Genomic DNA, 72,089 nt, shown 5'->3' on the forward strand with positions numbered 1-72,089 from the left:
ATATGCAGCCAAAACATACTTTGGACTGTGGTTCCACTAGCTCCCATGAAAGCTAAGCAAGGTTAGAAGTTATCAGAATTTGGATGAAGGACTTTCCAAGGAAAATCTTAAGTACTTTAAGAAATGGTGCTAGTAAATCAGTAAGTGACCTTCTTCCTGTAAGTGAGGAACAAGGCAACCTCTCCCTCACAGTATCACAGTGCTGTTCTGTAGAGCTGCTGTTCTTACAAACAAATAACAAAACACAGGTCCTAGGTCCTACATACTTGGTGACCTCTAAAAGGTCCTATAGCCCTTCTGAACTAAAGTTCTTCCTCTGAGAATCAGAAACAGGCATCAAGGTGAGCAACACCGTGTTGTACCTACAAGGTAACATGCAGGAAGAGGAGCTGTTGTTAGTTGGGGGTGATGAAGTAAAATGCTGCATTGAAAACTGCTGCAAGTCAGTATTATCATCCTCTGCATCCAGCACAAATTTTCACCCTGGGTAATTTCATACATCTGTAATTTCAGCTTATATACATTGCTCCTGTTTCCCGTCTGTCCCAAATTCTTGGTCAAGGCATAATAGTGCGGGAACTCTCTCCTTCTTTTTACTGACGTCACCAACTTTTCCAAAACAGTATGGAAGAGCGAGAATACGTCCTCTAGTATAAAGCCTCCTTCAGTACTTGTGCCACTTGTTAGATAAACAGGAACAGCTCCTTTCAGAAACTAATGTTGAAAACTAAAGAACTATACATTAATTTATGATGAAACATTCAGACAAATAAATAACATTGACTGAAACAAGGACAATAAGATACTGTATTGTTCTTCCTGGATGACTTACTATCTAGGACATTTTATACGCATAGTGCTATTCTAGAAGAATACGTTTCTTGAACACATGCACAAAAAAAATTCAAAGCTACAATCCCCACAGAGTTTCAAATTTTACCTCTCAGCAACATCAGATCTTTTTGCTTACCTGCACCACCCTGACATCCCCTGTACCATTCCACCAGGCCATCAGTCTATATAGAACATTAAACACAATAGTTGAACTAAGTTTAATCCGTGAAGAGTCCAGATATGAAAAGCAGTAATGGGAGATAAAAGTTTTAGGACCCCTGCATGCAGGCTGAGTCACTCGATTTAGTTGATCCCCAACTTTCAGGAGTTCTGCAAATCCCCTGCACCACTCAACCACATCTTTTGGTAGCTATGCATCTTTAAAGACACAATTCCTGCTTCTCATGCAGCCACAAGATCATTATCGGACTACACAAAGACTGAGTACTACACAGCTATGTTTGCCACCTAACCCCAACTCCCATTTCTCTATGGGATCTTTCTTCTCCATGGGTTCTTTCCAAATTGTATGTATTTAACATTTTTTGCATGAGCCAGGTCACCCCAAGTTTGCCAGAGTTGCTACTCTCAAACAGAAACAGAAGAGGCAAGAGGCCACAAAAGCTCTATAACTTCTAATCATTTAAGGACTGCAGTATGACCAAAAGACACGCTGTTTCAGAGGAACTACTTGGGAGCATATCTAAGCAGCAGTCAAAAGCATGAAAGTAGGAGAATACAGTCCAGAAAGCTGAAAACATAAAAGACAGCTACAATCTCCCTTTATTTAAAGCTTGGTTCCATTGCCTAAAGCCAGGCCACAGCATGTAGCCTGAGCTGCCTTGTGCTACCCTGCCTGGCCTCCACCTGCTCCAGAAAGATGGAAGTCTCTGCAATATCCTGCATGATACCTGCTGGCCCTGTCCTAGAGCCTCTCTACAGTACTTGATCTTCACAGGAAAATCAGCTAGTAGATAATCATTGTCCCTACTTTATTCATAGGTGCGCTTAGTCACAGAGAGAATAAGTAATATCCAAGACCTTCCTGTAGAAGTGAATCCCAGAAAATGCAATACTCTGATTATTCATGAAGCTTAAAGTATGAATACAAAAATACAAAATTGTAAATCACAAAGGACACGCTAGTCCTGATTCCCATCGCACTGCTCTAACACCAGCAGAAGGATACAGAAGATGAAACCAGGAATGCAATATATTCCCCATCAAGGCTATCCAGGTGTAATTCTGTAACTTTACCATACTGTGAAAGCTATATGGGTCATATGTTCAGTAGATCTAATATCCAGGAGGTCTTGCCAACATCCCACAGGTGTGCACAGGAGTGCAGTATGTGAAAGGAAAGCAATTATGTGGGTGGGTACACATACAAAACAGTGTTTCTAAATCCTGGATGAATTCATTCCATACATCTGCATCCATTTCACATTGAAAAATTAGTTAAAGGGGAAGAGAAAAAAATATCTCTTTTAAAGATACCTGAGCATTAATGCTGCTCCTTGGCTGGCTCTGTCCTCAAGCACTTCCCCTTTCCCAAAGACCTACCTCAGCAGACTCCTCTAGAAACCAGCACTGACAGGTCCAACCCAGGCATCCTGGGATCAATACAGTAGTTTCTGTTAACTTCAACACCATCTCCTATGCAGACCATGCTTCTAGACAGGAGGGAGGAAGCTGCAAGTAGGAGGAAAGTGAGAGAGCCCCCCGCCTCCCTGCCTCACACCCCTTCCAGTTCAATTGACAGGAGGGATTTTCTTGGGGATTTTAACTTGAAAACCAAACAATAACCTACAATCCAGCCATTGTTCTGGTCACTTTACTCACGTGTTATCGGCCTTTATTTTATTCTGTGTCTGTTTTTGTCCTCTCAGTTTACACTTGTAAAGGCAGGGACCTGTGTATGCATCTCCTGTGTTTTTGGAGTGTTTCCACAATGCAAAGGAGAGGTTGTACTACAAGCAGACTAAGTGTGACAAAGTGACATTATACCAGGCCAGCAAGGAGGGGAATAAAAGTTGAAGCAGGGTCTCTTGGGTCTCAGAGAACACAAACCATAGAGTCAGTTTGACTTTGTGTGTAGAGAAGGAGGGAAAGAACAGAAATCATACCACTATATCACACTGCCCTTTTTAAAATATATGCTTAGAGAGAAATAAATATCAAGCAAACACAGGTGATTGTTGCATTAAACTAGCTCACACCTGGTGGATCAGGAATGCAAAATACAATCTCCTCTTAAGTGCAGAAAAATTGGTGCCGAGAAATTGGATTAACCTCCTTTGCTGAGGAATACTTTAATCTTCTCTGTACCTCTCCAATTTCTTGTTAGTTTTTTAAGGTGCGCTTTGCTTAGTGTAAGTGCCCTTCCCTGTTGGCAAATAAAGGGCTATATCCTGCAGTCCTTTCCCTGAATGATAGAATTTGGACCTTAAGCTGCAATATATCATTTTTACACTAAATTTGTCCTGCTATAAGAAAGCTTAACCTTCAGTGATTTTAGCAAAATGTTAGATTTACTGGTTGTTAATATTAAAGGTCAGCAAATAAATTTTATTGATAAATTAGAAGATTTTATCTATTAGAGTCTAGGTATATTAGCTTTTTTGTGAACGTCAGCATCTGGAATCTTGTTTCTTGTAAATAGAAAGTTTAATATACAAATTAAAAAATATGAACTTATAACTCACAAGATTTCAGGAGAGACTTGAAGATAAAGCCTGAGTGGAACTTAAAAACTCATAAAGCAAAGCAATATTTACTCAGCAGATCAAAGGCATCCAGTTCACATGGGCTATATCACCTCTAATTTTTCCACTGCCCTCTCTCTCCCCACTCCAATAACCCCACAGTTTTTCTTCTTCAGCAACACCTTCCTTTTCACCCTATCACAATTTCCTAAATCTGTCTAATGTCCCCTGCCTGCTGTAATGCTCTCTTCCATACACCCAAGTGTCCTCCAGCATTTCCCTCTGCATTTGGCCTGCACAATCCTTTAGATGCCCAAAGCAGATGATCTCTCTCAGTGGATCCATCCCCCTTTGCTCCCAAGACTGTCAAATGCATTTAGCACACAGCAGAGCTCTTGTGCACCGTGTATGGTAAAGTCCAAAACTCAGTCATGCCTTTAGCTACCTGGTCTCCACAGTTGCCAAGGAAAACAAAGCACAAATGAGCTTCATTTTTGCTTCGAACACAAAATTCTTAAAGTGGTCAGGATTTTCCATTGACTTATGAAGTCCTTGGAACATGACTTTCCAATAAATCTATTTATATAAATACACACATATCTATTTATGTACATAAACAAATTCCTAGCTACACTCCAAAACTCACTTTACAAGCCCTAAATAACTCAAGCCACCTGGGAGAAGGAAACCATGGCATTTAACTTTTTCTTTCTTTCCCTTTTGCACCTCATTTAGCCCTTTCTGACTGTGCCTGCTCCAGCCCAGGGTGCTCCACTATCCCCAGGATTAGCAGAGATCTCTGCCAATTACTCACACCTGCAATTCAGACGAACCCGTTCCGCTTTGTGCAATCAGCCGTACCTCCGTAAGGCCATCAGCTCCCAAGCTGACAGGCAAACAGAGACCCACCTGATGGGTCAGACCAGACACCTGTGAAGCGGCTGGAGCAGGAAGGAGAGGGGAGAGGGAGGAAGGGAAGAGGTGGAATTACACAATTAAAAGACCAGATTGATGTTTTCAAGGGGAGGAGTATTACCTGCTACCCATAGGTACATTGCAAACGCCTGACTGTGAAGCAAGCACTCCTATAAAACTCCCAGTGAAGTTTGCCCACTTAATACCACATGGAGTGGGTCCCATTGGTAGAAATCAGTCCACTGGTTTTAAAACAAGAGGCCAGAGGTCCTAATAGCTACTGCTTAGGAAATCTAAATTTAATTTGCCACCAAATCTCCATTACCAAAATGTATAGAAATACTGTTGAAATACCAAATTCCTACTTTTTTCATAGACACACCCTGAATAAATTAGGCTGATTGAAACAAAGGGAAATCAATTATATCTGTGAAATAACATGAAGCACTGTCATTCTACTATGGCTGGATTACGCCTCTGCCAGACAACTGCCTGTTACTGAACACGGAGAGCACCCTAATACATCCAAAACTAAATATGATCTGTAGAGTGTATTTATGCTTCAGCGATTACTGTTAACAAAAGAGCACACAAAACCCAAATTATGTATGATTATTGCTGTCTCTAGCTATATACGTGCATAACAGCAGTGTTCCTGAGAGGATATTCACAACTCTTACACAAGCGTCACTGCACAGGGCCCATCAACAAGTCATCATTTGAGAAGAACAAACAAAACTGTATAAAACACACATGCAAGAGAACGTCTTTGTCAGAAGCAGCTGTTTGCCCCTGCCTATTCCCTGCCTTAAAATTCATTTCAGATTAATTTGCTGTAGGAAGGGGGTCTGATCTCATTATTAATATTATTCTAAATCTTGTTCTGGAATACGACAAAGCCCAGGCCTCAGCTGATGTTATTTAGTTCTGGGCCATCCATTCATCAAAGCTAAGAATGTGACCTCGAATCAGTTTTAGCTCTAACTTGCCAACTGAGGTTTAAAGGCAGCTCTTACAGAGGCAATGGCAGTAACCTCTGCCTCTCCAGGCAGCACTGAGCCCTGAGATTGATTCTTCTCTAATGTCACCCCTAGTTTCTAACTACTGCAGAGAGTGTAGAAACCTAATGTTATACAGGGAAGAGAAGAAATCATCTCCTTGCTTTGTAAAGGGGCAGGACACAAAAAACAGTGACCTTGAGTTATTGTGGGACAGATCATGGGCACACTCCTTTACAGGGCTCTGTACTTCATGACTAAGCAGTCTTATTTTGTGTCAGGCACAGCATTTACCCTTGTAGCAATACATCATGGCCAGAAAACCTGAAACCCTTGCTAGAAGAACCTTACCCAGAAGAATGTGTAGAGGTGAAGATGCATACAGTGGGAATGAAGAGGCAACAGGCCAGGTCTATGTGTATTCAGTGCCCACCCAAGGCCTCCCCCACAGTTTGGGTAGCGTACCTGCGTGAGGTACAACAGCAGTAACTGAGGAGGTCAAAGATAACCAAACACCATGGTTCCTTTGGACAGACTGCATCGCACAGCCATCGCTAACATGCCAAGGTCTCCCTCTGCTCTTACCGGGAGCATCGCATTACCAGTGATGTCAGATTGGTGTGGCTGCCATCCAGGTACAGACTTGTTGACACTTCCCTGCCTCTGAGCAGGAAGACAGTTACTCCCAACTTCTGTGCTTAGCAACCTTTCTTTCTATGACCAGTAAGGAGCAGGAACTGTCAAACCTTTTGGATATAGCTGGTTCACAACTACATGTAAAATCTCTGAATACCCAACAGCATATTGACAGTTGTTGCTGAGTCTTGGATATTATTTTGCAGCTAAAATTAAAGTAAGAAACAATTAGCATCATCCCACTTTGTAACAGAGTATTTTATCAGTTGAGTAGAATGCAGAGCATAATTATATGGCTACATCCAGAGATTACACACTGCATCAAATGTCAAACCATGTCGTGTTAACCGCCAAGTTATCCTGAAATTGTTCAGTGATAAGTGAGAAAGAATTTGGTCTCTCTCTGTGTGGTCTCTCTGCTGGGTGCATATTTTCCAGCTGTTATCCCCCTGACCTGCATACCTGCCATGGACTCCTTCAAGCTTATCAATCAAACTAGAGAACAGAAAGCCTAGCCTGACATCTGACTTCAGCTAACAGGAAGCAAGCAGTAGCCCTCTGCTACCTAGTCCGTTTCTACTTATCCCCGTGATGTAGGAAATGAACCAACACCTTGCAGAAGAATAATGAATGGAGCTGATACATCAAGGTCAAACAGGCCTGACAGGTCCTTTTTTAAAAAAAAAAAAAAAAAAAAGAGAAAAAGAAAAAAACACCAACAAAACCTCCTTATTTACTCTTAAAGCAAGTCACTCCAATACAGTCAACGTTCACTTACAAACTATTAACATAGAATGGAAATTTCCTGTTATTTCTCTAATTTGAGAACCAGGAATCTTCATGAAGGCTTTCATTAGAGCCCCAGGGAAGATTAGACCAGCAGCTTGTGCCTTTGAAAGATCATTTCTGCTGGGCACATAGCCTCTCTTGGTAAGCATTGACTTTTAATTGGGGAACATAATATTTTAAAAGAAAAAAAGGACCAAAAGCAATAGCATTCAATGCTTTTCTGCCCTTCCCTCAAAAAAAAAAAAAAAAAAAATCACAACCAAACAAAAACTGCACCACACTTAGAGCTTATATTTTTCTTTAACCTATATCATCCCTTTCAGTGCAGCTGTTTGCCATCATCTCTCTAAGTCTGAGGAGAATACATGTTTTATAGGAAAGCTTTGTCCAATTTTAATAGAAATTTACAATAACCACCAGATATTTATGAAAAAAGAACAGAGAAGAAAAAAAGATTAAGAGGCTTAATTACACCACACCCATGCAACATGAGGTGCTTAAGTAGTGACAGCAAAGAGATTCCTTTTCTCAGAAAAGATCAGATATGAGAAAGTACTGAAGCATTAGCAAAGCCCACCTGTGTGTTAGTTTTAGACCACACTAATGTAAATTTGCTTTTTTCATTATTTATTTTGCAAGAGTAGGGAATTGTGAGAATATAAAGGATAACTCTAGCCACCCTCTGATAACTTTCTAGTATAAAAATTAATTAGCATGCCACAAATAATGAACCTTTTAAGCCAAATTGAATGTATTGGTTGAGTTGGGCCTTCTGAGATTTCTGGCTCCTCCTCTCCTCATCCAGCATTTCAAAGGAATGCCTCTCTTCTATTAGAAATCCGTGTCTTGCAAAAATTCACCACACCCAAGGAATTCCCCTCTTGGAATACACTATTCAGACTTGCAATTCAGGCATCTTGTTTTTAGAGAAAACATTTCCAGAATACCACAGCTAGAATGTGATTGATCAGAGAAGGAAGAGGGTATGTTTTGGTAACTGTACTTTCTCCTACTCCATAAATCACAGAAATTCACACAAAATAGTTTTTCCACAATCCAGAGAGAGAAGCCACATAGAAGTCTGGTAAGTCCTTTCTAGTCCAGCAAGATGCAGCTCTGGGGGGAAGAAACATGCAAGTAAACAGACCAGAACTGGTATCAGAACATAGCTGTGTAACACAAAGCAAACAAAGAGGGCAGCTAGGCTCTCAAAGGTCAGTATTACAGAAGTTTAAGGGAAGTATTCCAATGGGAACAGCAGAAGGCAAAACCCAAACTGACTTAAATGTGGAATCAGACAGACTTAGAAATGGGATTTATAACCAAATACTGCTCGAGACAGCAAAAACAGACTTGATGATCCAGTGCAATGCTAAAATGAACAGTGCTGCCATTACTTGAGCCTTTTCACACTGATGACATAAAGGCAGCCATTGCCATGTTTTGTCCATGCAAATGAAACTCGAAGGGTCTGGGGCAAATCAATTTCAGATCTTCCCTAATCTGGTAAATTACACAGTGGGCCAAAATAAGGAAGGCAGGAAGCATCTCAGGTAGTTTTCTAAATTAACTTTTTCTTATTTCCACACAGGTTAATGCTCTTGAATCACTGTTAAGGAAACACAAAATGAGAACAAATATATAAATGCTGCTTCCTTTCCTCTTTTTAAGCAGAAAAATTGGAGGGTCTTTTAGTCAAGTTTTACAATTAGCATTAAGATAGTTACATGTTTTAAAAAAAAGGTAGGAAGGAGTAGTGCTGGCATTTACTTCTCCTATTGTGGTTTTACAGAACAAATAGACTGTACACGGGAGAGATAAAGGAATATGAAGTCATCACAAGTAGGTTGGTTTTGTTCCCACTGCTCTACATAAGTGTCTTACAGTCCAGAGTTATATCATCATCAGTTCTGCAGTCATTTCCACTGGTACAAATACCAAAGTGTGGGTTGAGCCGGGTGAGCTATGTCTTTGAGGGTCCCAGACACCTCAATAGTCAACAATGCACCTGAAAGAATTAGAAAGGTACCAAAGCAACAGTGATTAATAAATTGGGACACAGAGATTTTGAAGTAGGGATGGACATTAAGCATGGCTTTCTGTTCAGTGCAGGACACGAGAGTAGTACAATACCTTCTACAAACCTTAACTTGGCAGCACTTGCTAAGTGATACAAATAGAATATATTTCCCATCCAGGGTCAGAGGTGACAGCACAACAAAACTCTTACGTCAAGGCCATCTTTCCAGATCATGCTCAGATAGTCACTGCCAATTTTAATGACCTATCAAGCCACCATAACAAAATGTAGGCTTTAATTTAGCAATTTCCACTTAAAGAGCTCAAAGTTTTTGCAGAAACAGGAGGGTAAATTTAAATAAAATATTCCTTATTTTTTTAGGGGGGGAATATTTAAGCAGAAAAAAATGGAGACAGGGAGTGGAATTTACCTCTCAACAGCCACTACTATTAAATCTATTGGAGTACACTTTTTTCTTGTTAATAGACAATGCATATACAAGCTTATACATCAAAATGAATGTAAGTGGGTCAGCCATGGTTGGAACATATTGAACAGGAGCTTAAATATTAGTGAATGAATAGGTTCATCACATAACATGAGCATTATTCAGCAGATGCTGGTATGGACTGAACAGGGAGGATATTTGATGCCATATGTGAAACGATTTGGTAGTCTTACTCCAAATTCCTACTCTGCTGCTATAATCAGAAGTGCCATACAATGAAATCTAAATTACCTTCTCACTGGCCTTTCCTCTCAGGCATTTTAGGAGACAATTGAGTGTTAAGACACTTGATGGCCTCAGGTCTGCTCATAAAAATAACTGTTAATAAAATGAGAAGAATTTGCAGTACCATTAGGTATGAAATTTGCAAGCAGGTAATCAATGCTCTGCAGGGATACAGAGTGAAACTGCTGCCTTCCAAATGCTGCATCTTCACATTCAGTGTAAAAGGAGCCCTATCCAGCTCAATTCTGCAGCTATTCAGCTGCAGATTTTCTTTCCCCCCCCCGCCCCCAGTCCCTGGTTTCATAGAAGGTAGAGAGAGAGGTAGTGTCCCTATCCAGCCTGTTCCTGGCTAGAGGAATAAAGAGAACAGAAAGCTGCCTAGCACAATCACCTTCTCTTATGACTGTGGTTAAAGCCTTAGATTCAAGCTCTCCTCAGCCCAAACTGCCATACATCTATGAAAGCACTTGGCCAAGACACATACACAACAAATAAGGATATCCTCTGCCATGTACCACATGGGCTTTGCAACATTCATCCCTATATGCCTTTACCGTGTTCATCATTGTGGTATCTGAACATTACTTATTGAAATGCTGCCTATTTGTCATTAAAGTATGCATTCATCACTATGACTGCACAACCATAGCACACATCGAGCCCTTGTATACAGCACATACTCCTGTTTACTTGTCCACTTTTGCACAAACAACTAAGAAAACACAGACCAAGTTACCAGTTATTAGTCACCTGCATCATAGAAAAGGCCTTAGTATTCAGTGTATAAAGGTATGTGCAGTGCCTCCTCATGCTATCTCCTCAGATAAAAGGAAAAGGCCTCCATCTACAGTTCATTAAACACAATTTTACGTTTGCATCTTCCACATTAGAAATAAATAGCAGCTTGGATTATCTTTGTTTATTCATTTGTAAAGGATCACATTTTTGTCATCAAGGACAGATAAAGCCTCCAAATGAAGAGTGCCCCGGACAATTATTTTTAAATATGTTTGCCTCTGAGTCACACTACATAAAAGAGAGATACCACCCCGCATGCACACACACCAGAAAGGAAAAAGAAAAAAAAACAAACAAACAAACCTTTTCTTTCCCAGTGCAAACTGCACACAGTGCTAAGGGCATGTCAGCAAAAAACATTGATTGCATTGCTGCTATTTGAGTTCAGACTCGCTCTAACTTTCAATCACATCACCTGCAGTCTTCCAAAACAGATTCAAAGGTCTAAAAGAGCAGCTTGATAACAGAGAGGGACTTTTATTTATTTATTTATTAAAAGGGCATTTTTCCCAGACTTTAACTAAACCTCATCTACTCTTGTCACTCTGGGCAGACAGTTGAAAGCAATATTAGAGAAGGTAATTGCATAGATCAGTCAACAGCTTTTGTCCCCTTGCCACTGAGACTTACAGTAAAATGGGCACAAGAAAACATTGTATTGGATTAAAGGCAGGTCTTTTTCTCCAGTTGCTTGCTGCTTACCAGCTGTTGTGCTCAACGGCAGGGACAGAAGCTCTAGTGGTATCTATAGGGAAAATCTAGCCTGACACTGTCTGGGGTTTTTTTCCCCCTTCTCTCTAGGCTTGAAACAGGTTACTCTTTGTTTTCAAAGTGAAACTTTACCAAAAAGTATTCTATCTTGTCATCTACCATTAAATCATTAATCATGTGTGCAAAACACTTTACTAGCTATGAATTTTTAGGATTCTGAGTTTACAAGAACACCATCACTGTAACTTCTGAGATTGACAAACATTTTTCTCAACCCTTTGATCTTATTTGGAGCAACTCATGAAAAGACTCAGAGTAGCTGCTTAAACAAACACAGTACAAGGAACAGACAAATTTTATTAACGTTTGATTGTAAATCACCGGCAGCAGCCCACACGCTGATAAAAACAGATACTGCACTGTCAAAGAAAAACTGTACGTGTTATGAGTATGTCAGAACAGTTGCAAAAAAGCTCCAAGTGTACCTTGTGACAGAATTACAGCTGCCAAAGTACAGTAAGATTGAACACAAATCAAAGGGCACTGAACAGAAATGCAACAATACAATTAAAGAGTCAAAGATAGAAATTGTTTGGTGTCAGAAAATACATCATCAACACCATCTTTAGGAGGGGAGTCATCACTCAGGTTTTGACAGCACAGGCTGTAAATGGATTCTGTTTCCACAATAGTACACTTTATCTTTGCGTTCTGACCTAATTCAAAAGCATTGAAAAGCACAGTATTGAGATCAGTGCTGGAATTTTTAAGCCAAGTCCTATCATTTTAATCATGTAGTAGTTTAAAAGGACCATTACAAACAGCAGAACAATATCAGCTCCATTGCAGCCTTTGCATCACATTAATGCATTTTAAGGGAAAAAATTTAAAGCCAGCTCATTTACAGATGTATGTTTAAATACCTTTTCCACCTGAAATTACATAGAAGATCATGTTTCTGGAGAGTTCAAACATATAAAATTCTCTAATCAATGAACATATTACAAGTTTCTCTCACCTCAGAAACTATGGTTTTAACTTCTCAGGCAGAAAAATGCTCATTCTGAAATAATTACTCTACCATTGTTAGATAATTCTGTTCATCTGCTTTTTAAGGAGAGATTACTTTAAATTCCAGCTGAAAATCAGAGAACAGGCTAGTGGAAAAATTCATTTAAATCAAAAAAACTTTCTGCTCTATTTTTGTTCTTTTAAAAAAAAAGTCATCCCATTTCCTTTGTCAAAGAAAATGGAATTAAAATACAATATCACCTTGGAAAAGTACAGTTTAAAAATGCCTAGCTCTGCAGTGCATTTTTTTTTACTGAAGCTCCTGAACATACTAATCAAAGGTATATAAGAAGTTATATGGCTTTTTTTAGTAAATAAATTTCTACCTGCACTGGATCAAGGCAGACCCTAAACCAAATATATAAAATATTTATTACCTTTGTAGAAATTTTAATCCAAGTTTCTGATCCACACTTTGTGGTTAGCCACTTATCTCATGGACTGAGCCAAAACCTCAGTCCCAAAGAGCTGTAAAATTCTGAAACTATTTACAACAAATTTTGTGTGTGAACTGCCATAGAGACAACCAACTTTTTTGTTTTCCTTTCACTCCATTTTTATGAGAATGGGACTCTTTTAGACTTGAACAGATACCTAAACTCTGGTTTTCTAAGCAGGTGGCTCCAAGTCAGGTTCCTGCTGGAAGGTGGAGTAGTAGTGCATAAATTTGTGGCCACAGCCCCAGAGAGTTTAAGCAAGGAAACCCTCTCCCCTCTGATTCCCCACCCATTCTCACTCCTGCCTCTGTGCCACAGTTTGCCTCCTTGTTTGCTGTGTTACGCAGCAGCACACTGTGTGGAAATTTAATCTGGCTTCCCTACCAAAACCTGTATCATAAGCCTGGGAGCTGTTTCAGCCTTTCTCCCACTCTGCACACCAATCCTTCCCAAAGCAACACCCCACTGGGGCCTCTTTGGGAAAGGACTGGAATTCCTGAGCATTCGCCTTTGTTTAGAGTGGAAACAAGCGATTAACTCTCTTACTGCTAATGGAAGTTAAGGGCAGTGGTTAAACTTGCCACTTTCAGGAAGGTTTAACACACCTGAGAACACCACCTTTTACAGAAGACGACAAAAAAACCATGCCAATTTTAAAGGAGCAGTTTGCTTTGATGTTACAGACCTCTTTGCAAGGTTAACTGCATTGAAGTCTCTGGAAAGGTAGGGCTGGATTCACAAAACTTCTTGCAAGGGACCTTACTCACCCAGCTTTTATGTTAGGAGGCTCTCTGCAAAATTCAAGTCCTAGAAGCCTACAGCACAGGCACATAAGAAAGCATGTTTATGTTCCAGGATACCATTGAGTAGATAAATGGTCCTTGGAAATATGTACCTGCATTAACTCCTTGAGAGACATGTTTGATATCTTTACATTGCCATATAGTCCCACCCTCAATTCAAGACAGACCAATATTGGGATTACAGACATAAACACTTACATCCCAAAGGATTAAGGCTTAATCTAGGAGAGGCTGCACATGCATTTTATGATTCCCTTTTTTGGCTGTTAATTGTGGCCATGTCAGGACACCTAAGCAGTTGCTTACATGCCTCACATGAACTCGCAATTAAGATTCTATATCTCAGATGAAGACATTGAATGTTGAGCCTGGAGCTTGTTCTCCTGTTAACAGCTAAACCTATTCAGGACAGGACAGTGTTCAACTGCTAGAAGGGCTGGTCTTACTTCAGATACCACATCACTGCTTACAAATTGAGTGAACTAGCTCCACTACACCAACCTGAGAAGCAGAACACAGAACAGGATTCCCAGGAGTTTGCAGATACAAAAAGGTAGGTTACAGTTGCATGGCCAATTTGCATGCCAAGTTACCACAAATGCACACAATGAAGGAAAACAGTCTGCCAGCTGTGAATTTGCATATGTCATTAGCAGGGTTAAACAGACACAGGTAAGTTTTGCCCGTAAGCGTTTTTGCATGTGCACACATACACAGTGCAGAAAATCAGGTCTTGGAAGTGTCCTGGTAGAATAACACATAAACTAAGAGCTCCATGATACTGAGAGAGCCTGGGCAAAGGGCCAGAAGCTCCTGAGTTGTAATCTCATCTCTGCAACTGAATCACTGGAGTTTTAGGCAAGTAATTAAACTTTCCACTGTCTTGGTTTTCTCCTTATGTTACATACAGCCCAGTATTTTCCTCTTTATGTATAAAAATGGTTAATAAAGTAGACATATAAGAGCTAATACTTTCCTGCCTGACCTTTGCATTTTAAAGCACCAAGAGCAGTTATTTTATTACATTATTCGATTCTAGATTTCTTCTCTCATCCCAGAGATATACATTGACAATTGCAGAGGATACTACAGATTTATGAAACCTTCAGTACAGACACTGCACAAAAACAACTGAAATCATTGATTTTAGTGACCTTAAGATCATGCTTCATACTAAAAATTAGTGTCTCAGGCCACAGTTTTCCTGTTACATTAGTTTGATATGACAGAGATTTTGCTATCTCCTGTGGCAGTACATACTTTACAAATATCTAGTAACAACCAAAAAAGGTCTTGTAATTTACTACATACCCAGTGAGCTGAATTACTTCTTCGTTTTACATCATTTTTCGTAATACATGAACATATGAATCAAATAAAGCAACATCTATAAATGCTTTTATGATTAAACCCACCAAATGACCTTAAAAATAAGCTGTAAAGCAACCATAAACAGAAGCCCAGGTTCAGAGAGTGGAAGTCTTCTCTGAGATGTGATGTGCTTTCTTTGGCCCTTGCAAACCAAAGTCCCATAATTAAACTTAACCCCTCTTGACCAACGTCAGTTAAAAGCAATCAGTGTAAAAAGTAAAAACAGACCTTCTGCAGCAGGTAAAACAGCTCAACTTATATCCTGTTCTACAGTGACTTATACACAATCATTAGTATGTAATTTACAGCTTTTCATATGACTCTTGCCACCTCTTTTTTGACCTGTGATGTATTACGCAATGCAAAGTGCAGAGAAGTGACTGAGTCCAACCTCTTCAAGGGAAGTCCCACCTGAAACACTGGATGAGGTGGCCACAGCTGAAAGCACACAGGTGGTAAGAACTCATGTAAGCTAGCGTAGGTCCTTCCCTTTGTACCAAACTGTAAATCCTAATTCCTCATTACAATCCCATCTTTTCACCTATGAATTGACATGGAATGTCTGTTCTTTAATCTGACCCAAATAAAAATCTCCTCTACAGAGAAAGTGAGAAATACAACGTGAATTACCACCATAAACCAAAGGGAAATGTTCCTATTTGAAGTTTATTGCATCCATTATTTCCATAGAGCAGGAGTGTTTCCAGCAAATACCTGTAAGAATGCCAGCCCTTTTGTATTGCCTGCAATTAGCTTATCTCCAATTATATAAACAGGTAGATGATGACAGTCTTCAGTAGTAGAGGTATTATGGGGAAAATAAGGGGTGCTTTACTTGGAGTGTAGGTCTTAGTAGAAAACAGATTAAAGCTTATGTGGATATACAAAATAATAGATAGCCTAATTCTATTGTCTGCCTCTCCTAAATTATTTTATTAGATGGAACATATTAATTATAATGAAAGAGAACCCCTGACTCTGTTGGCTTCTAATGAAAATTCCTTTGTACGATCACGGCAGGATTTCCCACCATTTTCTCCTTCTGATGAAATTAACTCCCTATGGTTGGTCACCAGGATAAGCTCATTTTAGCCAATCAGCTTGGGAGCTGCCATTTACCTCACAAAGGGAGAAAAAGGTATCTGCTGTCATAGCAACGAGTGGCTTTGCTCTGATCATCTTTGGATCCTTTAGCATAATGAAAGACACCGGCTTGCTTTTCAGATGATTAATCTTGTCCCCTGTGAACCTACTTGAATACATTAGCAAAACAAGTATGAAAAATTTGTTTATCCCAAGACAATAATTAGAAAATTACCTGCAAGAGTAATTCTCATTAGGGCAGAGTTTGTGAATAGCAGACCATATGGTGAATGAAAGCAGCAAGAAGCAATAAAATCTCAAAGCTGCAACAGGTTGCAAAGTTTATCAGGTTTCAAATTGAAAGTTTAAATCAGTTAAGCATCAAAAGTTGTGAAAAATTGTTTTCTTACTAAAATTCCAGATAGGTTACAACAGGAAGACTTGACAGATTATACAATCAAGCCTGCAGATCCTTACCTCTCAAACAGTCCTTTTGCATGTGGCCAGTTGTGCTGATTCCAGAGGGCCTGATCCCAACCACATCCTGTAACTCTGGAGAACCTTGTTAACTTCAATGGTGCTATGCTTACAGCTGAAATTATAGAACTAGATTCTTGTCTTACACTAGCATGGATTTAGATAGTATTACTTTGATATTTAAATGGCATTATAAAATTAAAATGGTAGATGATTACGTACAACTTTAGAGAACCAACTCCAGAAGAAATTGTAAGAGAAACTTAAAATTTCATAATACACTCTCTGACTTCTTTGGTATTCAGAAACTTCTTATTTTAGCTATGTAAATGATGAGTAGTTAATATTATACTGGGGCAAGGTGAAAGAAAAGAGAGATCATTTGCAGTATTGAAATAGTTTAATTATTATCTTATACCCACGAGAAGTCCCAGTAGAACAGATTTGGAATTCATACTATGTAAAGCTAAAATGACTCCTCCAGTTTCAACAAATCATTAGAAAAAATAGGGGAAAAAAAGGAGGAGGAAGAGATAAAAATTTCTACGAGGTATCATTAGCTTGGTTTTGAGAACAAAAACTGATGTGATTCTGTGGAGCCTGCCACAGCACACTGGAGCAGGACTATTCATACCAAAGGATATTGCTCTAAATGCTCCTGTGTAAGCACATGGATTTCTCACCTTAGCAAGAATTTTTCTTCCAGTCTGGATTCTGTTTGGATATCTCTCTAGTCACAAGTGTAAGATAAATCCAATGGTCTGCCTCCACTTTTTAGAGACAGAGAATACCCTGTTAACAGCAATCAGTAGCATCCTCTGTTATCTCACTCTTTTTACCACAGAGGACTACAATATTTTGATTGTAACTCTTTTTAAAGTATCTGCAGTGTTATAACATTCTGGGATAGAAGAGTACTGAGTCTAATCGCAGATAAGCTAGTCCAATCATTTAACCTCACTGCCATCACACACATTGTCTTCCATGCCCAAAGTTACATGATAATGACAGAAGTATAAGAGGCAATTTCCCTGTGCAGCACTTCCATTTGAACTCAACAAAAACAGATTTCACATTGATGCTTCAAAACTAGCTGGTTGTATGAAGTACTATGAAGTTCTACAGCAGTTATTAATGGCTTGCTAGCTAAAAGAGTTTTAGAGTATGATATTGAGTTTGTAATTTATTTATTTTTTGCCTTGATTGGTGAACACTTGCCCTATTCAGACTGTATGTCTTTCCTCAAACGGACTTCTAAGAACAGAGACGCTGACTGGTAATAAAGCACACGCTATTGGTGTTCTAGAAAGGTTCACCCATTTGGAAGCTGGTGGTTCTAACATAATTCCTGGCTCTAAAGACTGGATTTGCACTTCTAGGATCAAGCATGTGTTCACTGTCCTAATAGGAAACACCTAATTTTCTCTCTGCCATAGTACAGGGGGAATTTCTGCAACATTTCTGTTACCTGAACAGAAACACTTCCCTATGGCTACAGATATATCAACAGGTTCCTCTTGGAGAAAATTAAATGGCTCTGACTTTAAAAGGCTGTGATGACAAAATGTAAATTTCTAAACTTTAATTCCCCACCCAGAATTGCATATTTACCCTTGAGTGAATCCAAACCAAGTACACCAATTTTTCAAACGCCTACTTCTCAACAGAAAGCTTTCCCTTACAAATTAAACTTATTGGATTTCCCAGGTTCTTGTTTTCCTTCATTTATTTATTTGTAGCTTCAAACAGAAGCTGGTTGAGGGGCACAGACAGGGGCACAGGGATGTCATTTCCTGCTGTGAATGAATCTAGGAAAAAAGAAAACTCCCTAGTTATTTACAGCATTGCTCATTACAGACCTAAATTTTAGTTTTAAGAATGTCTTACAAAGCCCCCTCATTTTCATCTCTCTTCAGGCTATTCCATAGAAGTACCCACAGATTGATCAGAAAAATAACAGTATCCAAATGCTGCTCAGGAAAAACAGTAGAAGAAACCTTCTTTATATTTCCAGATTATCTGGGGTTCTTGCTTCTGCTGAAATTTGAACTTCACTTTGTAACTACCTTTTTCTACAGATGACCTTAAATCCTTGATCAATTTCATATGAAGTTCTAGTGGAAAATCTCTGGGGAATGGTCTCCAAGCTGAACCTCCTGGATCGAAGGTCTAGGCGGCAAGTGGGCCCAATCAACTGCTGAGTATAGCAAGATCAAAATAAGCGTGATTAGCATATTCCAAAATCCATTTTATTAAGCCAAGCCTCAAGTATTTAGCATGTAAATTTTTTCCAGGGCCCTTGATGGAACATTACCATCAGCACCAACCGCTGAAAGCAAAGCAATAACAGATGCAATAGCATCTCCAGGGTGACTTCAGATTTTCATCCATATGAAGTAATTAATCCTCACTTTGTGTATGTGTTCTATTTTATTATCTTTCCTATACTATGTACAGTTACCAGGTAAAACAATTAGAAGCTTTAGCCTCCCAGTATTATTAACAGTACAGGAATGCACAGATTAAAAAGCATACATCCTTTAAAATATTTATTCTTGGTCATTTCTTACATTCAAATTGTGTTAATTTAGCACTGACAAGAAAATTCAGTGGGTTTGATGAAGAGCTTTTTCTATACCCTTAATCTACCTCATACCAATCAGAAGAGGTGAAAAATGTTCTTTAACAATTAGAACTCCTTAGATCCATGTTGTGCATTAAATGGTAACTATGTAATTAAAAGGAACAAATTTAAAATCTGACAACAATTGGTGCATCTCTAGCATTTAAAATGATTCAATTATTAATAATTCATGCTCAAAACCCCATATGTGGGCAATGAAGCAGAAGGAAAGATGAAAACGAAGTCTGATCCATGACTAACCTTACATCTGTACAGAGCCTGACTAAACAGAGTTACAGCATTATGTTTTCTACAACATTTACCCAAATACAGTAGGAAATTGTCACACCATAATATGTATTTGCAGTGATGCTCAACAGCTAGTTAATAGCATGGGGGCTGGGGAAAGCCATGCTAATACACAAGAATCCAGATACTCATACAGTTCCATACCAAGTCCAATTGAATCAGAGTACTGAGTGGGTTAGACACTTGAAAGATTTTAATTACACATGAGTTAAAGACAAATTTGCTTTAAAATTTTCAGAGGATCCAGTCTGACCTTTATGATTTTGATGCTGGTTTGAAAAAAAAAAATCAGGAAGTTTATCTCTAGCACTGCATGGTCAGACTTTTAATGAGAAACAGTCATCTTTCTGAGATGCTAGTCTACATTTAAAATAGTAATTAGAAGATGATTCACACTGTCTCTTAGCTCACTTATCCCACCCAGCAATGTATTCTGAATGTTATTAGATCTGCTCCCATGAATGTAGTCTGAACTAGACATTTACACAAGCAACTCACCGTACCATAGATGTCTGTATCAATTCAGCCCAAAATTCAAACCTCATAAGTGAGATTTCATCTGTTAACCTACAATAAACTTAATACTTAATTCTAGATCTAGGTTTTTACTTTTTCTCTCTCTCATTTTTTTTTTAAATGATCTTTCCTTTTATAGCTTTCTTGGCAAATTTGATGCTGCAATAAGCTGCATATGAAAACGATAACAGTGACATGTCTGGGGTAGCTGCAAGGCCATTTTTCAAGCCCAAGCCAGTGAAGCTGCACGTTATGCTAAAGTCCTCCTGAGTCAAGAAGCTGTAAGAGAAGACTAAGTAGCACAAAAAGGGTAGAGCTGCTAACTCCTTGCAATTATAATAATAATTTGTAACATTACCATATTGCTGGATGCAACTGTCAGAAGGGTGGCTGTGGCCTAGGAGACCTCCCAGGATAGAAATACACACACAATCTCCTTAGAAATACAACACCCTAAGAGGCATATGCAATGCTATACCTTTCGTTAAGGACCACAACTATTTAAGAAATATCCTAAAATATATTTACAAAGGGTAAGGCTAGAACATACACATATTTTTACCATTAAAATATATACTTGATTTACGTGCATTAAAAGAGATTACAAAGTTAGTGTTTTAAACATGCTTTTTAAAAAAAAGTGTCATAAATAGATTTGTTTACTCCTGCGACCTTTTTGATGTCCTGGTTCTAATCATCGTTCCATATGTGGGGGGGATGAGAGAAAAGACATGTTTATTCTGTGGCTGATTTATTACAAAATCAAGACCATTCAGATTCAAATTCTACCCCTCCTTAAATACATTGTTGCTGTTCTCTCTCTCACACAATTTACCACCACATGTAAAGGTCAAGTCCACTGGTAAAGTAATTCATATGGTTATCCAAATCCTATCCAAGCTATAAATTAATGTGACACAAACTGCCTACAGCGTTTCTTCTATTTCTAATGTTATACACAGGCAAGTCTAGCCTGGTGTAGTGATAATTAAAGTAAAAACTGCATACACCTCCCCCAAGAACACACACACCAAACAGGAAGTCAATTAGTTCCAGGATGGGACCTGCTGAGGGAGACACAGCAATGATCTGTAGCAAATGCTAACTTTCAGTTTTCAGTGGAAAAAATAAGTACGCTTTACTTCACAATTGCCACCTGTATCACAATCACAGAGAGAGAAGTGCCAAAGGAGGAAAAAAGCTGCAAAATTTCATCAGAATCCTGATGTTCCTGATTTTACACAAAGCAACCAGAAGAGCTGCAGGCTGGTCTCCTAATGCTCTGAAAATTAAGACTTAGGGAAATCACACATGAACATATTGTTTCCCAGGACTTGCTGTTTTCTTAAAAATCTCAAGCCCGTGGTGGAACATGATGCATGCTCCGCAAACAGGCTTTACATTTTGTAGCCAGAATGAGCTTACTTATTTTGAAACCACAGACTGATCATCAATGTTGCCCTCAAGAATAGTCAAAGGAGATTAAGCCATGTTTTTTTCATCTGTGATACAGCTAACAGTTTGATTAGTAAACTTAATACCATAAATAAACTGGAACAACTCACCCTGCAGACTTCACTGGAAATGAGCTAATATGCACCTGCTGAAGATTCAACCCACAAGGAGGTAGTCTCCTTGGAAACTGCTCCTGAAATACAATGGAAACAGTCACTGAGAAAACTTAGATTTGTAGAGGTACAGGGAAAGGTGGTGAAAGATCAGGATTTTGCCCCCAAAATTAACTGTCTGAAGAGGGAACACTCAAGTGTGTTACGTGTATAAGTAGTTTAGGGAGGCCAGGGTAGGCCTGGAAAGAAGAATCTGTATTAAAGCAGTCAAGAGAGACTTCAGAGCCTAAGATATGTCATCTATCCCTAAATTACAATTTCCTTCACTGAGACTCTGCAGCTGAACTAGCATCTTCAGTGCAGCTTAACCCATAAGAAAATAGTTTACCTAGTGTGGCTCAAGCTCTGCTCCAAGCCTGGACATTTACACCACCTGCTAATATTCGCCTGTTCTCACAGGCTTTTAGAGCATCTTTCATTTCTGATTAGCATTACAAACAGCTACTTTCTGCTGTCCTCTCTCTCCTCCCAAGTCTTTCATAAAACCTGTCGACTGATTTATTCAAGCACTTATCTTTTAACTTGCTGTCACCAGACAGGTGCACACTTGCAACAACTCTTGTAGCTGAGCCCATTTAACAGCTCTGTTAGGGGCCCATCCTTGCAAGACATTGAGCTGCACATAAGTTAGCACCCTAAATACACATCGAAAGCAATGATTTAGGGCTCTCTATCTCGCAGGCAGTGCTCGGTGCCTTAGGCATCAGTTTCTTCCTTGTTAAGAAGATTGTAAAAGGACCATCCCATCTAACTATTTAATGTTATTTTAATAGGCTACATTACATGAACTTGATACAGTAGTAGTTATCTGAGTCAGAGCCTCCATTTGCTCCAGAGACTTCAATCACAAAAGTAGGCAAAAGTAAATCCCTGTAACACAGACAGATAAGAGAGTTTGGACAGCATGAGTGTCCAGGCCTGGGTGATCTTGTTTGCATATTCCAAACCCACTTGACCACACCTGCACTCATGTTTTTTGTTGGCATTTTACTGTCAGAGACTGGAGATGAAGGGAGACTAAAAACGAAGAGCAAATCCAGAGAGAGTTTTATTTATTTTTTAAAGTCACCAAGACAGTAAAGAAGGTCCTAAAGAGGTAATTCACATAAAGGAAGCAGGCTGCAAATTTCCTCTCTGGCTGTCATTCTACACTACTCTGTATGACAGGCTGACCTTTCATAGGAGATGAATGCTGACACTCTGGGGCAGCATGTAGGACAATAACCACAGATTACGCAGCCACATACAAACTGTAGTACTTAGGAGCTGAAGCAGAAGCTAATAGAGACTTCTGTTCTCCACAGAGATCACTCCAGCCACAGGTGATTAGTAGAAGATCTCAGATACATCTATGCTCTTTCTCTTCTGTGCAAAAACCAAGCTCACTGCCAAGAAGAAAACACCTTAAGAGAATGTGAAAGGAAAGTTTAAGCAATTTCAGTCCATCTCCAGGGTGTCTTCCACTAGTTTTCCCACAGAAAATTATCCAGACCTCTGCATCTGGACTCGGGACTAATGGTTTTTATGAGATGACAGAAGACATTGAGAAGGAAAGTGAGTGCAGTCTCAAGTAGTTTCAAAGACATCAGATTACGTTGTGAGCTCTGTAATGCTTCCTTCCAATTCCAGCCCAGTATGGTACAACTGAACGCATGTTCTACAGCTACAGCACAACAACTTGGCTAAAACATCTAGGCTCAGTTCAAAACTTTTATGTAGTGAAACATTTACTATAATTCTCAGAAGTTACAAGATCACACCCAAACATACACATGTGCACACACACAGTTTTGCACACAGCATAAACAACATCATAGGCAAAATTAACCATCGGCTCCTGTAATTTAAATTCCATTGGATTCAAACAGTACGAGTGTCTGCATGAAACCTGAAATCCTAAAGTATTAGGAAACCTCGATAAAGCTTCTGAGTATAATTTTTTAAACCCTAAAACATTTAATGCAATCACATGAAAACAAAACAAAACAAAGGATTCAAGTAAATGGAGTGTGAAGAAATTCAAACCAGTAATAAATTCATTTTCTTTCATTCATGGGAGATCACAACTACCTTCTCACTTCTTAATTTCTTGACTGATATATCAGAAAAATGGTCCTTGGCAAACATCTGCTCATCTAGCCAGACTCCTGTTAAACATCTAATGCCCTCATTAACATGTGTTTAAACGTCTTGTTTTCAAGCAGTCTCCTAACTTAGCTCTCAGAGCAGTATTAGATACTTCACTTCCAGACCTTATTCAGCAGGATATCCTCATACCTCAGATGAGGATACTTTTTTAAAAAGAAAACCATGTGCAACCAATTCTCCCACTTGGTATGAGCCACGAAGCCAACAGCGGACGATTCTGAGTTAGGACTGACAGAGACACCTCTCTGGGGAAGATCGCGGGTAGTTTTGTGGCTGGAGGTGTTTATGCTTAAGCCATGGTTATACCTGTTTGAGGTTGCTAACAGGCTGGAGAAGGGGCAGCTCTGTGCTTACGTCCAGCTGCTTTTCAAGGCCTCAGGTTCAGAAGATGCCATCAAGCTTTGGACAGAAACAGCTTGTACTGGCAACACTTGCCGTGGTCAGCTTTGGGAAACAGCTGCATACCCAGAAGAAGGTAATTTTTCAGGCACCTTAAGGAGCAATACTTTTGAATGGAGGGGACCATGGGGTTTGACATTTTTGTTGCTTGCTTCAGGGCTGAAAGAAGGTTCCCAACCCTGTCATTTCATTTATGGATAATGACACCCAGCGTTTAGGACCAGATGTTTTTAAACATATCCTATGCTGAAAAGATGAAGGCTATTAATTTAATGAGACTCATACCTCACATAAATCCTGTAAGGACAAGCACGATGAAAACGAACTTCTTCCAAGTGACCAGACATATCAGTGCCATGCCACAGCAGGCCTTTCCCTTCCTTCAGGAAGGATTTCTGCCCTGGTCCTGAGGAAGGTTTCTCAAAACAAGCCCCTTACCGCAAAACTGTTCAGGATTGACCAAAACTTGGAAGTTTCCTGTGAGAGGGAGGGGATACTCTGGGCCAGAGTGGGCAGCCGGGGGTTGCTTCTACCTCAGGGCCACCCTGCAGCAGCATCCAGGGCTGCCCCTTCCTGCCAGGCCTGGCCCCACGGGTGCCTTCCCAGGCCCTTACCTTCCTCCTCACAGCCTTGTCATGAAACTGGATTTACTTCAGCTTGCTATTTAAGCAACAGAGCTTCAGGAAGAGGGGCTCTTATTCAGTCATTTCCTCAGAGCAGGGTTTCCCCCTTCCTAGCCTTGATTGACACTGGATCTGTTTCAGACCATAAAGAACAAGTGAAACCTATGAGCCTCGAGCCTCAGGGACAGATTTATAGGCAGAAAGAGAATTCTGTGATCTTTTTCCATGTATTTGTTGTTACGGTCAAAATAGGCCTCTTACTCTCAACGTGGAGACACTTTTATTGTTCACCTTTTCTCGTATGTCCTTAGGCACATGGAGTCACAGCAGAGGTAAGGCGGGCCCAGGACTCAGTGCAAAGTATTGCTCATATTGAAAGCTTTCTGCTCTCTGGATTCCTACAGTAAGGGCAGAGAGCTGCACCTTCGCTGGTGTAAATCAGTCTGGTACCAGAAGCTGGAGAGCTGGATATGTTCTCTAACTTTACAACCCATACTTAACAGTTTCAGAAAAACATGGTTTGAAAAACTTTCCTAGTCCAACAAGAGATAAAACACAGTCAGATAATAAATCTTCTAGAAAAACAAATTCAACAGCTCCTATCTATTACAGTGTTTTCCTTGATTTTAAATGGATTTCAAGTTGGACAAGGCACATAGTAAAGTTGTCCTTGCTCCTTGGTAAGCTAATCCCTTTGGTTAATTACCTTTACTGCTCCTGAATTTGGGGAGATTGTGTTGTTCTCTCACTACTACTTCCAGAAATTGGATCCCGCTCTGGCCAGCTACTAAGCAAGATATTTTTTCATATATAATACATAGAAGCACATTTACTAGTCAAACAGCTACCACAGTCATGATTTACTAACAGTAACTCGACTGAAACACAGTGACACAACCAAGTCCTTTTTAGCTTGCACTGAAAAGGATTAAAGATGCTCAAATACACAGCTACATCTCTGCTCAGGGGTACTAGCAGCTTAAACTGTGATGGTAGATGGCTGTTTCACAGCTGAACGTTTACTACGGCCAAATTCTCCCTTTGAAGGTACTTGTGTGATTCATTTGCTTTTTATCCAACTGTTAAACAAATTAAAGTTATTATGAAGTATGGAAGAACAGGGTTCATTCCATTTCAAGCCCTCTGAAAACAAATATCATGAGGGTAAAGATGTGGGAGCAAGTTTCCTTGACTACTTAGTGTTCTTTTAACCTTAGCTTGATCATGTCAGATGAAAAAAAGAATTAATTACTTTCACAACAAGAGTATTTATTGTTTGCAAGGCACAAACCTCTGCTTCGAACTGTGGGAGATTTTGAAACTAGAGTTCTATTGAAGGGAAAAATCAAAACAAAATTCATCTTTAGAAAGGGGGTGGGAAAGAGTAAATTGAGAAAGTTTCAGAAAAACAGAACAGGCAGACAGAAGTAACCCCTCCATGGATATTCCCCACCCTCAAGAGCTAGTTCTGTTCCGAGTTAAATGTCTAGGGGTGGCAATATTGCCTCCAATGAAATAAATGGGGAAATTCCAACCACCAACAACTGGGGTGGGACTTGATCCTGAGAAACTTCTTTAGCATCAGCTAAATGAGAGGTACAGTTTAGATCCTACTCAGCCAATAGCACTTTTGCCTTCAATTCCTGCACACCTCAGAACAGGTTCTTGCTTTAAACTCTTTCATTGCTGTTTTCCCTGCTGTGGCCTCATGAGAATTTTTTGCTTTGAGACCATTAAGAACAGGAATACATTCAAAGATTTTTTTTTTTTTTTTTTTAAAGAAGCAAAGTAGTCTTTTTGAAACAGGGAGGAAGGGGGAAAGGACAAAAAAATGCTTCCTCTTGCTAAAGAACATAGCCCTGCTCTACCTGGGAAAGGAGAGAGCTGAGCTGGCTTTACTAATTTGTCCAAAGTGCTTGGAGATCTTCTGATAGCCTTTTACAAGATACCAAGTGTTATTACTGCATTATTTTGCTCTGCTTCACCAAGCAGACTTTATGGGAAGATTCTCAGGGAGCTCCTGCAGAGTGCAAAAAGGTAACTTTAACTGAGCTGTCTGAAAGCCTGACATTAACCTTTCTAAACAGGCTTTGCTTTATGCTCAGGGCAGGGGTTTATTAATTGGTTGAATGAATCAGCCAGCACACCGAGGTATTACAAATACAATCACTTATCTCTTTACGTTCAGTCTGGACATATAAGTGCCTGAACTTCTATGCTTTTAGCTCCAGCAGCTTAAAAGGAGACTAGTGCCTGCATTGCTGAGCTTGTTTTTCTCCTTGAAGCCTGCAAGCTGCATCATGCCAGAATGTGGAGCTCCTCTTAGATATCAAAACTTTCAGACAGTTAAGTTCCTAAAGCAAACACCACCAAAGAATATGACGGCCCACATACCTTTAGGGCACTTCCATTACAGACATCAGTACATGTCAGAAAGGTTTAAGATGGGATAAAATAAACAGGTATAGAGTTATTGTCCTTAATTATCCTATGGATTTTCCCCTTTTCCATCCCCCATGGCTTTTTTTTTTTTTTTAAACACAGAACCAGAAAAACATGAACTATCAGTAAGTCTAGGATCACGGGGAGAGTCAGTGCAGTTGGACAAAATCATCACATCAAGCCTCACATCAGAGCCAAGTGGGGCTTGCATAGAGACCACCCACCACAAATGTCTGTAGACCTCACCAGTGCAAACTAGACCAGTCCCTAGCTTCCTGGAGAGTCTGTGAAAAGAAATGGTTTCAGATCCTAACCTGGGCAGACTGCCTTGTACAGACATTACTATCATCTCCCTACATTAGTCATTTATGGAGTCATGGTCCAGCCATCCCTGAATAGCACAGACTACAGTACTATCTCCACAGCAGGCCCTATGAAGCCTGAATACTGCCCACAATGATTCTGAGAGCATCAGCCAGGTCTCCCAACACACAATCAAAAAGATCAGGGGTATTCCTGCTCCTAGACAACGGGAACATTTAATTTCAACAAACTTCACCATACTGCACAGTAAGTACCTGAACCCTCTTTTTCTTTCTGGATTTCTCAGGAAGACATCCATGGGTGTTGTACACAAGCATTATCTTGTCACCTCCCAGTTCTTTTTTCTCCACTGTCCCATTCCATTATTTCATTTCAATGCCTAATACAGTATATAGGATAAGCAGAATGTAGTGACAGTTAAAAAACAGTTTATATATTAATTGCTAAATAAACCTCACAAAGCTATTGTCTCCTATCACCACGGTTGCAAATGCTGGCTGCACAAATAAGTTGGATAGCTGCACCTGAAACCTTAATAAATCCATTCAAAATAATTCAATGTAATGTTTGGATCATTTATTCTGAGCAAAGCCTCTAATTACTGTACAACTTTCTCTTTATTATTGATTAATGTGTGCCAGGTATGTGCAAAATAAATATCCTGCAGGACTTGGATTTATGTATTGGACAAAAAGTGTGAATTGTTCCACTGTTCAATTCAAGTTCCTGGAGATATTAATGACTGAGAATGATTTCACAATTTGGGATTACTCTTTGATGAGTCTGACAGTGACTTTGCCTGATTGCAGCACACTCAGAGAATCAATGCACATAGAAAAGAGTATCAGAAAAAAATTATATAATATAGTATTTTTATTATAAAATAGAATCCTGGTTAATTTTACATCTATATTGTTCTTGTACATGCATCAATATATGCATCACACTCTCAGAATATGTAGTATACACTGACATTCCGTCTTAGTCAAAGATACTGGATGCGGCAAAGGGCAGGAAAGAAGAATCAACTGACCAAGGGTTTGTCATGATAGACAAAGAATTTGTGTATCAGACATTTTTCCTCCTAACAGCACAGCATGCCATCTAGATATATGATAAATTAGATGAAACAGTTCAAAAGTGCTCTGAGTTACTGGTTGGATTTGCTTATCAAGGTGGCCTTAAATACTCTCCGAAGAAACCATAATCTGTCTTTTCAATAAACAAAGAAGTTCATTAAACCTAAGAGTAGCTTATTGTGTAGTTAAGTGATATCAATATACGGCCAGTTTGTCTCAAGGATCTGAATTGTTCGGCTGTAAATGGATTTTTCCTCAAAGGAAAGTTGTCAAAACAGTATTAATGGAAAGACTTATTCAATAATGGCCTACTACCTATTGACAATTAAATAGGAAGCTTCTATATTTAAGGATTTGCATCGATTCTTCTTGCGAGTGACAGCCATGTTACCAAGCACTTGTGGTACAAATTCTGCACTTTCAGAATGGCACCTCTAGCCATATACCATATCTGTATCTACTCCTTTATCATGCAACTATACCAAAACCATCAATAAAACCCAAAAGGCTCCTGAACTGTACTTCAACAATGTCAAGGTTTCATCCCAGTGTCAAGGTTTCATCCCAGTTATCCACTCCTAAGCTCTCATTAGTGTAACTGAAATACTTCTGGTATCTCTCATCTTTTTTGCTACATCTCAGTATCTGACGACAACTGAACAGTTCTTCTCAGGAAGAGGTTTTAACTTGTAAAACAGACACAGCTTTCAATCTACAGCTGTTGTCCAGAGGAAAAAATTATCATAAATGTTAATGGCCTGAAACGTGACATTGAAGTGGTAGTGTTGAAGATCTGTTTTAGTGGGTTAACTGTGACACTGGCACTGAAGGTGAGGATATGGATTTCCTTACATTGTTTTAGCAGCAACTGATGTGGTCGAGTAAATAATGTGAAGACTTTCTCCGTGAAAGGAAAAGCAGTAGACATGAGGCACACCACTGCAGGCAGGAGTTTATACTAGAGGACTCCACTTAAATGAAACAAGCGAGAGAGCACCAAGTTCAAGAACAAGAAAAAGAAATCTTGCTTAACAAAAAACAAACAAACAAAAAAACCCCACTTTTTTCCATGTTTTCATCATCACTGAAATTTCAGGCTGCTGGTCAATTTTCTGCATTTGAAAACAAAGCAACATTTTAAGAAATATTGACATCTGATTCTGGAGTTATTCATGCAGAGATTTCTTTGAAATTTAAGTGGAGTTTCCTAAAACATATACAGGTGTGAGAAGCCCAATCACTTCAGGATTAGCCATTCCTCAGAAACCTTAGCAATGATATGAAATTTGAAGCTCCTCTTGAACTTTTCTACTAATTCAGTAATTACTGCTGTGCCTGAAATTGGCCTCTTTCCTGTAATTACTCAGCATGTATTTTCAATCAAAGAGGTTAACACCTGAATGTAGATTCCAATTAACACCCAAGGTGGACCTTTTGTTTAAAGCTTAATAAATCAGGGACTTTTCCCAGCATAATATTTCACTAGCCCACATAGGCAAACACAGTACAAGCTCTGGACATCTGAAGATCTGCAGCAGAGCATGGTCAAACCATGATCAACTCATCAGATTTGTGGAATATTAGGATTACTTATGTCACCTAGGGTCAAGCAGCTTGCATGTGAGCACATGGGCATTTCTCTTGCTTTCTCCCTAACGGCAACAAAGTCTTTTCACTGATGCAATTTATCACGCACAGAGATGGCTCTCCTTCAAGTTTCAGCACTGAGAAATGCATATAGAAAGTTTAAGTCTGGCTTCAAACTTACATGAAGGTGTGCAATCCTCCTTAAAAAAGACAAGCAGCACATTGTTTTAACCACCTGTTTTAAAAGGAGTGTCCTGATAGAGATGGACAGGGACAGGGACAAAGGGCAAGTGAAGTGAACCAGGTTATGTTAGACATGCAATATTAAAAAAAACTGAACAAATTATTAGCTCTTAGGATAAAAGAGTGTAATAATATACAGAGGATTGCTCTCTTCCAACTGTCATTCTGAGAGAAACCCTATGACCCCAGTTCTTTCCCTAAAGCATCTCCGTGATGAATTCTAGACAGCTAATCTTGAAACATTTAAGGAAGCAAAGCTAGCAGGCATTTTGCTTGAGGAAGGACTGAATTAACAACTACAGATGGTCAAATTGCCCTTGTGTTCTCTGCGGAATGATATTGTTCCAAGAGCCTGATTGCAAAGACACGTCATTGTGCTGTACGAGGCTTTTCATGGTAGCAAAAAAATTTTCATGTTGCTTGTAAGGCTGCCACCTGTGGCTCAGGAAATCTTTGAGTCCAAAACTGTTAAAGCTGAATGAATTTCTGGAGCAACATTGCCATATGCTTGCATTGTTCTGATGCACCTCCCCAAGCACCTTCCATTGACCAGTGTTGGATACAGGACACACATCTCAATAGACCTTTGCTCTAACCTGCTATGGCCGTTTTTATGTTCTCATATGTCCTCTGTTGGGTTTTTTATTATTTTCCTTTAAAAGTATGTTAGTTTCCATGGAAACAATTATGCCACCAACATGTATGAGTTTAGTAATGTCCTCAGGAAACATTTACAGTCAGTTCACAAAGGGCAAGATGTCTTTATGAATACAGGTGTTTGAGCAAAGGTACTGTTTAAGGCAACAAAAATAAGCTCAGAGGTTTTCCAAAGTGATAGGTAAGGACTGCATTTTCATCATGGTCCCTTATTTCAAGATCTACATCAAAATGTTTCCCTTTTAAAAATTTGACCCCAGCTGTGAGTGCTGAGCCTTTGAAAATAGGATGCAGAATGCTCTGAAACATATAACCTGCTATGGCAAATGTTATCATACACAATAAGCTCTTGGTCATGACTCTGATTTTCTGTACACAGAGGCCTTGGTATAAATACGATTCTTTTATAATCCAGTGCTAGGAGAATTACTATACAACAGGAGGTAAAAGGAAGAAGATAAAAAATTAGACATTCATATAATTATTCCTTTGACCACAGAACAAACCACAAAACAACGTAAGATTATACTCACTGTTTACCAACCCCCATTTAGAAAAAAAAAAAAAAAAAACACAACTTATCGCAGTATAAAAATATTTCGACTTTTAACCCAGTAAACAAGATAGTGCTTTTCACAAGCAGGAGAGCCAGCCTATGAATGCTTCTTCCTTGCATGACAAGGATGCAAGGAGAGTTCTTCCCTCACTGTAGCTACAAGAGCATCTCTGTATGTTGGTTTGTGGATGTGCACAGTCCACACAACTGCACAAGACGTGGACAAAGCGATGGGAGTGCAGCTCTGCAGAGCACTAGATAGAGAGCAGAAGGAAGGACAAGACCATGCCAAGCTTTGCCCAGGGTATCCGTGAGCTGCACTGCCCACTGCTCTGGGCTGCAAGCTGAAGCATAAGGTGAAGGTGGCTTCAAGGGCTTATGGCACCGCTGAACCGATATCCTGATCTCAGGGCACGGGGCCCAGCGCTCAGTTACCCTGTCTCTTCTGTAGTCTTCTACAGCTCTGCAAAGCAGATGTGCAACCAAATCCACATGTGAGAGGAAACTGGTTGATAGCTTGCTGGCTGGTAGAGCCCTAAAGGAGGTCAGGATTTTTAGCAGCATTTTGAAAAGGTACAGAGAGAATTAGTGTGGGAGACCAAGGTAGGCAAACCATTGCAGAGAGCTGACACGGTGGCAGTCGGAGATCCAATTTAAATTCGCTTTAGTATTAATTGTCAGGAAAGGATGAGATCAGTTTATGAACTAGGAGCACTGTGCAGTCAAAAGTTACAAGCCTGAGTTGTTGCCACAAAGTAGCTGAAAGGCTTTTCTTTTGAAAAGATTAAACTTCAAAGAATTGCAGAATAAGATACACAAGAAGTGGCATGTGCTTTTGCTTGATAATGTTTGATTTTCAGCCACCCCCTCCCCAGCTCTATCACACTGTAAATTCTTAACACTGAAGTTGCAACTAAGTAGCTGTTTTATAAGATAAATGACTTGGAGTATGAAAGACTTTGACCAAAAAAATAAGGCTGCATAAAATGGATTGAAATACGTGTGAATAGCAGAAAACATTAACTAGCGTAGGAGACCAAGGTTTTGCATAGTTCTTGACCAAGGGAAGTGAATACAAAGTAAGAGATCAATGTGTGTCCAACAGGTTAACCCAGTGGGATGACATTTGCCTCACAGAAAAAGCACAATACAACATCCGAGTCAAACTATGGTGCTGTGTAGGACCGTTCCCTCTGTGGTAGTAAGGGTGGTCTTAATTCTCAGTGAAACCAGAAGAGGAGTGGGTCACGGAAACATGTTTCGTAACTGGGGCTTGAGTGCTTAGGGATAAGTAAAAGCCTGTGCATGTCGTACCCTAATGCAAAGAAAGGGAAACTGAGGTTGAGCCATTGGTGACTGAACTTGCAAGAGAGAAGGCAATGGGAATATTCCCTCCTGAGGCACAAGAGGCCTTGCTAGGACTTGCTTTTGTTTAAACACATTTCTTTGACAATAAGAGTAATTCTCTGCCCAACTCAGTGAGCTGTGGGGCCAAAGAAAACCAAAGGAAAGAAAACTACACAAGGACTTCAGTCTGTTTGGAAACTGGGGCAGGCCTTTCCCAAGACATGGCTAGTTTAAGAACTGAAAGTGTATTTCCCCTTTTGTTTGTCCATATCTAATGAACTAAAGGATTTCTGTGACTTAACTCTGTAAAAAGAGAGACAGCTTCAAGGGAGCTGGAAATAGGACAGTTAGCTAGAAAAGGAATTATATCTCCTTTTAGGATAACTGCCACTAATAATCTCACCACGATCAAGCCATACATTCATGTAATAGAAGTTGGAGCATATTTACCATACCAGGGAGCTTTGAAAGTGGTTGGGTTTTTTTTTTTTTCCATTCACTCTGAATGCTCCTAGGGTTTCTGTTTTAGGATGAATTTTTTTTCCTGTCAATCAAGAGGCAGTAATATTTCCAAATACAGCAAATGAGCCCAAAATCCTGAAAATGTTGAAGTAGTGCAGAACAAAGCAGATCACAGCAACACTGATGGGGGGTGGAGGGGGAGCAAGGGTGGCAGGGTTAAAAAGCAACATCTTTGGACTTGTCGCTAAGATCAGCTACAGCATCTATATGGGAGTCAACAGTGCTGCAAGTCTAAAATCCCTCATGGACCAAGACAGCTAGCTGAGAAATCCTTTCTCCCTTAACAACTAACTTCCTTGGGAACAATGAAATTCCCACAACAGCCGCCAAGGAGTAACCACACACCGGGTATTTTGGCAACCAACACATAACATGGAATATCTCTCCTGGAGAAGCAAAGTCAGTCTTGAGTCTATTGCAAAATTCCTCTGAACACTTAACTTTTCCCTGAGCACCAAGTACATTAATTTAAAAATTAATAGCAATAATTTGCTCAGTAACTTTGAGACAGGGAGGGAGAGAGCTACCTATACAGCAAGAATGAGCTTCTCATTTTATTTTTTGTGAAGGATTCATCTGCCACAATCCATGAGTGTATGGCATAAAGCCCTGAGTAAGCAAATGACTTCAAATTATCCAGTGGCAATTATGAACGAGAGAATGCATGCTGGAGGTGGAATGAAAGAAAATTAAGAGAGATTAATGTGAAATATAAGGTTATAATTAGACATAGGTATCTGTTTTCTACCTGCTTTTGCCCATGGGGAATTTGGAAAAATAAATACTCTTATTTAATAAAATTCTCAACGCCGACAGAAAAGCAGGGCAACTTTTTAAAAGCTATGACAACATATGCCAGACAGCCTGTGTTGCAATGGGTTTACATTTCAACATGGAATGGGTTGTAAGAGAACACAGCCTGCTATAGCATGTTTTGGCAATATTGGAAAAAAAGAAATCTAAAAAAAAAAATCATACCAAGGGGAACAAAATAAACAATGAAATGCTCCTTTACTAGTACAATCTGCAGAAGCTCCCATGCACGAAGGAATAGAGGTTCCTAAGAGATGATCTGAATATTTACCACCCAGGAAAAAAAAAAAAAGGGGGGGGGGGGGGGGGGGGGCAACAGGCAGAGAAGAGAAGCCGAACAAATTCTTCCTCTAATGAAGCCCCAGTCTGAACGCAACTACTCTACTCTGAAAGGGAGAACAGATTCAGATGGCTGAACTGGTTTCTTCCTCAACTTGGCAGCTATCTGGAGGATGGGAAGCAGATAAGTCGGGCATCCCTGAAGGCAGGTCTAAATGCCAGAACAGAAAACTCACTTTGGTAGGCAATATTGATTTTCCAAATGGTCCTGTTATACTGTCACTTTGTTTGCAGTGCCACCAACTACATCAGCTAAGGCAAACCTCCAGGCACCCATTGACAGGTGCAATACAGTTTTAAGCATGCTTCTCAATTAAAGCTATATTTCACTCCGCTGAAAATTCCAATCCCTATTCTCTGTAACACATTTTTCTACTTCTAAATGTACACTTTGTGCAGCTCTGAAGAAGTTGGTGGAATTTCTTTGCAAGTAAGAACTGAGCTTTTTTTTCTCTTTAATATTCAAAAACCTGTATAACTTTCTCTCCTCAATCACAATTCCCATGAACATCACCCAGCTCTGAGCTCTGTTTTCAGGTTCAAGAGCCTCAAAAGACTCTAAAGCAAATTCCCTTCATTAATCTTCAAGAACTCTAGGATGAGACTCTACTGAGCAAACTCTCCAGGAGTAAAACACCAATTCACATAGGCCAAATCACAACTTGATACTGGACTGCCAAATGCAAAAAAGGTTTTGGCCTTAATTTTATACTGCAGTTACAGACAAATTTCTTGGTCATAGCTGCAATCGCACAACCCTGCTAGAACTGGACATTCACTGGGATTTGTATTTCAGTCCCATTCCATCTGGACCTGTGTGCTTTAAATTTCTTCTTCATTTCAGTAGGTTGTGGCACTTGCTGTTTCTGGCAAGATGTCTTCGCCACAGATTGCCTGTTGCCTCTTGGAAAGAATGTAAGTTTATTGCCCACCTGCAAAAGGCTTCTCTTTCTACACCTGAACAGCAACACCAACTCCTAAGGCTTACGCATCCCTTCTCCCCGCCACCCCACCCCCCACCCCAAAAAAAAGGAATACTCTTTGTTCATCTGTTTAAGAATACAACACAGTGAAGTTACACATAGACATCAGCTCTGTTTAAAATAACGTAAGACATCTATGCAACCTATTTTCCTGCACAGGTCCTCTCTCTTCAAAAGCATGTTCTGTAACTAGATCAAAGCCCCTGGGAAATTTCTGGACGTTATGCACCCTTCACGCTTCTTCTGCCAAACCAGAGATGCATGGCATTTCCACACACACTCACCTCTTTGCTCCTCCTCCTCTGCCTGCCCTTTTCTCCCTGAATAACTCTCATGAATAACGTTCTCCACCTTAGCTGGTCCAGCAGTTGGAAATTACATTACATGCTACAACTGCCCAAGCTTTCCACATCTAAGGCAGGCATTCATCCCCCTCCAACAGAAAAGCCAACCTGAAAGGTTTCACCTCCCACATATTCCTTCCTGCCCTCTCCACCAGCTACACCAACAGAAATATTGATCAGGTTGCAGTGTCTGCACCTACAGCACAGCCCAGAGCAGTTGCAACGTGCTGGCTTTTAGGTGTTGGTGAGCAGGCAGAAGTGGTGGGGTCAGAACTCCTCAAGCAAGCATTGCCACCAAAGACAACACAATGTGAAACTGTGGACTAATTGCCTGCCCGCATACTTTTCACTAGGTTGAGAGATGAGTAAGAACGTCAGGATCTGGCCAGCTGTCAGGTCTCTAAGCATAAAGATGTTTTCTTTAATGGTGTTATTGCTGAAAAATAAACAATTGTCTGTCATTCATTACTGCACGCAGGTCCTCGCATATCTCTGAAATGCTGAAAAACAGCATCTTACAAACAAGGAAAATGCGTTATTAAGCAATTGAAAAATGATTATACAATTATGTTCTGTTCGGGTACCATTAGTCACAAGGAAAATGGAATATATCCAAGCTTTAAAAGTGAATTACTCATACAAAATTATCTCTGCTGAGAGTCACTTCTCCTTTTGGGTTCAATATCTATAGTGCAAGATTTTCAGAGGAGGAGACAAAGAAGGGTGTTATGATAAAGCATAAGTACCGGAGCCAGGTTTGGGTTCTATTCCAGCCAGCAGTGGTGAGCAAGTTGCAACTAGCATTAAGTCTGAACCGGTATAGACAGTCATAAACTGACTGATGCTAAGCAAATTTGCAGCAATGCGGAAACCAGCTCCTTCCTACCTCCTGTTAGAATAGGTGTGCAAGAATGAAAATCAGCCATATAGTTTACAGGTTCTGAATACAGCAGTCCCACCAGAGCAATAGTCTGTCCCCCACTTACAAACGGGGTATGTTGAGTTTAAACTCAAAGTGAGCACTCTTCTGCCTAGACTACTCCTGATGGACCATTTTCATGCCAAGCTCTGTAACCTTCATGCACTCCATATCCTTAGTAAGATGAGAGTGGCCTTGACTACACTTTTAGATCTCTGTGGGCTGTTTTTGGTCTCTCCATCCTATAGCGGATTTTTTTTATTTTTTTTTTTTAATGCAGTTTAAATTCCAGTTTAAGTTCTCTGGTTACTTTTGCTTCTTGTACGTTCCAAACATGCTTCAAGTTCATTCTTGTGTCAGCATTAAACATTTCACACAGGTGTGGCCTCAACAGAGCTGATAATAATTACGCACTTTCCCTGACCTTTTGCCCAACCTTCCTGTAAACTGGCACAATATCTCCCCCTTTCCCCCCCAAAAAAGAGTAATTTTGTAATATAATGCGCAGCCTTCAACTGTGTTGGGGCTGCTGTGCTGCTCCATTGCGTCTCTTGGAATGCTTTTTACTGCTACTTGAAGGTAGTAAATGAAAGGGTGTAATACAGGACAGGTAATAGACAAGATTACAGATAGTGTCATCTTGTCATTAGCTGAAACTAAGTGCTATAACAATAAATATCATCTATTCTCTGGCAAAAAAAAAAAAAAATCAGGAAGTTTCAGTTGAAGGTAGCACAGGAATGGACAGGGTTAATAAACAAAACCAAACCCCTACAGTTGATCCAGTACAAGTTTAGTCATTGTATCCATCCAGAGCTTACTCTGCTTTCATTCCTTCACTTCCTCATCAAGCAAGCATCAACTTACAGCAAGTACCTTCTTTTCTCAGCTACTGTCTTCTTATTTTGTTTCACTAAACACTTCAGGACATGAATTCCGTCTTCAGGACTATCTTGTGCTTGTAATACTATACAGCTACATCATTTCTAGTTACAGAGGAACCTAGGTTTAAGCCTTGAGTCTAAGCTCCCCTGGTTAGTGAAGAAAGATGAGATCTGGATCTGTCATGGTATTTTGCAACCCTGCTCACTGAAAGCAGACTGAGAAGGGCTCCAGCACAGACTTTGAGTCATGGGCTGTACCAGGGGTGGAAATCCATCTCCTTGCCTGGACAAACTGTTGTTTGAACAGACTCAGCCAAAGCCCCAGGCACATCCCTTCAGCTTGCTAAGCCGGTCACTCCCTGCCGCTGGTGCCAGTGCAGTTGCCTGGATGGGTGCAGCCAGTGCACCTCCTCTACCGCTCCCACTGCAGACTTCCAGCGTGGGGGGTAGCACTAACCAAGCTTGTTCTAACTTGTTCTTGAGGAGGACAGCAATGAAACCTGCAGCCAGTACCTTAATAATGGTAGCATAGTTAAACTAATAGCTTCGTGCTCCTTAAACAAATAGCTTCTTGCTCCTTGCCTAACTTGCTGCTACATCTTCACAGAAACACACTAGTATTTAGTAAATAATATACACTGTATGAAGATTGTACAATAAAAGTAGTTAAGTTCAGGGCTTTATTTTATGAACTGCAGGCTCTGGGCCAGTACAAATCCACAGAGCTCCAGTCAAACAATGCCTGCCCTGCATATCAATCCTCGCTCAGTATCAATCCGCAGAAAAGTGCCGTGAGCTTCCATAGCATTCTGCCAAATCCCATCAGCTGAGAAACTGGCCTGATGAGCACAATGTTCTCAGTGATGATTCACCCTCATCAACATCACCATTAGTCAGAATATTTTCAGAAGCAACTTTAACATGGTTTAGGAGCTCTTTGATAAACATGCATTTAGATAACCTGTCTTGGGGCAGGGAGATAAATGAAGGAGGCCCACTGCAAGTTGGAACTGAAGTGTGGCAAAACAATTCTGTGAAATGTTTTATACCTTATATAATCTCTCCCCACAGAACCTCAGGGGTTCACATTAAACACCATAAATCAGACCACCTGGGGCTCCCCTATGATTATTGCAGCTGCATGCTGCAAGCTCCTGTAGAAGAAACATTCCTTTTTATTGTAAGAAAGTAATAGGGCTTAGCCCAAGTCTGCCAGAAAAATGCACAAATCAAAAGCAGGCCTTGCACAAAATCAGCTTCTGATGTGTTCATTTGCTCTGGATGTACGTGGCAAGCTGAGAGTCAGAATCACTTTGTCCTCATTGATCACCAATGCTTTTGCCAGCAAGGTGAGTAGTATGTGGAACAGCCAATTCTAAAGAAATATCAGTTCAATGGAAAATAAAACCAAGACATTTATTTTATTCTACTTAGTGGATTTCAGCAATTGGGAAAGGCACTGGACTCTCAACGCTGGAGCTCTCTTCCAAGAGCACGCACAGCTCAGACAGTGGTGCCACAGCCACCACAGCTGTGTCTGCTCCTGGAAGGAGTCCCCATGGGTCAGCACCGAGTCACCCGCAGGTCCAGGCAGGTGGTGGCTTCTGCCACGTTCCTAAGCCCTTTTTTCATTACCAAAGAAAAATGTCAACTTCTGACTGCCAGAGATGACACAGATATGCAAAACCTCAGTATACTTGCCCAAGAAAAGTGATGGAAAGAAAAAAAAGTAGAGGTCTTTTAACAGTAACATAATGGCAACCTTCCTTCACTTCTGCCTTAGTCCTGAACCTGACTTTAAGCATTGATGGTGGGGGGTTGAGAATCTGTCTTGTGAGAACTTGCGAGAATTTCTCCTAGGAGAGATGTTAGACATCTTGCCTCAAACATCTCCTTTGACACCTGCATTGCCCAGAAAGTCAGAGGTTAGTGGAGCCTTGACCTGTCCCTACAAAATCTTGTCCCTACCAATCTGATGAGGAACATACCATCACCATCAGTTGGCTGGAAGGGGGATCATGACGACACATGTTGAACAGCCTCTCTGGTGGCCCTCCAGATCTTTGGTACAACTAACACATTTCTGTGGAAATGTCCTGCCTTGCTGTCAGACCTCTGAGACAGCGTTTGAAACATGCGACCACTCAGACTGTTTTGCAGGAAGGCCTTTCTCTTACTGCAGTGATGACACCTCCCTTCTTGTTTTATTGCACGGCTGGGATGTGATATCTGAGGAGTGAACCTTCTGGTTGGGCTTAATTTAGTATTTTGTTTATGGGCTTTAACAGTATACACAAAACATGGCAGAAAGCATGCACAGATCCAGGGAGAGGAGGTTATTAAGGGAAAGAAAATGAGATGTGTTTGCTAGGTAAAGGAGTATGGGAACGCTAAATGCTGTTTTGGTCCAGGAGCACAACAGAAAAAACCTTGATAAGTTAAACTACTGCCTGAAAGGAAGTGTTTCTTAACACATTGCCACCTTCTGATGTCAATTTTGGTTTAGGATTTTTTTTTTAAATGTATACATTTTTATATATGTACACACACACACACAAAACCAGCATAGAACATATGAGCTGGCAGCAAAAAATTTGTTATTTCACTTTAGGATAGTTATTTTTAAATTTTAGTCTTTTCCTAAGAAGCTGACAGCTCGGTGGGACAAGTCGTATATGATGGCCAAGAAAAATAAATCGACAGGCGGGAGTCTCCTTCTATTGCAGCTCATTTATTGTAGTCAAGTAGCAGTGAAATAGAAGCAAACGTGCAGAAAACATCCTAAGTCAATGAACTTTTTTCAGGCAGCACTAAAGCTGGCAAAGTAGCCTTTTGCTCTGACAAGTAGGAAGTATATCTGGAAGCCTACCAAGGGAAAAAAGGTTATGGTTTGAGCATGCTGTGCTCTGCTATTCTCACAGCAAAGAATGGATGTCTGGGACTATCACAGTTGAGTAAAACATAAGTCAGCCCTAAGGCCATTTTTTTTCTTATTTACAGCAGGAGCCAGGTAGGTTCTTTGCAGAGCTGACTACACTGGAACCCAAGAGGTGACCTCAAGCTACCTTCAGAAACGTTTTCCTATTCTCAGGCTGAGAACAGCAGTCAGAGCAGAAAGTCCGATCTTGACCACACTTCATTAAGAAGACTACAGGAATTGCTGCTATCCCAAAATGAGAGAAGCAGGACTTAAGAGTCATGTCAGTATTCAAGCCATCTTAAAAAAAAACCAAAACAAAACAACAAACAAACAAACCCAAACCACACACCACATTTTCTCCCCAAGGAAATTAGTTACCAGAAAAAGCATCCTGCCTTCCAGCCTATCACCCTGTTTGACAGTACATGTCAAAGATAAAATCTTTCAATGAATTAAAGGAGGAAAAAGGCCAATCCCTCCTAGTTATGGTACTGTGATTTACATCAGTATAATTATATCTTCATTACTGTGGGAGACTGACTAGACCTCCAGGGAAACACTACTAGTACATAAGAGCTTTCATTTTTAATTGCAATAGATCTGCTACTGTATGTCTAAACCTGTTAAAACACATTGGAACAAACCAAGATTAATAGAAAAGTAGCGCTAGGCTATAGTTAGATTTGTTAAATGTTAAACTAATTGCATTGCATTCTTTCCAGTCTTTAAGTGGTCATACACTGGAATCAGATCATGATATTACATTGCAAGGGTAATATATAGACCACCTTTTTTTACTAGCAGTACTCTCTCCCAGATCAATCTTACCTTAACATAAATTTCTGATGCTCAGCCATTACGATATTTGCCTATAATTCAACCACTAATATAATTTTAACCTGGAATTTACTGCAATCACTTTCCCTCTCAAAAGTGCCCTCATTTAATCAATGAAAACTGCCATTCTGAGGGCCTTATCTTCAAACAGTGAAATCAATCCCCCTCGTCACTAGCAGGCTCTTCAGTTGGAAGAACACCCAGCACTTGAAGAAACTGGTGTAAGGATGCAGAACACAGGCGGCTCGCTTCTCCAAATACACACTCAAGTGAGCTCAAGTCTAAAACCCAGCAATAACACATCTCGCTTTGCAACCAGGTGATACAAGCAAGCACCTGCAAAGAGCCTCACACTTTAACTGTGGCCTAAACAATTTCTCAGAGCTGTTAGAGATGGGGTTTGCCCCCCAGAAGAGAACCTGAATCATCAGATCCCCCTACTCAGCACTTAACTTTTATAGTCCTATGCGCATGCTTGAAGTTGGGAGTATTATCATTTCTCTTACACTTTACAAGGTCTAGCGTGCATGTGCGTGTGTGTTTGGGAGGGTTTAACTTCCTTAAGGTTGGCCTACAACATAACTTTTTCGAGGTTTCCAGATTCTCCCTGCAGCCACCCCCCAGCCTGGTGGACATGCAGAAACAGTTCTCATCTGGAACAATTCTCACACTTAATGCTTTATATAACATTATACCCTACACAAACAATCATGAATAAACATGAAAATGGAGGAAAACAAGTGAAAATTTAAATTGGTTAAATAACAGCCCCATGCTAATGCAGAGTTTGTGGTATATCCCAGAATTTTGAGATAAATCTTAAGCTTTCCCTATCTTTTCAGTCTCTTGTTGACCAAGTTGATAAGCAGCACGATCCTTACAAAATATTTCCATTTACTTCACTTGGACTAGAAGTTTACATACATACTTGCGTCCCAACAAAGAAGTAGTCAGGGAAAAACATCAGGAGGCCTGCATGGATGAACAAGGAGCTCCTGGACAAACTCAAACACAAAAAGGAAGCCTGCACAGGGCGGAAGCAAGGACAGGTAGCCTGGGAGGAATGCAGAGAAATTGTCTGAGCAGCCAGGGATCAGGTTAGGAAAGCCAATGCCCTGATAGAAATAAATCTGACGAGGGATGTCAAGGGCAACAAGGCTCAGCAGGGAATGGATTGAGAGCAGCCCTGAGGAGGTGGACTTGGGGGTATTAGTGGATGAAAAACTAGATATGAGCCAGCAAAGTGGGCTCGCAGCCTTAATTATCTTCCTGTAAATTAATTCTTAGAAACATCGTACATCCTCACAGTGTAGTGTTTTCCAGTCTCCATTCCACAAAAAGATGAGACACACAGAGAAAACTAGGCTTAAAATACAATGCAAAAGACAAATATCAAGTCATCAAGTCTCTTCTAGATTAGGACTTGTACACCGTTAGCTTAGCTGGAGTTGGTACGGATACCGCAACACAGGTCTTGCATTTCACTTGTACCCAAGGGACCCATTCATTTCAGTAGACATTCTTTTAGGTGCAAACCATCCCCATCATTTCCTAGGACAGCATTTTGCACAGCAGGCAGAAAGGATAGCTCCTCATGTATGCAAATTCATCCCTATCTTTGGGGCTCCTCTAGTACCCACCCATTCACAAGTAAATCACAGAAAGAAGCAGGATTTAACTCTGAATAGCTTTGCTTTTGCCGATATAACTTCGACCCTTGATGATAGTTAATGTCAGGGTTTTTTCGCATTCAATTAATTTAACGGTCCAGATTTTTAATTTGCATTTCATTTAACATTTCAGATTTTTAATTTGCCAGATATTGTTTATCAAGTATTCATTTCAGCGCCTTTCACTGTATATACAGTGCATACTCCTCAGTAATTAGTGTGCAGTAAATTAATTCTCTCCTTGTTCCTTCATCAGATATTGGATTAAGAAACTTCCACTGTACCAAAATAGTGAGCTAGATTAGGAATTTCCCATCCATAATACCTTTGTTTAATATTTGTCTCATATGTTATGCTGCCTTAATGCTTTACATGATAAGAAATGTTATAGTTAGAAGTAGGAACCTCCAATTAATTTAGGCTGAGTCGCTTATTTGTTTGAAATTATTAGACTCAAATTAAATGTGTTCACATGGTTCTACAGTCTTTGCTCCTTTAAGCAGCCCTGCATTTTCTTTAAGAAAAAAAATTGGCTGTTCTATTTATACAAAGGCCATTTAAATCACCTGATGATTTTTCAGCAACTGCCATGAGCATTAAATCATATCCAAAGTAAACACCTCGTTATAGATCTGTCTTCTGCATTATGTCAATACGGGCCAATGACCAGCAAAGGTGTCCTCTTGCAAATCCAGGGAAAGTAACATACAAACTCAATAGATAGGCATTACCACCACAGTCCACCGAAATTATGCATGTTTCACAAACATTTTCACAGTTCATTTCACCTTTTCCACATCCACCGAGACACACAGCATATAGACACAATTGTTCTCAGATCAGTCCAAACTACATTAATACCTTTGCTCAGTGATTAACAGTCCTTTTTGCAAACTATATTCATCTTTATCTGAAATAACGCTGCAAAACTCAGCCACCTGCACAATTTTGATGTAGCAGTCCAACTGTCCAAAATGTTAGAAAATATCTTACAAGGGATATTTTTGCATATACAGATCAATGGAAATTATATTAAGTTGTGTTTGTTTGGGTTTTATGCTTTAAAAGTCTACAAGTTTATGAATGCAACATTTTCCTTCAGTGAGAGAAACAGGTAACAGGAGTGATGTGTGACAGGTAGGAGGAAACATTGTTCCCTCCCGAAGCTGTGCCTAAAATGTCAGAGGTCACATCAAGCACCAGTGCAGGCACACAGGGTATTTCAGTCTAGTTTGGACTAGGGAATGGAGAGGAGGTGGAGACAGGATCTGGGGCAGAAAAGGTTTGGAGATTTTTTTTGAACCAACTGACTGCTGAGGAATAGGAAGCACAGGCCACCTAGTATTGAAGTTATCCACAGCCATGTGGATAGCTCACAAATTTCCCCCTTGCTTTTCCACTTGAACCAGCAAGACATACAGGGTTACACCTGGAAAATGCTGACAGAGGACAGTTGCTGCTTTTCCTCCCCACTGACATCAAACACAGGACATACGGTTGTACTGAAAAGAAAGAGTTTGCAACAAGGCACAGAAAAAAGATCACTGAAAATTTTGGGAAAGCCAATAACGGACTCAGAACTGTGCCTTTCTTCCTATCCAAAGCAATAAAAGCTTCCATTCCACAATTACCACGTTTTTATTTAAAGAGTACAAAATTGCCAGTTCATGTGTGTGACCATGGGCAACTCTCAAGTTTAGAGTGGAGCTGGTGTTCCATCAGCCAGAGCAGACGATGCCCTCCCCGTCTCTGCCCCCTTCCATAAGAGGGCATAGCAGTTGCAAGGAATTAAACGCGCAAGCCTGAAGAGCAGGTCGCACATTCCCAGAGGTCATTGTAACCTCAGCTAGGGTTTATAAGAATTTAGAAAGGTTTGAATTTTGACTCCAAATTTCTAACCACTCTAGGATGTCCCCGCTATTTCTAGGGGAAGGCTGTCTTACAAACTCACTTCACTGATGAATAGAAACTGCCTTCTCATTTCCTCGTTAAGTCTGCTTAGGGCCACATATCCTCATTTGGTTTTATCATCCTTTCATTTATTTAGAATGTGTCTCTGCCCAGTCTGGTACATATATCCATTTTATCCCCTTTAGTATGGGGTAGTACAATAATGACCTGAAATAGAAGTTCATCAGAACAACTTCCCTGTTTACTCTGGATCCATCAGACAATGAAAATCAACTTTTTAACAGATAGGAATCCAAATTAGCTAAGAGTTGTCTACTGGCAGACTTGCCTAAGAAGTGAAAGAGCTTGGTTTAACTCTTTGTACACCTTCCATGAGTTGCTAAGCCTTTCTATAACCTGGTTTTCAAAGAAGAAAGCGAGGACAGCATCCCTGATCTTAAATGGTTTGTACGTGATGAAAATATTATGGTTTGCAAGACTCTGGGATACTGGGTGGGTAGGTGGGCTGTGAGCTTCCATTGACACATGAGATGCAAGATCAGCATTGCTGCTTTCGAGTGTGATAACGGACACGAGGGTCTCCCTGTTCCCCTCCTATTTCTTCATTAACACAATGTCCTTCATTATGTGGAAACATAGGGCAGCATGGAAGCATAGGGCAGAATAGCTGCATACCACATCTCTGCTGGGTAGAAGAGACTTTCTAACTGAAGCAACCTGTTATTATAGAAATCAAATCAAGGCTTGACCCCAGCACACTGGCAGGGAGAAATGCAGCACACCTTACTCTTGCTGTCATGAGGGTGCTTACTTTATCTTTCTGATTACACAGGAACAGTGTTCAGTGCACTTTTTAAGCCTCTGTGGCAAACACACCCTTAATCCTCCAGGAGCAGACATATTGGGACATCTTGGGAGAAGCACTCACACCTGAGGGTAGCAATTTATGGAACAAAAGATTACCCAAAAGCATCGGAAACATTCTGATATTCTTTTCCCAGCCTCCACCTGCCACCACTAAATGTGCTAAAGCTAATGTCTCCCCATAGCAAACTTCTCAGGCATACTAGGCCTGTGAAGCTGAAGCAGATTTGTAGAAGATACTTCCAAAAAAGTTTCAGTTGAGACTCTTGACAGACTTGAACACGAGCACCCTGAATTCTACAGCAAAGTTGCCTTTGATTCCCATGGCATGAAAACAGGGACAACCTGACACAAACTGATCTTCTGAGGTTTTAAAGAGAGGAAGCAAGAGAAACATTTATAAGCAGATTCTGAAGAGCAAGAAAAGTGCCATGTTTGTATCAGCTTAACTGTACATCGGGGTGGAGGGATAAAAAAAACACCAAGAAGAAAAATACTGCTTGTTATACTGCTTGTTCTTTCTTAACGAGATAACCAATAGGTATTCCTAAAGATCAGGTTGCAGTTTTACCTTTCTTCCCTGGCTGCTCATAGTCACAGGAGCACAGAGACCCCGTGCCAGCTCCATGCTCCAACTCACTACATGTGTTTGGGGCGGGCAGGGGGAACATACCTGAGCCACAGCCCCCACCAGCACTGCCCAGGATTTTGTACATACCCCTAATCACATGGCAAAGCACAGACTTCACGACCGCCTCCCGATCCGACAACTATTTGCCAATGGACACAGGAACAGCACAATTTGGCCCCAAGCTCTCTATTAATTTCAGCAAAAGAAAGCTAATCATCAGTATGGAAAAGGGCTTCCTAAGCATGAGACACTGAACAAAAGCAGAAGCAGATCTCTAAAGCTGTGACAAGGTGATAGTAATATTTCTTTTCCTATTTAGGCCCATCGGTTCAAGCAACACACACAAAAAAAATCAATGATCTTACAAAAGTGCAAAAAGACATGAAGACCTTACATGTCATTTCTCCTCTGGTTGCAACATGTTTTGTCTTATCATAGAGATAATGTTTTATTTTATTTAGGAAGTTTAGGTTTGTGGGGTTTTTTTAATCTAAAATGTGCAGTTTATTCAGTAAATAGCCTATTGGGATAAAGGGTCACTGAGTATGCCAAAGGAAAGTATATCTTTTGAATTAAAGGATCGAAAACTCAGTCAAGCAGAATACTGGTTGCTCTCAAGAACATTATGGGAACTAATGAAAGAACCCGATTTCCTGCCTTATACAATTAAGTAATCAGCTGCCTTTGGTTACCCCTAACAACTTACACAGACAAGGGGATTACTAAGCAAACAGACTGCAGCATTTCAGAATACACAGTCAACGGGAATGCTGAAATGACATGCATTCCCAGGGGAGTCACTACCTTTTCAATTTTAAGAGAAGGAAGTGGGATTATTGAAAATTTAGGACTTGGCAGACCTTTACAGAAGTGGTCTGGCTGATGTAATGTGCACTATCAAAGCTAAGTACAAAAATAACCCCATATGAAGAATATTTCCCTTACTACCTATTCTCCAAGATACAGTGAATTTCTGATCTGGTTCAAATGAAGAGATGCTTAGATACAATATAAAACTATCTTGTTCAGACCAGAATAGATTCCTATGATCATGCATTCAGTGTGAAACACTATGTTGTGGCATACTGCAGTGAAAAAGAATAAAGTTAAACACCCTAGCTTCAGCTGTGGGTAACTTATTTCTGAAAAAGTAAGGAAAATATTTCTTAATCTCTTCAGAGTGACTTCGTTTGCACAAGTACAAAATAAGTGGTGAACAGCCTCCCCACTCCCTCCATAGGCACCTGTTGGGGCCAGGGTTTTCAGGGTTTCCCTTCTCAGCTGTCACTAGAAGTTTATTAGAGATTTATGACTCTGGCGGAAGCAGTGCTAAGAAGTTTTGGGAATCCACCCCTAAATCAACACCATGATGAGTGGTGGAATAAACACAGCTTAGTTTGCTCACAGCAGGGAAGTAGTATTTGGGGTTCCTTTCTCTTTATGTTAATAGACTTTGCTGTCCGATTTTCAGCTAATTGGTACTGCTGGTAGCAGGACAACACAACACCCAGATGTACTTTCCTGAGCACTCTGCAGCCTTCTGGGGAGGGTGAGGGGAACTGCTGTTTTCCACGAGGACACTCGAACCTGTCCGATAAAAATTGGAAAGCGTGTCAGCGAAGAGAGGTAACGAAGATATTTACAATCGGATGAGAAAGAAAAGATAATGGGAGAAAGAACATGAGCAATAGTCTTGTTCTGGAGTGACTGAATGCCCAAAGTAAAGAAAAATTAAAACTCTACACTGCTCACTTGAAACTGCCAGAGGGCTAGAAGTGCTGAATGGAATAGTGCTTCAGAAATAAGGTAAATATTCACTCTGACTTACTATTATCTGCTGAGGCACTAGAGACATATTAAATAAACAGCTGTGCAATGTTGAAAATACTTCCAAAAGAATAAGAGAAAACTGTCGGCACTGCCAAAAGATAACGTGGAAAGAGAGGGAAAAAAATCTTGTAGTTGAGACATGGAAAGTGAAATTTATTGTAAAAGTGCCTTGCCTCTCAGTTTTTAAAAATGTGAACTCTCTCCTGCACCATCTGGCTCTACTGTCCCCACCACAGGGTGATCTAATTATTGGGGAACCATTTGCTAACAGCAGCACCTGGCTGCCGTTTGGTGTTTGACTTTCCCCTCCTGCTCTCACAGCCTCAGGTTCACAAGGCTCAGGCATACCTGCAGAGTTGCTCATGGATACAATAATCTTACTTGGCCAACGATTTCAAATCCAATAAGTGACTTGGCTATGATTATTCAATTGACAAGCTTTGAGCTGCCCTAAAATACCATGATTTTCCATCTCATTTACCATCTCGTTATAAACAGATCCAAAACTGGCTCCAAAATTTCTGATTATTTAACTTGTCTCCCCTCCCCAGTGTCCTCAGGTGTCAAGGTCTGGGCAATGTGCAGCTGCGTGCTGTTGGGCAGATAGAATTTATAAAGAGGTTTAGGCAATCTGACATCAGAGATGGGATTAACCACTGAAATACAACCTCAGATCTTGTGGTTATGCTGGTGGGTTGGATTTAGTCACCAAAAGATCCTTTCCCAGTTCCAGCCAAAGGTACTAAAAATGCCACAAAAAAAAAAAATCCTTCCTTGCAATCCATCGTGTAAGATCAGCCACATTTTCTAAACTGAAGAATACGAGGAGGCCAAACTTCACGAGTCATCACATCACTGCCTCCCAACTCAGACCCAAATCCCAAACCAACCTCAACCTTGTGATCAGGCCAGAGCCTCATCTACCCACTGAACTAGCCATAGCTATCACCTGCCTGGCCTGGACTACAACAAGCTTGTTGGTACAACAAACCTGTTCCTTGACTTTTAAGTGCAATTTAGGGTACAACATCACATGGCCCTCACATTGCGTTTAGTACACACTGCTGACTGATATTTTCCTGCACGACATTAGAGAACCAACACTTGGCAATGTGTAGCTCCTTCCCTCCCTAGACACGTTTTGTCCAGTCAGTCAGAATCTTCCTATTCCACACTGCCTCCTCTCGAACATCCTAAATGATGAGCAGTGCAGCCAGCAGTTGGGATTCACATGATCAGATTTGGATGCCTGAACGTAATTTGGAGACGTATTTTCCCTCTATTTAGATACAACCAGAATGTTTTTTTTTTAATTTCAACAGAAAATAAAGAGATTTTAAATGGGTTTTTTGTTTTCCTAGGAAGCTTCCCGTGATCTGTTCCCATACTCAACATTCTTCTGTGCTTTCCCAAAGCTGGAGGCAGGCTTAGGGCAAACAGGCAGTAAGACCTGGAATAGCAGGCTTAGATCACAATCCAGATAGTTGCCTCTCTGCTGAGTTAGCCCCTAAGTAAACGGATATGCCTTAAAGCAGGCGAGTGGTTTATTTGTATTGCTCTGCTGTCCTCACAGGTGGGGCAACACAGCTCAGGCAAAGGACAGGGGACTTTGTTACATCATTTCTGCCACAGTGAGCCAGACCTCTGCTAACATTCCATGCATCTCTTTAACCACTGTTACTCAGCAGAGCAGGTCAGCACACACCTGAGACTGCACTCGCTGGAGATGCTGTGCCAGGTCCCAAAGGAGATCCATCGCCAATGGTCTTTAAACTGTCACCGTGGAGAGGTAGCAAGGACACTTCCCTATTTCAGCCAGGAGAATTTAAAAAAAAAAAAAAACCAAAGCCACCACCAAAAACACAGCACCACACACACACAACAAAATAACAACAAACAAACCACTACAGAAAAGCGTCAGATCCAAACACAAGCTATAAGATTCAATGACTAAAGGTTGCAAACAAAAACGCAGGCAATAAATAAACCGTGCTTTCCAACTACGCTTTGCAGAAATATGGGAATTGCTGGAAGTTTAGATCATTCCCTGGACAGTAATATCAACACACTTAGAAATTTTCTTGACATCTCACGCCAGAATTCTGAACACAGAAAACAGAGCAGATACTTGTATCTGTAATTGCATAAATCTAGGAACAAAGCTAAACTATTGACTTCCCAAGTAAGCAAATGGCATTGAATGCATAGAGATGAAAGAGATTAAAGAGGCAAATCAGACTAACAGTAATAATGGATGCCTTCAGCTCCTTCCTATGTGCTACTTATGTGTCACAATTACTTTTCTTACTTTGCCATCTCGAGATGATTGCTCTTTAGAGAAAAAGAAAATAAAAATTTAAGAAATAATGAACTGTAAAGCATTAAAATAGGTACTTTATACAGCTGCTTTTGCAGTACAAGAACAGGGAGATGTCCAGTGAAGCTAAAAGGCAGCATACCTTAGCTGAACATATTTAAATGCATAATTAATCCTATGGAAAAATCTGTCCTCATTCTCTCATCTTTCACAGTGGCAACATTGGGAGCAGAGGAGGTTTTAATCCTCTGTATTGTCTCCCTGTACCCCTTTTACACAGATGACCTTATTCACAAATTCACCATATCTTAGTGGCTTTAAAGATCCACATCTCTACTCCAGATCTCCCTGCTGTTCCCAATTGGATCTTTTTCTATTGCTAGGATATCCATGAGTGATAGGGATTTAAAAAAAATAAAGTCAGAGCACATCCAAGGCACATCTATTAAATTCTCTCCCTCCCCAGTTTTGTTCTTTTCTTACTGTTGACCATACCACCATCTTCCCCAGCACTCCTGTCATTCTGTCATCCTAAGTACGGAGACCTCACCAGTATTAGTCACCTTAGATTCAGAGCTTCCTCTAGAGTTCCCATAGTTCCATATAGACAATTTCCACAGTTCTGCATAACATCAGACACTTGAGCCAACTCTTGTCTAAGACATCATGTATCAGTTCCTGCCACTATCCTCTTGCCACAGTTACACACCATAATGTTTTGCTCCTATCTCATCATGGGGTAGAGATCATTTCTTAACTCTTCTCTTTGACTATACATTCCATTTCTCAGCTGGTTCACCTTTTCTATTACATCAAATGTATGCTTATTTTCCTTGGCAAGGTCTTTCACAGCTTAGCTCTGACCCCATCTTCTGCGCCATCATCCCAATGTACCAGCCTGAAACATTTGTTACATTTACAGAAAAACACCTTCGTGATTTCAACCACACCACCCTTGTGTTCAGTGGTAGTTCCTTGCAAGCACCTGCAAAACTATTAGCTCATGTCCTCTCCCAACAACCTCACCAAAAATCACAGGTGATGCTTCGACAACTCACATTCTGTGGCCATGGCTTTCCATGTTGGTCAATAAGGTCTCATAACACCCTTCCACCTCGTTCTATCCATCTCTAGTTCTTCTCCAAGGTTGTAAGCTCTTTGAGGCAGCAATTAACTTTTTGTTCTGTGTTTGCTTAACACAAAGAGGTCCAGCCTTAGGACAAATAACGAGCACCTACAGTACTCATCATCACAAGACACCATTGGTACAAAGAACTTTCATAGTTCCAGGTAACAGGACGAATCATGCATCAGCATATAAACGGGACTTTCAGCCCCATTTTTTTTTGAGTCAGGAGAGCCCATATGTTCCCACTATGGGTTTTATTGTACTCCCCTCTTGAAGAATCTATTGCTGGGCCTTGTCAGGCTACTGACTATGGCAGCAAGGAAACCTGTTATTCTATGCAGGCTGATAAATGAGCCAATAAATTCTAAATCCACTACCATGAATGCTTCAATTATTGCTATTATTTATTGTCATCTGTTATGTGTTAACTATCTCCTTGGGACTGGACCAGTTGGCAGTACTGAGCAGGGTGAAAAGTCTTCTGTTCCATTAAAAAAAGAAAACTGGTCCTGTAAAACTTAATAGGGAGGATGAGAGGAATATTAAAGTAGGAACATTTTCTGTGAGAGGAAGAAATCCCTATGGAAAAGGGAGCCTTCACATTGTTTACCCATTATTTTCATCTGCTACCTTGCTGATTAGAAGCTTTACTGCAGAATATTTAGCAAAAGGGAATCTGGATATTTGTATTGGGTCTGGCTGAGATGGAGTTAGTACTCCCTATAGCAGCCCTCATAGCACTGTGCTCTGCAGCTCTGTAGCTAGAAAGGTGTTGATAACACACCAGTGTTTTGGCTACTGCTGAGCAGCGCTGGCACAGCATCAAGGCTGTCTCTCCAACATTTTTGCCCTCCCCTCAATGGCAGGCGGGGGCAGGGCAAGATCTTGGGACGGGACATAACCAGGACAGCTGACCTAAACTAACCAAACAGATATTCCATACCATATGACGTCAGCTCAGATATAAAAGCTAAGTGAAGGGAGACGGAGGGGGGGACATTTTTGTCTTCCGGAGCAAGCACTACGCGTACTGGAGCCCTGCTTCCCAGGAAGTGGCCAGACATCGCCTGCTGATGGGAAGTAGAGAGTAACATCTTTTTTTTTTTTTCCCTTTGCTTTCGCGCGCAACCTTTACTATCGTTTTATTAAACTGCCCTTATCTTGACCCACGAGCCTTTCATTATATTTTTCTCTCCCCCGTCCAGCTGAGGAGGGGGAGTGATAGAGCGGCTTTGGTGGGCACCTGGTATCCAGCCACGGTCAACCCACCACAGTCCTTTTTGGCGCCCAACGTGGGGCGGAATGTATTTAGGGGTGGAATGTATTGGTTTTGTTTGGCAAGGTTTTGGTAGCGGGGGGGGGTTACAGGGGTGGCTTCTGTAAGAAACTGCTGGAAGCTTCCCCTGTGTTCAAGAGAGAGCGAGCCCATATTAGCCGGCTCTGAGACGGACCCGCCGCCGGCCAAGGCCGAGCCAATCAGTGATAGTGGTAACGCCTCTGTGATAACATTTTTAAGAAGGAAAAAGTTGGGACGGAGAGAAACTGCCGCCGGAGTGAGGAGTGAGAACATGTAAGAGAAACAAGCCTGCGGACACCAAGGTCAGTGAAGAAGGAGGGGGAGGAGATGCTCCAGGCGCCGGAGCGAAGATTCCCCTGCAGCCCGTGGTGAAGACCCTGGTGAGGCAGGCTGTCCCCCTGCAGTCCAGGGAGGTCCACGGTGGAGCAGATCTCCACCTGCAGCCCGTGGAGGACCCCACGCCGGAGCAGGTGGGTTCCCGAAGGAGGCTGTGACCCCGTGGGAACCCCGCGCTGGAGCAGGTTCCTGGCAGGACCTGCGGATCTGTGGAGAGAGGAGCCCACGGAGCAGGCTTTCTGGCAGGACTTGTGACCCCGTGGGGGACCCGCGCTGGAGCAGTGTGCTCCTGAAGGACTGCACACCGTGGAATGGACCCATGCTGGAGCAGTTCGTGAAGAACTGCAGCCCGTGGGAATGGCCCACGTTGGAGGAGTTCGTGGAGGACTGTCTCCCGTGGGTGGGACCCCACGCTGGAGCAGGGGAAGAGTGTGATCAGCCCTCGTCCTGAGGAGGTGAAGCGGCAGAAAATAACGTGTGATGACCATAAACCCCATCCCTGTCCCCCTGTGCCGCTGGGGGGGCTTGGTGGTGAAATCCGGGAGGGTAGTTGTGCCCGGGAAGAACGGAGGGGTGGTGGGAAGGTGTTCTGAGATTTCGTTTTACTTCTCATTACCTTGCTCTGGTTGATTTGTAATAAATTGAGTATGTTTTGCAAATTGAGTCTGTTTTGCCCGTGACGGTAATAGTGAATGATCTCTCCTGTCCTTATCTCGACCCGCGAGCCTTTTGTTATATTTTCTCTCCCCTGTCCAGCTAAGGATGGGGGAGTGATAGAATGGCTTTGGTGGGCACCTGGTGTTCAGCCAGGGTCAACCCATCACAGTCTTTTTGGTGGAGAATGCGGGCAATGTGAGGAATTTGAGATAAGGATAGTAACTGAGAGAGGTAATGGGCAAAACATGGACTGAACGCAGCTAGAGAGTTAAGAGCTGCTTGATGAGTGGGGAATCTTTATTGTTGTAATTGTGGTGAAGGGATGAGGGGTGGATTGTGTGTGTAAATTGTCCACTTTTGTCAGTTTTGTGATGATATTATTTTGATTTTGGTGTGGGGAATTATTTTTGTGATGTGAGTGAAGACTTTGTGTGATGAATGTGGATTTTAATGATAGTTCTTAAAAATGTGATGCACAGAGGCGAGGGGTGGAATGTATTGGTTTTGTTTGGCAAGGTTTTGGTAGCGGGGGGGGGTTACAGGGGTGGCTTCTGTAAGAAACTGCTGGAAGCTTCCCCTGTGTTCAAGAGAGAGCGAGCCCATATTAGCCGGCTCTGAGACGGACCCGCCGCCGGCCAAGGCCGAGCCAATCAGTGATAGTGGTAACGCCTCTGTGATAACATTTTTAAGAAGGAAAAAGTTGGGACGGAGAGAAACTGCCGCCGGAGTGAGGAGTGAGAACATGTAAGAGAAACAAGCCTGCGGACACCAAGGTCAGTGAAGAAGGAGGGGGAGGAGATGCTCCAGGCGCCGGAGCGAAGATTCCCCTGCAGCCCGTGGTGAAGACCCTGGTGAGGCAGGCTGTCCCCCTGCAGTCCAGGGAGGTCCACGGTGGAGCAGATCTCCACCTGTAGCCCGTGGAGGACCCCACGCCGGAGCAGGTGGGTTCCCGAAGGAGGCTGTGACCCCGTGGGAACCCCGCGCTGGAGCAGGTTCCTGGCAGGACCTGCGGATCTGTGGAGAGAGGAGCCCACGGAGCAGGCTTTCTGGCAGGACTTGTGACCCCGTGGGGGACCCGCGCTGGAGCAGTGTGCTCCTGAAGGACTGCACACCGTGGAATGGACCCATGCTGGAGCAGTTCGTGAAGAACTGCAGCCCGTGGGAATGGCCCACGTTGGAGGAGTTCGTGGAGGACTGTCTCCCGTGGGTGGGACCCCACGCTGGAGCAGGGGAAGAGTGTGATCAGCCCTCGTCCTGAGGAGGTGAAGCGGCAGAAAATAACGTGTGATGACCATAAACCCCATCCCTGTCCCCCTGTGCCGCTGGGGGGGCTTGGTGGTGAAATCCGGGAGGGTAGTTGTGCCCGGGAAGAACGGAGGGGTGGTGGGAAGGTGTTCTGAGATTTCGTTTTACTTCTCATTACCTTGCTCTGGTTGATTTGTAATAAATTGAGTATGTTTTGCAAATTGAGTCTGTTTTGCCCGTGACGGTAATAGTGAATGATCTCTCCTGTCCTTATCTCGACCCGCGAGCCTTTTGTTATATTTTCTCTCCCCTGTCCAGCTAAGGATGGGGGAGTGATAGAATGGCTTTGGTGGGCACCTGGTGTTCAGCCAGGGTCAACCCATCACAATATTTTAGAAGGGGTGTTTGGCCAGAAAACCAAGGAAAGACAACTGATCCAAACAAATGGCTGAGTGGGAAGGGAAAAAAAGCAAAGAACATGAGATGTCACAAAAAGGAAGAGCAAGTCTTACAGAGAGGCAAATGCCAAAATATAAATATCAGTTAGATACTCAAGTTAGGATTTTCCACAAGATGTTAAACCAGTGCTAAACTGTTTATACTTAAAAATACCTGAGCTTGATTGTTGAGTGCTGGAGCAGGGGAAGAAGAACAAAAAACAAAAACAAAACAAAAAAAAACCCCACACACACACACATCTAGTAGAATTCTGGAATGGGAGAAGAAAAGGGGTGAGGGAACAACATCAACTGCATACTACACAACGCATAACGTTAACAGGGGATTAAAAACCCTTTAGCCCCTGCAATAAAAACATGCCAGCAAGATCTGTATGTATCTTCTAGAAATACTGTGATATTTGGATATTTATAGTAGGCAATGGTTGGGTTTTTTAGTATGATAATCTAAATTTTTAGTAGAATTCAGATGTAGAAATGTTATCTGCAAAACACACTGAAATCATGCTTTCCTAACCAGCATTACCACATGTGTCTAGTGTTGATCTGCTGTTAGATTTACAGAACCATGGTGGGTTATTGGTCAGCTCAAAACACATCTCTGGTACAGACAAAGTTGAAAATGGTGGATTAATTGTACGCAATTCATTTGACAAGCATCAGAAAGTGGAGAGCAGGGAGAGGGGAAAAAAAAAAAAAACCTTTACCAAAGCCATGTAACCCGAGTTAATGAAATTATATTTAACTAAGGGTGTGTATTTAGACTTGATCTTACCTTGGTGACTTAGCCATTAGTAGGAATTCATTGTTTACCTCCACGATTCTTATCGGTACTTAGGCAGTGTTTGCATGTGATTTTCAACTGATTGCTCAACATGCTCTATGTTAGACTGTTTTGAAATAAATGAAAACACAGCAAGATCACAGAGAGCTAATCTCAATTATCTAATCTGCTTAAAACTGCATGGTTTCTTTTCTTGTTGAGGCCACATTACAGCTTCCTCTATGGGCAGAACCGTACCTACTGATGCCAAACCAGACATCTGTTTCTTCTTTTGCAAGACTAAAACTTTTCTATCAGAGAAATGGAAACAGTTATTATTCCAAATTACTTTTCTTAGGTCATTTGAGGATCACTCCTCAAGAGGTAATAACCCCCTATAATGATTATGGGCTCCTACTGACATCCGTGATTATTGTGAATGTTTGATTTACATAATAGACCCTCTCAAAAAAAAAAAAAACACACCACACAACAACAACAAAAACCACCCACTCACACCACCAGCCTCTGAAAATCTGATCATAGGATGGTGAACACTGAGCTTTGAGCATCCCTGAGAAAGCTGGATAGCTCCTAAAGACATAATGATACCAGGGAGGGGAAAATCAAATCTGAATATTCTAACTTAAACTCTACACTTCTGCTGACTCTGGAGCACAGACCCTGTCCAACAATTCATGAAAAGAACAGAAAGCCAAAAAGAGTTCCTGGAAAACCATTAAGCCAATGGGCAACTTACAAAAACAATACGTAAAAGAATTTGCAAACAGCTTTTATGGTTTGTGTTTGCACTGACTGGAGAACATAACAGCCAAAACTCTCTCACCCAGAAGGAACACGCTTTAGTCTTATGCAATCAATTCTAAGATTTCACCTGAAGCACAGCTGAGCTTCACAACCAAACTCCATGAGTAACTTCAATTTCTAGGTCAACTTCTTCCAAAGATACTATTAACAACATTTAAGAAGAAAAAAAAAAAATAGCTTAGCAGCTTAAGGAGTTAATGCAGACATTAAAGAGCTTGCGCATTAGTCTGCCAAGATCTGATGTCTCTGTTGTCTTCTTAGAGAATAAGTTTGCCCTTGGGCCACATCTTTCAAGCAGCTGGAGCCCTTGGGGCAATTCATGAGAAAAGGACTTCTAGGAACACTTAAACTCCCGTGCACACTCACCTCTTTCTACACCAGCCATTGTTATGTATCCTGTATTGTGGGGTACAGTAACAGAGTAGCACCCGTGTACCCCATGGTCCTCCTAACAGGGTCCCAACAGTAACAGGTAGGTAAATAAATTGGAAGTATCAGAATATGCTCCTTTAAAAGGAGGAAATGCTCATACTAAAAGCTGTCAAACATCTAGTTTTGAAGTATGCAACTAAACTTAGCTCCTCTTTCCCCCCCGCCACGTTTTCATCTTCCCCAACGCACTATTTGCCATCCAGTACCCGACGGCCTCTATGATTAGACTCAGCCACGTTTTCTTTCAGACTTCGCGGCTATCCGTTGCTTCTCCAGGACTCTACACAACATACCGCGTGCACAGGGCACCACCACTGAGGGAATAATCAGCGTTCAGTGCAAGGGCCAGGGAGAAGCACATTACAGCAGCAGGAGTTAGAGCAGCACTGGCATTTTCATTACAGTACACACTGGTAAGGAAGGGCCTGGCTCAAGACGGAGCAGTTGAATGGCAAAAAGACCCAGTAGGTTTGCTTAAGGCTTCCTGAAGTCTCAGCACTTGCCTGATGACCTTCCTTTTGAGACAGATCTTTATTATAGCTTTTTAGCCAGGAGTTCAAAGGAGTAGCATGACAAAATAAGAGAGATGATTCCCTCCACACCCCAGATCACAGCTTGCCAGAGTGGCAAGGAATTATCTCGCAACCTTTTCTTCTTCCATACAACAACATGAATACTCAATCAAGAAGCAGCAACGAACATAAAGGTTCAGAGACAATCCCTGGTTAAGCACTGACATTTGCATGCTGTCAGAATTATCTGAACTTCTTGAGTGTGCAAAATGAGGTTGAGCTTTTCTCCCAAGAACCACCGCTGTCTGATTGCATTCCTCATGTGATACATTCTCAGTAAAAGAAAAAAAAAATCTGAAATATTGATTTTTCCCAAAATATGACAAGATACTAATAAGAAAGCCACATTCAACTAATAAATGAGGAGAAAGGGAAAGCAAGATTGGAAAGCATGTGCATTTTCCTACATTCTAACAGCAACATATTTATGACTACCTTCAGTTTCAGCAGAGTTCGGACTTAAATGATAGAAGTCCACCACCCCTAGGAAACAAATATGCAAACAGAAAGTCTGGCCAGTTTCCTGCAATAATGCTTGAAAGAAACCCCAGCTTCTTTCATTTAGTTTTACACATATGTGTGGGTCTGAGAATCTAAGCTCCATATTTTTACTTCAGTGTTGTGTCCAGAGCTGTCCAATGAGTACTAGCAACTTGACCATATACTGTTAGAGTTGAACTAGCTCATAACTGTCAATTCCCTCACGGAACCAACAAGTCACAGACGTTTTCCTTAGCACAACTGGCAAGTGTACAGCTTGCTTGAATATGGCAGATTTGAGCTTTGTCCTTGCCATGACATTAAAGTGGCGAGTGTCCATACTGGACGTGAAGCCTCAGTTGGCACAGGTCAATAGCAGCACATTATATCCAGACTAGCAGCAAAAACACATGAAAAATGAAATGAAAGTATCCTTGAAATTCCAAAACTAAGGGAAATTAAAAGCATGCCTTTCCAACAATCAAAACATGAAAATATCGGGGGAAAAAAAATGTTTTTTCCACATGGCAAAACAGCACAATTTGGTCTGCTGTAAAAGAAGGAAAAACAAAAATAAAGTTTTGCTTTTAAAAAACCCACAAATTTAAAAGGCTTGATCAGTCCGAAAACTTCTTTTTAGACAGTCACAAAGCAACATTACTGTTGCCAAAACTTAACATTACAAGATTTGTGATAGCCTGGTGAAAAATGGCAAGATTTTCGTAAGTACCCCAGTTCCTACAATCTTGTCATTATCTAAGAATCTATTTTATTTACAAAGGACATACTGCCAACCTTCACCGATATAGGCAAAGTAATATTTTTAATCCTTTTTCATTGTTTTGAAAGATCTGGCTCATTGAATAGTAAACATTTGGGGTTTGCCATATGTATTTCACTATTTTTCTGCCTGAGCATAGGGTCAGAGAACATTTCTCTTTTGCCAGAAATACTTCCTGGCTAATGATTTCTGGGAGTACTTGTTCATTATTTTCACAGGGAACTGGGACAGATTCTTTGCTTGAGGCCAGCAAAGGAGTAACAAGAATCTTGCCATGCAGCCACCCAGAAAGGAAAGTCTTTTACGTATTGTTTTAGAGGCACCTGCGAAGGAGAATGCTGCCTTTGCTCTACCCAAAAGCAATAGGTTCCTGCTGTCTTTGACGAGTCAGGCAATATGCAACTTACCTTGACAAAATCCAAATTTAGTTTTGCCACACTTCTCTTTCAATTTCCCTTTTGGAATTGAGCATGTGCCTTTTCATACCCATTTTACAGGCAGTATTTCACTCTGGCAACTAGCAAAGTGATTCCTGGGACTATCAAATCAACCAGATGAAGACTGACTTCTTCTCACTCAAAATATTATGCAGCACAATTCTTCAGTTATTTCCATGAGTCTGACAACTGCTGTATAACGTGCAAACCAAGTTATACAAACAAAAGCATGAGAGAGCATTAACAGAAATAAAATTATACAGAGCAAACTTAGAACAGTTGTGAAGCTGCAAAGAAAGCAATTAGTTGACTGGCAATGTAATAGAAAAGATGAATTTACCATTAAAAGAAAACCCTGAACAACATGTTGCTATACATGTTATACTCCACATGAACCAAAGACAATGGTTCCTCAAACAGAAGAGCTGTATTGACACCAGCATGAATACACTTTTTTTTCCCCCCCTCTATGCCAGAAACCTATTTTCTAAGGACCAGTCTCAGGTGGCGATGTGAAGATTCCTGAATTTTATCGCCAAGTCATTATGTGACCTTGAGGAAAAAGATCCACTTAAGTGCACAGGGTCTCCATTTACCTATTGTAGAATAGGTGTATAACCGTAACAACACTTACCAATAATGCAGAAGGGTTGTGAGGCTTAATTATTAAGCACTTCAAGGTCCTCAGCTGCATAATGGCAATCTTTATTAATAAAGTTGTATTTATTTGCTCTTACATTCCTTACTTATGTAAATATACCAATCATTATCTTTATAGCAGCTCTAGACATTTTTTAATCCTTTAATTTTTTTTGCCATGTTGTAGTCCAAAGAACTGAATGATGGGGGAGAGAGTACGTTGTATCAAAACTCCACATCTGTTTGCCCATCATAGCCCCTTTTCTCTGCTAGAGTGGGGGCTACCACTTATGAAAGTTTGGCAAATTAAATCCTGCTGGAATCTATGCAAAGACAACATATGGACATGGTTGTTTTTAAGAAATTTTTTTTTTCTCTCTTCCAATTCATAATCTGCTGCAGAGGCAAATTTTACCATTTCCCCTTCACAAACAATAAATAGGATATCATCAGTCTGCTTAAACATAGCAATTCTTCCCAAAGCAATAAGCACCATTAACATAACGATTGGTGCTGCTTAACGCCCTTTAAAAATCAGGTTTTAAACACAGGCTTTCTAATGCGAAGCTCAAAAATAGCTGTTATGCATGACCTGGTCTTTGCACCATGGAGGCAATGTAAGAACCGTACACTGGCTCCTCCTTAACTCCTTCCACAAGTTTCCCCATTAAGCCACTGACCACTTCTGGCCCATACAGCCCCACAGGAACATATCCATTGTCTCCAACTGAGCAGGATTTTACCCGCCACTTTCTTTTTAACTTTCTTTTGAAAGTTAAAGAGCACATACAGCAGTCCTGTTGCATTAAGGATCCTGGCTGCAAAGAACTGTAAGTGAATACATAAAGTTTGGTTCCACCTTAATTTAAGTGAAAAAGAAATGACAGATTCTGTAGTATTACCTGGGGTGGGAGGGGGAAGGAAATCAATGAATGAAACATATTGTGGGGGGTACGGGGTGGGGGGGGATTAGATGATTTATCTTTCTATTTTGGGGTATGTACTCAGTTCTTTGGGGGAGCTGGGGGGGGAGGAATGCACAAATGGCTTTCAATCTGACAGTTATCAGTGATCACAGAATTAATATTCTTCATGCAATAAAACTAAGGAACTCTGTTGTCTGTCAAAAATAAGAGTGAGCATTGTCTTAGACAGTAACACCTGATCTATTATTAATCCATACTTCAGAATAGACTTAAAATGTATTGACAGCTTCAAGCAGAAAATGACAATGTACAGGATCTTTTAAATTCCTAAGGGAAATCCAGAACTATAGGTAAAGCTACCATTAAGTTAAAAAAAAAAATCTAAATTCTATTTTTTTTACAAATGCTCTAAATTAGTTGTCATTAGTTAGCCATTATATGTGCCTGTATAAACAAATTGTTGGGTCATTGATGAGCTCAACTTCGTGAAGTATCTGAGAACGTGTGTTTGGAAAGGGATACCACAACTTGGGAGCATTTTGAAGTAACTTACAAATCAGCTAACTCAGTCAAAAGATAACTCACTTGAGAATGATATAATTACTTTCAGTTTGCTTAAAGCCAAGGAAAAGTTGACACAGTGATTAAAAGGAGGAGGGAGGCCGAGCAAAGAGGGGGGGAAAGAGTTACTTTATACTGCTTGAAATTGGGCTGTTCTGAGGCCTAGGACCTGAGCTTATTTGAAGAAAGATTATCTTGACAAATTGGATAAACATTTTGTGCATGACAGGACGCTGATGGAGAGTCTGTTCTGCAAGCACACCTGGGGGATAGTTTGCTTAGTGTGTGACCAAGGTGTTCGGCTAACCCCGAGTCCTCCCAGGGCGCTTTGTTTACCCTGTGACAGGTATAGGCAGATCCAAAGCTGAGGCCTCCATAACAGTTCCTGCAGACTTTGCAGATGCATTTCACTCCCTCCCCCTTGGGACAAAATACCTCTCGGGTAGACCAGTCCACAAAAGGCTCCACCAGACTTCCACAAATAAGTTTGCATTTAAGGAAGCCTGAAGGCTGGCATGCCCCAGGCAGTGACCAATGCAAATAAGGTCTTATATCTCCATCCCTCATCATCCTTACCCCTCGACATTGACTAGAAGGGACCACTCCAACACCCTGAGTCAAGCAGTGAAAGAAAAACACGTGTATAAACACAGCCTATTGCTTAATTAGCAGGGCAATGAGCGTTACCAATGGAGACTCTTCACTTTCCTACATCAGAAAACAGGGACGCAGAAGTCAGCGTGGCCGTTTCGTTCTGCCTTGACTTTGATGTCAGCAACCGAGCAACACAGGGACACTAGACCAAGGTGGCTGATGACCACCGTGCGGGTTGTTGGTGACATCTGCTAGCATCACCTGAAGGACTCCTTTGTCCAGGCAGGCAGCAAGCAAATTTTTGCCTCTTACAACAGAAGCAGTGGTACTGGCAACTAAATCTTTGCAGATCCCAACGATCCACCCTCAGGGCTTTTTTCCTGTGTTTGAACTCAGGCAGACAACGATTCTGTTCTCAAACCCCACAACACCCACGAAGCTGCCACACAACTCTCCCTACACCTTTTTTGGGGTGGGCTGTTTCCCAGGCAGATGAGCTCTGGCCCTGCGGTGAGTTGGTTCAAAGACAAGCACTAATGTCAGAGCAAAGGGGCAAAAGAATGGAGACAGAGGAAGAGATGGTGATAAAAAAAACAAAACAATTTAGAGAAGCTAAAGCTGTTGTGGGAAGACCCTTTACAACTACAGAGGTTAAAAGCTCAGATCAGAACTTGTTTTTTCAAATGCCAGAAATTTTGGCCTGAAACCGTTCTCACAACAGTAAAGAAATTACCAGTTCCCTAGATAAACTCTCTTCCCAGCTCACTTTCAGCTTGGCTTTTGCCTGTGCTTAGTCCACAAGCATGCCTTTGGCCATTTCCTACCTTCAAACCACAGAGCAGAGCCCAGAGGGCAGTAATGGAGGAGACAAACTCTCTGGAGAAAGGAAGGATCGGAGTGAGACCCACCTCACCTCACTCTAACTGCTGCAAGGTGGGACAAAGCAACCTCTAGAGGAGGTTAACCCTGTCCGCTAGCTGCCAGGGGAGCACACCCAGCTCCCTGAAACTGGATGCCAAATTTTTGGGTGGCTAAACTGAAGGGGACTGTATGCCATCTCCAGTTACCCGAGTCAAGCACACCAGTACATGGTCTCAGAGAAATGAGAACAACACTGACCTGGCAAACTTCAAGCCAGATCTATTAAGTGTTCTGCAAAGTTGCTATCAAGCAGTGTGGGGAGAGAGGGGTATCTGTTTTACACTCTGGCAGGACATCATCCCAAATCCTAATCCTCTCCCTTGCCCTAATCTGCTCTGTTTGGGGACAACTGGCTTCCCATACCTCTTCCTATTCATAAAACACTTTGAGAGGGGAGATTAGAATTAGGCATCTAAAATTGACAGCTTGGATTAACCCTTTGGACATCAGCCATAGATGATAATATGTTTAGATGGGAATGGGCTGTAACGCTTCTACCTCCTGCGTCCACTAGACCGTGAAGGCAACTAAGCACTGGTGACTTGCCATACAGCACAAAGATGTTAATATTGCTTACTGGACCAAGGCAGGACTATAGAGATGTTCATGGCATTTATCCTGAGCACTAAGAAAGGGCCAGTTCCCTAAAGCAACAATCAACCACTTCTGTACCACATGAATAAATTATTATTCTTCCTTTCTGACTAGCAGTGACGAGGAAACAAAACAAAGCCAGAGCTGCTCTGCAGCAAGGCTGTGCCACTTAACACTGATTTGATTTAAAACCTGCAGAAGAAACAAGGAAGCACTACCAAATACCTCAGAAATGTTTGAGAGAGAAACTATTTTTAACTTGGGAAGGGAGTGTACCTTCATTGATTTTGTCTTTCGAACCTAATTTTCCAGAATAGCTGCCATCACTATATTCAAAAAGCAGCAATCAAAGCAGTAAAAGGTGTAGTAAAATTGCTTTCCTCCAGAAAGCATTTTTGCCCAGGCGATTTACATTCCCACATCTGCTCAGGCAGTACACCCCAAAGCTAACGTGCATTTCTCTTGCGAGTTATGACAATAACTCGGAATGACTTCAGATGGTGCTCTCCATGTGAGATATAAATAGGTGGATGGAGATGAATTATCTCCATCCAGTGGGTGTAATACGAACCTTTGTAGACAGACTTGGAGTCAGCAAACAAGTACCGTCATTAGAAAGTGATCTGAAAGCAAAGAAGTTGAATGACAAATATTTTTCCAGGATGTAACAGCCTAAAGGACACGACCAGAAAGTTAATGAGCTCCTAAAAGTAGCTATGTATCTCTAGCTTGCCCTGAGGTGTATTTAGCTGACGAGGAACGTTCTTGTGATGCAACCCTCGCATCTTGTATTTCATTAGTCGAGTGTGTTGTCAATATCCCGACAGGAGGGATTTTCTTTTCAGGTTGACTGAAATAGAATTAGGATGCTATTTCATTCCAATTCATACAGCTATTAATAAAAAGCAATTTTTCCTTATTGGCCTGTGATACTATACTGCACACACAAAAAGAACAATGGTTGTCAAAACCCGAGTCGGCCAAGCAGGAATGTTCTGGCTTTTAACGTACGTGATGATGTGAACTATTGTCTCCCAGCTTACACAGCCATGGCTGCATGAGGGCCCTGCAGTCAGCGCATCTCTGTTTACAGAAAGGAATCCAAGCTAGAGAGGAAACAATGACTTTGCAGTTTAATAGAAATCCTCAGGCACAGATGAGGCAAAATAAGCAACAAAAGCTTAGCACGAGAGAGGCTATTTAGTGATCTAACATCAGACCTCGATGCAAACCGGCCTGATACCAGGCACAAGTCTCAGCCAAGAACATCCCTTTTTGATGGAACATGCACGAGACACCATTATTAAGCCCTTTCTCAAACAAAACATACTACTTTCCCTCCCAATTTTGTTCCCTCATTTTCTCTCCTCAGATTTAACTTCCTCCGTTTCAGCCAACTTATCTTCATTTTCAGATGAAAAGCATGCAAAATAAAGTTAATTTGCTCTGCAAAATCAATCTTTGCACACAAAATTCCCCACAAACTCCCTTTCTGCAAAACTCCAAATGGCCTGACAAAACTTCCAAAAGTAGTTAAAATAAAGGGAAAGACACCTTTGTCTTCAGATTAGTTTTGCATTTCGCCTTCAAGTGATCCCCACGTCTCTGAAGATCACACATTTGTACTTAAGAGGTGGAAGTCAGCCGGCAGTAACACGTGACACTGAGCAGTGATCAGATGGATACGTTTACAGCAGAACTTTCCATTGGCACAATCCATCAGGCCCCAATGATACAGAATTAGATTGTCAAAAGTAGGTTTTCTTTCTAAAAATAGGACTTTCATGATTTCTAAAAACGGGCCAGAGAACTGTGCCAGCAGGATGTCTGCAAACAAGCTTCCTGTATATATTTCAAGTGTAAAGAGCATGAAGCTGCAGCATCCCTGCTTATTCTCAAAGTTTTAAAACTGCCTGTTTCAAGCCCACCTGGGACCACTGACTCCATTTAGGTTGTCAACCGACTTTTGAAAAAAAAAAAAAAAAAAAAAAAATCTGTTCGATGCTTTTGCTACCTGGTCTAGCTAAAGTTGACTCAACAAACACTGTATACTCACACCTGTTCATCACCCTCGGGCAATTTAGAAAACATTACCTGTACCAACACTGGCACAATATAGTTCATTCCTATTTCATGGGGTTTTTCCAAATACCGTGCGTGATTTTAATCTCAGAAAGAAAACATTCACAGCTACAGTTGGTACCCTCTTTCCTTACACTTTATGTTAGGGTGTACCAACCCAGAATATCTATCAAAGGCAGTTATGCAGAAGACAACCAGTCCTTTATAGCAGAAGCGGTCTAAGCCCCATTAGCTGGCCAGACAGGCACATTTCGAGCACAGATCCCAGAATATAGGGAAGCCATTGTTTCATTTCAGAACAGGCCAGGGAGCCTCTATCACATGGGGGAAACCTTTGATGTCCCTTGGATTTAGAGGACAAGTCCAAATGAAAGCAGGGGCAGAGCGGCTTCTGCTAAGCAGGGCGAACTTTTCCTCTCTCTGATGAGGGGAAACCTTCTGTAGGAACAAAACAGGCTCTCGCAGTTGTTACCGGAGAGAAGACAGTGCTGACCAGCAGGACAGAAAACAAGCGCTGCACAGGGACAGTACAGGGCAAAATGACAAGCTCCCAGTACAAAAAAAAAAAAAGACACCTGGCCTTATGACTAAGGACAAGAAACAGAGCACTGTGCGTAAGTGTAAATATATGTATATAAATGTACTGATATTTTGCAGCTGTAAAGTACTTTTCTGTTGAATTAACTTGGCATCAAAGCCCTGACCAGTGACCTTCCTCACCACAGTAATTCAGGATAAAAGTGACAAGACATGACAATACGAGGATCTTGAGGACCAACAAGGTAGATCTTTAACTCTCTGGAGAACAATTGGGCCATCCTGAGGATTTAGTTTAGCTCTGTACAAAAATCAAGGTGTGAGCCACAGAGTATGGGACCACAGCCAGAAGCGAAGCCTCTAAAGTCACAGGCACAACAAGATCTGAAGTCTCTCCTACTTTTCAAGTTGCTTCCAAATTTCCGAGGCTGGCGGCAATGGTGCTTTCTGTTACTTCAGATCTGTTTTTAAAACAAGAATGAAATGTGCATTTCCTATCTTACAGCCAGTCACAAAGGCTGCCTGCATCGTACAGGGAACAGAACAAAAGCTACTGAGTCTCCTGGACGGCACGTTTCCCAGCCACACTTCTGGCTGCCAGTCAAACTCAGGATCCACAGAGTACGTAGGAGGGATCAGGCCCAAAGTACCTGCCATCCACTGGACTGCAATTAGTCTTATGAGGGTATACCTTGTCCAGCCCCACAGGGTGGGAGAGGGGGAGGCATGAAGAATGGGGGGAGGGGGGGGAGGAGAGGAGAAAACAAAGAAAAGAAAACTCACTGTTAAAGAATTTGCTTTTGGGACAAAACACGCATAGGCTTCTCTGCTCCAGGCTTGAGTCTAAACTCCTATGCAAGTACATGTCTTCATGTAAACAACATGGGTGAGTCTGGATTTGTGAACTAGATCCTCATAATGCAGATTTTTTTTTTTTTTTTTTTTACAAAAACAACCAGCATTACCATGGAACACAGTTGTCAAATTCTGAGAAGCAGCTAAGAGATCAATAAAGTAATCCCTACATAAACAGTCTGTAAACCACTTTATAATTTGGAAACAAAAACCTACTATTAAACATAAGAGTGGTAAAATCTGAGGGAAGCTTTTAAAATAAAGTGCAAGCAGAACATATAGCACAGACCTTTTTTTTTTTTTTGTGCCTTTAGAAGCCAAACAGCCCATTCTAACTCAGTGAAAGAAGTCACATGCACTGCCAAGCAAGCAGCTCCTTTTAATTTTTTCCCAAGTGCAGTCATGGAGCAAGATGTTTTGTACAATGTTTCTGCAAGGTGAATGCTGCTTTATGTTGGATCATGTTCTCGTTGGAGTGCTGGATTAATGCACAAGTAGGACAGGCATCTAGATGGCTTGGGCAGACCCCCCATTTCCAGATTAACAGAACTATTCAGGGAACTATCAAATTCATTTTTTAGTGATACAAGAGAATTCATTTTGCATAATCTGCAGACAACATGGATATTAAGCAGACAGTACTTGCTTTTGTAATAGGAAGCAGAAACCTTGATTTGTAAGCTTAACTCCTATTCAAGCCAGAAAACCTTAAACCAGAAGTGAGAGTATCTTTCTCAAATCAAGCTTTGCCATACAGAAGCTTCTTTAATGCCTCCAAATACATCAATCCAACAAGCACCGAGATGTCTTTTGAGACACTTCATTAACAGTTATCAAAGCCAGCAAGACTCTCGCTCTAATTTTTAGAGGTTTCATAGCAAGGCAAGACATCAGAAGACTTATTATTCGGGGCTGGGGTCTGTTCATTCAATTACGGAGCCAAATTCTATCCCTGAGACCACTTGCCTCTGCACTAGCACATCACACACTGTTGCTTTTTTGCGTGGTAGGTTTCTTCTGTTCCAACAATACACTTGCACGAGCAGAAGAGCAGTTTCTTGGGAGGCCAAACTCAGTGGTATCAGCACACTGCCCTCCGCTGCAGATCCTATTATTCTGGCATTACTATTCACCCCCCCGCCCCCAACAGCAGTATGCTAATAAGGGACTCAATGAAAAACCAAACAAAACGATCCCGCTAGAACTCCATGTGAAATGTTGACCCAAGAAAAATAAAGTATGCCTCTTCGATATGCATCTGTCTACTTTGCACAGCAGATAGCAGGGGGCCTGCTGCAGGTGCTAAGGAGAGGAGTTTAAGCCAGCTTCCAAAGTTCATATTGATAAACCGTAAGCATATCACACCAGCCATCTGCACACACCTAGTCACATCTGTAAGTCTTATGGAGGCCTTGCAAGGAGCTGAGGGAGGTTTTACATACAGCTGAGCAAACCCTTCCCTCCTCCATCCATGCTGAAATTTCAGATCCCTCTCACTAGTTCGGCTCTTACGCTTGCCAAGACAAACCTCCCTTCTTTCTGCTGGGTCCCATCTCAAAGTCATTGTTTTGATCTTGAGACCCACAAGAAACTATATTGCTGCCTAGCACCATTTTCAAGTTATTTCACCGCTTCTTTCTTTTTATATACTTATATACACGTACATTCTACTAAGACTCCCCACCTGAGACTGCAAACACAGATCTACCTGGAGAAGTTTGGGGACCAATATAAACACATCTCACAGCTCACTTTGCTTATATCCCAACCCCACAGTTCCTTCTTTCTGCAAAGACTCAGTGCCCACTTCCACAGACTAACATAAAAAAGCATCAGGATAGGTATGTGCTATTCTCATTAACAATAAAGGAGACAGCAAACTAATAAGCTTGTTCATAGTATTTAACGCGTACAGGCACCGAATCGACAAAGCACTGTAGCACACGTTTAACACCATTCTTATTTACCAAAACACATCAAACCAACATTTAACTTTAAACACAGCCTTAAATACATTTTGCTGAATAGGGACAAGTAATTTAAGTCACATGCATGGGGAACTGGTGAATTAACGCCATAAAGCTGAAATCTCAAAGACTGACAGAAGTTTTGTTTTTTTCCTTCACACCCCGGATTAAAGTCCCCTTGAGATAAAAACCACCTAAATGAAGTTTAACTTTTGCCAACAGAATCCACTTTCAGATTATTTTGTTTTTCTTTTGCATAAGCCTGCGACTTTCACATAATCCACAAGCAAATAGCTCTATTCTGTAGATTAGAAATTATAAAAGACCATGTAATCAGCTGACAAAAGAACTGAAAACAACCCCAGAGGAAACGCAGAGCTGCTCTCACAGGCTCACAATGTGCTGCTCTGTCAGCCTCCCACTCTTTCAGCAGATACTCCTGACATTTCTTGTGTCATTACTGGACTTTATGAATGGGACCGTAGGATGTTTGCTGGTGAATAATCAGAAAGGGAAGGGGCATGGTATCACGGACAAGGGAGCTGCTTCACTGTCTGCCGACTAGATCCAAGCAATTAGTTCACTGCTTTCTCCTACCACCAACTATGAATCACAGCTCAACATTGTATTAAAGGCTGAATTGTTGCTCATTTGAACAAGGATGCTTAAGAAATTAAGCTATTGTAACCTCAAATAAACTGCACATGGTTTGGCGGTTTTATTTAGTTCACATGTATCTAAATGTTTAGGTACTTACACAAAGCCTCATCAACTTTTGGGGGGCCAGAAAAGTCAGCTGAAAGTCTCACCAGAGAAAGTTACCCCACAGAGGCTCCAGCTCTTCCCACTTCTGCTGCGGACAGAAATATCGCAGGCACGGTTCCTGCCATGGAATTTCCCTGCTCCTGCTTAGCTTGCCCAGCCACACACACGTCAGATGCAACTTACGCACGAGGGAAGGGAAAGCCCTTGTGGAGAAATCTTGTTTGCAAGTCTGTTAGTTGTGCAAGATGTCACAAACAAGTGTGAGGAACCCAGTCTAAGCGTTCCTGTTGTCAGCTGCTCTTGTCCAGCCTCAGGAGCAGTTTCACCTAAATTTGAAAAAGGTCTTCGGAAGCAGCAGCGTTACAGGTTTCCGAGGAACTGCCAGGTCTGATACAAGGAATGCCGCAGCAGATAGAAAGGATGCAGCATAAACACGAACCACAGCACCTGTACAGGACAGAAACCTCACGACCCACCCTGCGTGCAAGAAGCATTTCAGCAGAGCTCAGACCCCCACAGGAGTCCCGCCAGGACAGACAGATCTGTACGAGAAGCTTCCTTCTGCTTTTGAGACTGCTGGGTTTGCTTCATTATTTTTTTTTCCCCCCCTGGGTTGAGCCTGCCAAGTCATGATGCATCCAGGGCAATATCTGGCTATTTGATAAATATATTCAGATGTTATTAGGATCTCAGCACCACCGCGGCTCGGTGCCCGCTGGGACCAGCCCTGTGCAATCTCAGCCAGGACAATTCCCCCATCGTACTGATAAATCACATTGCTGCCAGGGATCACAGGGCCAAGAGGTTCATCATCGGTATATAGGGTAAGACCATTTTTTGAGAACTTGGGAACGAGAGGGCTTTCCAAGGGGATTAAGTATTGGGTATTTTGAGGAAGGAACATCAAAATGCTGATTCAGATAAGCGTGCTCCGTTGACATCAAACCTGCTAGCCCAGCACATGTGGCCAGAGGTGATCACTGCTGGTGGCAAAAGCAGAGTTCTGACCCCCAGCGGTCATTAAAAATCCCATAGCATTTTGCCAAGGGAAGGGCTGCTGTTGAACTGCAGATTTGCTCTGTAGTGGATTTCTTGGTGAGGTACATGCAAGATGCTTACCTTGGAGATAAGCAAATATTACAAAAATTATTCACAAGTGCTTGCTTGAATACAAAGAAAACCAAGTTTTAATCTCTTTATAACCCTTTTGCATTCATTTTTGCTAAGCTTTAGAGTCCTATGATTACTAGAGAACATTTTTATAAGTGAATTTTAAGTTTAAATACTAGAATGTTCAATGAAAGTACAAGTAGAATATTATAAAACTCTTAATTCATTATGTCTTGTGGAGTTACATAAGCTAGGAAGGAAAGTAATACCATCTGCTATGTAATTGCTCAGCATCAGCAAATGACGGATTTTGGTTGTACCAGGAATAATTTTAGTATGGACACACAAAATCATTACAGAATGTTTCAAAAAAAAAAAAAGTGTGTCAGATTCAGTATTATCCCCCCACTAAGTCAATATTTTTATTATATTGTAAAAACATATATACCCTGTATGCATTCTTAGGTATGGAATATA

The sequence above is a fragment of the Accipiter gentilis genome, chromosome 6, assembly GCF_929443795.1.
Source record: "Accipiter gentilis chromosome 6, bAccGen1.1, whole genome shotgun sequence".
NCBI classification, from domain to species: domain Eukaryota; kingdom Metazoa; phylum Chordata; class Aves; order Accipitriformes; family Accipitridae; genus Astur; species Astur gentilis.